Below are 72,089 nucleotides of genomic sequence, written 5' to 3'. Positions count from 1 at the left end.
TTTATACTTGAGGAATTGATCATTTTAGTACCGTCAAACATTGTTTGTAAGAAGACGAGTCGGTTAACTAGGTACTCAACAAAACATGTGGAAGGACACATGTGTCCTATATGAGATTTTCCCTTTCTATATATGTAAGAGTAATATCTATGAGTCATCTGATTAAGTATGAATGTAAAATGCATGGTCATGCTGAAATAAATCAATATGACACAAATATTGTTTGGCCTAAGTTAGAGTATATACATAGACAAAGTGTTGGAGCGCTTTAATTTGCACAATTCTAAGAAAGGATTCATATTTATGCAACATGGTTTGTGTTGGTGTAAGTCCTAGAGGCCAATAGTTTTATTAGAACTTGGTACTTGTATCGAATTATTTATTAATAATTAAAATGTATTTATTTATTGTGTTTGTTTTCCTAAAATTATAAAATCCCTAGAATAACTAGTCCATTTAATGAAATATTAAGTGTGACTTAATCATGAGATCCCATTAAACATAAGGACAATATTCTTAAAGTATCCCTAGTCGAGCTTTATTATAAAGTGGAATAATATTAAAGGATTGAGACTATCATGTGAATAGACTAATGATAACATCTCATGGTTCATGGATAAAAAGTTATCAAGTTTTCACATAGGTATGGATATTATGAGTAATATTTATACTGGATTGACTCACTATGAAAATACTATATATAATGTTATGCAAATTGTCATAAGTTATTCTCATGAAGATAGTGGTGTTTACCATCCTTTGACCGAAAACCACTATAGATCCTAGATCTGGAATTGAGTATTATATTGTCGATCAAACGTTGTATGTAACTAGACGACCATAAAGAAAGTAGATGGATATGTACTCCACAAATCATGTTGAGGGACATGAGTGGCCTAGATGGAATTTTTCTATCATGCATGATAGAATAAATGTTTATGGATCCAATATTGAACTAGATAAGGGTGACATGGTCTATGCCTTGTGTTCAATATAGACATTTGGGCAAAGAAGTAATTATACACAAAAGCATTATCACATAAAGATTTTATGAGATCACATGATATTTTCGTGACTTGGATAATAGTGATGTGTTGCTACATACCGCCCACTGTTTATTATTTTAAATGTGTGATTTAATATAATTGTCTACATCACGAGAACCTACAGGGTCACACACATAAGAACAAATTGATGAGAGATAGAATAAATAAGGAACGCCGTAAGGTACGATGCACTTAAGTGGAATACAGAATATAGTAAGATATTATTGGCTTAACTGAAATATAGTAAACCATAAAATTTGATCCACTTAAGTGGGCTTTTATACCTTGTGTGTAACACCCCGATAAAATAAGATAATTATTTAATTTAAGTTAATAATATATATTTATTAATTTAATTAAATAATTGGAATATTATTATTGGAATTATTATTATTGGGTTATTATTTTATTGGAATAAAAGTTGGAATTTAGAAAAGGTCCCCTTCAGTAAAAAGGTTTATTTTTCACGTGAAAAGGAAAAAGGGGCAGAAAAGTGGAAAAAGGGCAAAAGAGAACCAGAGAACAAGGGTTGGAGAGAGGAAGAGCTTGAAGCTGCAGGATTTGCCGGATTAACTCAGGTAAGGGGGTTTATCAGCGTTTAATGGGTATTATGGGATAATATGTACTGGGTAGTGATAAACCATTGATTTACCTCTGATTGGAATGATGTATGCTGAAATTTGTGAAATATTGGATGAACGAAAAATTGGATTATAAATGAAGGAAATTCGTAGGAATTAGATGTAATAATGTTAGATTTTGTGAAATCGAATAGGGTATGAATTATGTTAGAGGATATGAACGAATAATGTGTAAAATTGGACTGTGGAAGGTTGAATTGGATAGATCTCGTAGCAGAGAAAGCCATAGCAGATCTGGAAGTCTGGTTTCTGGTCATACGCGTATGGCACTAGGCAATACGCGTATGAGATGGTCTGGTACGCGTATGGCACTAGGCAATACGCGTATGGATGAGGAAGATGATGTTTTAAACGTAGTTTGGTCTCTATTGGTACGCGTATGGGGGAGTGATACGCGTAGCATACGCGTATGAGATGGTGTTACGCGTATGGGATTTGGCTGAGAAATGGGCCATACGCGTATGGGACTAGGTAGTACGCGTATGGGCAGGATTGTGATTTTTCTGTGCTGTTGTTGTGCAGTTTTGATTGTTCAGCTGAGTAATGTGATTTAGCTGATGTACGATATATTAGGGATCATTTCCCGTTGTTTTGAGTAGTATAGGTATTAGTAGAGTGTGCTAATACTGTGGTTATTCTTTGGCATGATCTGATATGCTTATGTGATTAAAACATTGATGATGTGTGATGGTATGCATGATCTTGTGAATGTATCAATTATGTATGCATTTGTGAATAGACTGTTTTATGGCTTAGAGTGTGAGCATATGTCTATTCCTGAATTGTGGTTAATGATTTAGCATTGCTAGGTGATTAGCATGCATATTGTGGCCTTTATGGTGGTAGCTAATTCCCATGGTGAGGAATTAGTGAGTTAGTCATTTTGGACTGTTGTTGATGTTTGCATGCTAGGTGAATTAGCGTGCATAGCATGGCCCTTGGGGTGGTAGCTAATTCCCATGGTGAGGAATTAGTGAGTGAGTCACTAGGTCTCAAATGAGTGGGACTAGTGGGCTTGGTAGCCGTGCCTGGATTTGGACGGTGAGGTGAACTATATGTTCACAAATAGTCGGTACCGCATGCATGGAGTCTCATTGCATAATATGTGTATGGCGTATAATATGAATGGATGTATTCCAATATTATACGTGTGTTTGTGTTGATATTGAGTATGAGCATGAATTGTATTGGTATCGAGTATGATATTTGAATTGATGTGCCGTTACCGAATGCGTGATGTGATTAGGGTGATTAATGTGTTAAATTACTTAACATGACATGATATTTTATAATGCTCATTATATTGATTGAGGAACTCACCCTTACAACTATTTTTCAGGTAACGAGCAGTGATTGAGTAGAAGCTAGTGCTTGGAGTCTAGTGTAGTTCCTTAGTGGGTCATGCTCTGGTAGATGTAACATCGGGATGGGATGTTTTAAATGTTTCTTGTTGGTTGTGAACCAGTTACATGTAAAATGCTACATGTTTTGAATGATCGATTTGATCTCTATCCGCTGCGTATTGTGCAATGCTTTATGTTTTGATTAAATAAATGAACATGACAGGATATTTTGGAAAATGTGTGATGTATTTGTGTGACACCCTTAATTGCACCTTTACTCTGATGATATATGTTGTTATTTTAATTAAATAATTGAGGTATTTTAGAAGGGTGTTACATTGTGCGTAAGCTTTTTCACTTGATGAGATTTAGTTTGTGAAACTCTTGTAGTTCTATCTCTCTCTCTCTCTCCCTCTCTCTCTCTCTCTCTCTCTCTCTCTCTCTCTCTCTCTCTCTCTCTCTCTCAAGGTCTTCATTCATAGAAAACTATCATTGATATTAAAGGAACTTTGTTCGTGCGGACTGAGTATAGGCATTGTTGCTTGCTTAAGGCTCATGATCGTTCAACCAATTCCGCATCAAAGGTTTTAATTTCCACAAAAGGTAATTGTTTCTATCACTGATCATGCTCATTCATAAGTGAAATTCTGGTATGCAGATCCCGGATATCGTACACGATGTCAAGACACTAGGGTCAGCATATTGTCACACCATAAACAATATCAAGATTTAAATAAGAGAGCGTAAATAAATAACACAAGAAGTTGTTAACCTAGTTTGGTGCAACGACACCTACATCTGGGGGCTACCAATCCAGGAATAAAATCCAATATCATAGAATTATTTTGAAGTTCTAAACAACCTCAGGTTTTATAAACTTCTCACCTAATCTCTACTCGTGGAAATTTCTAAGACACTCCTAGATATGAGACCCTTCTCACTTCCCTTCATATCACACAGTGATAATAACTTTAATCAAACAATAGAAGACACTCTTCTAAAACAATATAATTCACTCTTGCTTAAAAGCTTATAAGTGATTAACAATTACAACTCAAATACACAATCCAACTCTAATATCAACGAGATATAAGAGTGGATCATAATAAAGACAACTAAATCCTAACACAGACAATATTCAGTGTTGCTTCGATGCCTTCTTAGATTTAGAAACGATCTATATGTAGCATTTGAAAGACATGGGCTTTAGGCTTGATTCAAAGCAGATCCAAGGACTCTGCACAATTTTCTGCAAATTTGATTTCAATCAAATTAGATGTTTCCTAAAATGTTTTGACATCTTTACTTTGAAAAAAAGTCAAGGCAAAACAGTCTTTTGCTTTTTCGAAAACGCGTTACTTGACGCACATATCTCATGAACTAAATCTTCAACATATCTTCAAATATCTCACAAAAGGAAACAAATCTTACAAGACACTAAAATAGGTCATACTTCAGTGTTGATCCAACATGTCAGAACATCTTATTCAACGTCTGACTAGAATACTTGTTTTTCCAAAATGCATAGATCAACAAGAAATAAGGTAAGGATCATAGCGACAGACCACCATACAAGCACAAAAACACAATCATTTACCACCCAAAACAACAGAGGTGGGTGCAGTAGAAACGATCATAGCCTCACAACTGAGAGAGATAAACTCTCACATGAAGAACCTGCTTAAAAGAAAAATAAATTCTCTTTATTCAGAATGTCAAGACATTTTTCCTGACTTTATTAAAACCGACAGCCCACTCGAAACTGGTATATCACCATAGGCTCAAAAAAAACAAATGTTCCTCCTGAGTAGCAGATCCAGGGGCAAGAGCTAAGAGCTACTCCCTCTCCAAACGTGCTCCCCCTCAGAGGGTAAGAGTCATGGTAGGGTTAACAGTCAATCAAACACAGAACAAATCAATCACAACACAACTACTCCCCCTTTTTAGCCAAAGAGTTGACAAACATAAACAAACATTAGAAGAGCAGAGAATTAAAAGTTAGGTTACAGACCAAGAGCACTTGAGAGTGAAAAAACATCCAGAGCATAACCCACAAAAAAAAACACAAAACACAGAAGAACCAGAACCAGAGTGCTTCAGTCCTCATCGTTGCTGGTAGTATCTTCATCATCACTTGCATCGGTACCTTCTTCATTAGCATATTCTTCACTTGTTCCATCACCTTTCAAATTTCCTTCTTCTTCAGACAAGGCCTTTATCAAAATATCAAGTTGTCTCTTCCTCTCAGTATAAATTTTAATAGTCTCATCCAAGGTTTTGCAGGCATCTTTTAGGTCAGCAAGGATGCATATTCTAGTAGTAGGCTTGGAAGATTTATGCCCAGATGTCATGACAATGTCTGGAACATGTTTCCCAGTGAAAATCCTATAATGTAATGATAGGGGAGGGTTTCTTTTGCAAACACTATCAGAACTGATCAAAATACTTAGGTGTGGACTCAGTATACCATCACGGATTAATGAGGGAAAGGTTATTGGCATCTTTACAGCAAAGGAGGCAGCATGCTTCATAGTTTGATCAAAGACATAGGATCCAAAATCAAAACTGGATTTGGTACCTACATTATAAATGAACTTACCCAATCCTGTAGCAATGTTAGAAGTATGATTAGTTGGCACCCAATTAGCAGCTCCAATTTTGTGAAAGACTGCATACTTCACACTTAAATCACTTACTGACACCTTCCCTTTCCTCGGCCATTCCTTTACTTATTTAGCAGTAATCTCTCTGCAAATAACATTTTCAGAGACTTCCACCTCATCTTGTTCTTCTTCATTTCTGCCCAAAAACCTATTTATGATTTCATGAGATAAATCCACGCATCTTCCTATGACATACACTTTTTTAAACTTCTTGCTCCTCTTATTATCACAATCCTTCGAGACATTCACAATAAATTCTTTAACAAGTATTTTATAACACTTTCCAAAGCTAGTAACAGTTTTCATTAACCCAACTTCTTGAATCATACTCATCACCTTGTTGCATTCAAAAGCATATTTGCCAAGTTCGCTTTCTAGTGCTAGTCTTCTTTGATAAACAAAATTCCATTTTTCAACATTCTCCACATGATGAAAGGAAATGTTGTCAATTGGAACTTCAGGAATATTTGCAGGAATCTTCTTCCCATAAGCTTGCTTTCTAGTAGTAGAAACGATATCTTGAACATTGTGTTTGACATCATGGTCAGATTCACTAGACTCAGAAGGGAAATCCTTCCTCTTAAGAGATTTCTTCTTGGAGACAAGGGTAACTAATTTTCTCTATCCTTTTGTGGGGCCAACACTGGTTCTTCTCCTGAGAGATTTTGAGGGTGTGCTGGAGGATTCAACGCCTTTACCTTTTTTGTTCTTTAACCTTTTAGTTATTCCTGGAGCCAGTCTTTGACCAATGGGCACATCATCAGAGTCCATATCATCTATATTTACTATGTCAGTAGATTGATCCTTTTTCTCTACAGAATTTGCTTCTTTTTCAGCTAGATCACCAGACATCCCATCAGAATCCTCTTTGTCTTTCGATTTTTCAAGAGACTGAGTAGACACATTGACGTCAAATTTTTCCAAAGGGATTTCAGTAGTGTTATTAGGTTAGGCCAAGGATGTGGAGACATCCGACATAACACCAGTCTTAGGTTCAATACCCAAAACTTGAGATATCAGTACATGAATATTCTTATCTACGTCGTCTCTATCTGCAACAATCATGCTAGATTTACTCAAGGTAGTAACAAATCTAGGTCTATTACTAATTTCAGAGGCTTCGACATTTTTCATAACATTTCGCATGACAGGACATTCTTCAGAAGCACCAACATTAGGTTTGACATTAATGGGATCAAGGTACAGGCTTGCCATTGAATGAGGTTTCTTTACATCAGTAGAGGGTTCAGGGATTTTGACATTTCTAGCAGCCATAGTTGGAGAGGAAGAGGTACTTACTTTAAAGGGCTTGTCTTTTCTCGAAGTCGGTGTTCTAGGCTTCCTTATAGGAGTTACATGGCCAGGAACCATAGATAGGGGAATGACATCTAATAACTTCAAAGAGATCTATCTCGGTACTGATATTCTTATGGTTTGTGTAGGTGCTTAATTGGCTGCATTATATGGTAAAACACTAGCTGGTTACTAATGTCTTGACTGATGTCATGACATTGTAGTTACTGCAGGACTAGCTAACACAGGATTTATTAAATGTCAAACTGGATGCTGTGACATTCATACCTGTCAGCAGATACTAAGGAATAGAACAGCTGGTGTTCTGTTAGAACTTAGTATTTATTTCCAGTCTGGTTATCAAGGGAAGACCAGACCTGGCATAAGGCCTACTGACTGAATGTCAAACTGGATGTTATGACATTCATCATTGACAGCAGCTACTGAACATTAGACAGAGTGGTGTTCTGCTATACTTCAGCATGTTACTTAGTCTGCTCTTCAAGAGAATAACAGAACTAACTTAAGGCCAAATGTGTAAATGTTAAATTGGACACTTTGACATTTATTAATGTAAGCTATTACTGTAGTATGGTCATTTTGATCATGTACAGGTCAGCAAAATTGTACAGTCTGTTTTCTGGAAAAACAGACTCAGCATATGGACCTTGATGTCAAGCTGAATGTCGTGACATTCATTCCTGACAGCATATACTATATTGTAGGTTGTTCAGTTTTCTGTTTTAGCTTTTTCTCAGGCTATTCTTCAGGGATTCAACAGCTGAGAGAAAATCCAGGAAATCAACAACCAAGCTACATTTAATGAACCTAACAAATAGCCTATTTGTTAGTAACCTAAATGTTGAATTTATGGGAACTCGCGTGACCTTAAATTCAGGAGAATACAGGTGCAAAAGCCCAGGTACTGCAATATAAAAGGAAGGCGTTCCTTCATTCAGTTTCGGGGATTTTGAGGCGTGAAGATTTTGTGTGTCCATCATACTTCACTGCTGTATTTTTGTGAGTCTTGTATTAGACATATCTTGTAAGCCAAGCCATTATCACGTTGATGATTGTTTTGGTATAGGGTGTTCATTGAGTTGTAAGTGTTGTGTCACTCAAAGCTTTTAAGCGTGAGTGCTGTGTATCTTGATTAAAGCTGTGAAGCACAATCAAGAGTTGTTTGAAGTGTGACTTCAAATTGTCTTTAATATTGATTAAAGATAGTAATCACTGAGGTGATTGAGGGGGAGTGAGTAGGAACTCTGATCTTAGTGTAAGATTGAAATTGCATTGGGTAGGGATTAAGTGATAAGTTGTAAACGGGTGAGTTTAGCTTTGAATTGATACTACTAATAGTGGATTTCCTCCCTGGCTTGGTAGCCCCCAGATGTAGGTCATGTTGGACTGAACTGGGTAAACAATTACTTGTGTTATTTACTGCACTTACGTTTAAGTTCTGCATAATTCCTGTCTGTGCAGAATTGGATGTCATAACAACCCGTGTGACATCTAAAGTCTGATAACTAGAATTTCAATTGGCATCAGAGCAGGCACCCTGCCTGTGAATTTCTGGGTGAGATCTAGGGAAGTTACTTTCTAGTACCATGGACAAGGATATAGGACACTCAAATAGACCACCCATGTTGGATGGCTCTAATTATGATGACTGGAAGCCTCGTATGATATCCTTCTTAAGGTCTCTAGATAGCAAAGTCTGGAGAGCTGTCAACAAAGGATGGGAACATCCAACGAAGACAGGTGAGGATGGAGGCAGTGTGCAGATTCCTGAAGAAGAGTGGGACAAGGAGCAAGAGGCACTAGCTCTTGGAAATTCCAAGGCCTTGAATGCATTGTTCAATGGAATCAGTAAGAACATCTTCAGGCTGGTGCACCACTGTGAACTAGCTAAGGAAGTTTGGGATACCCTCAAGGTAACTCATGAAGGTACTTCCAAGGTGAAGATGTCGAAACTTTAGATGCTGACCACCAAGTTTGAAAACCTGAGGATGAAAGAGGATGAGACTATTCATGACTTTCACATGAATATTCTTGAAATTGCAAACACCTCTGGTGGACTAGGTGAGAAAATGGCTGAAGAGAAACTCGTAAGAAAGATTCTCAGGTCCTTGCCTAGAAGGTTTGCTATGAAGGTCACAGCCATAGAGGAGGCACAGGACATCTGCAATATGAAGGTAGATGAGCTCATTGGTTCTCTCCAAACCTTTGAAATGGGCTTGTGTGAGAATACTGAAAAGAAGAACAAAAGCGTAACTTTTGTATCTAATGCTGAAGAAGAGTCAGAAGCATGATATACTGAAGGTGATGACAGTATATCAGAAGCCTTAGCCATGCTTGGGAGGCAGTTCAACAAGTTCGTGAAGAAGATTGATCAACGAGGGAGACCTAATGTCAAGAACATCCCGTCTGACATCAGGAAAAGATCAACTTCTGATGAAAAGTTCAACCAAGGCAAGGGAATCCAGTGTCATGGTTGTGAAGGGTATGGACACGTCAGAGCTGAATGTCCTACTTATCTCAAGATGCAAAAGAAGGGGCTAACTATCACATGGTCTGAAGAAGATTCTGAAAGTGAATCTGAAGGAGAGTCTGCCAAACATGTCACTGCACTAACCAGTGTTTGTGCCTCTGATGATGACTCAAGTGCAGATGAACTGACCTTTGATGAACTTGCTGCAGCCTATAAGAAGCTGTGGACCACCAGTGCAGAAGTGCGTGCACAAGGAGAAAAGCAGAAGAAACTCATCAAGGAACTGGAAGATGAGAGGCAGAAGCAACTGTCTGTCATAGAGGGTCTAAATGATGAGATAGCCCTGCTGACCTCCAAGCTGAATCAGATGACTAAATCCATCAGAATGATGAATAAGGGAACTGACACCTTGGAAGGGATTCTAAAGGTGGGGCAGCAGTCTGGAACCAAATCTGGCCTAGGATTTGGGAAAAGATCCTCAGCTGAACACAAACGCCCAAAGGCTAAAGTTCAGAAGGTCAAGCGGAAGTCAAAGCCAATGTCTCAACATCGAGGAACTTGGATGAATGATCATCAGAAGAGGAAATACCAGGCGTGGAGGTGTCACCACTGTGGTAGACTTGGTCATATAAAAGCCTTCTGCTACTGGATTCATGGTTTCCCTAACCAAGCCTCGCATGTCAGGCCTAAGCATAAACCATATAAGCACTATGTTCCCATCAAGAAGCAACAATGGTATGCTAGGATAGCACACACTGCTCTAAGGGCTTCTACCAGAGAAGACTGGTACTTTGACAGTGGATGCTCAAGACATATGACTGGTATGGAAAATCTACTGGTAGATATTCAACCTCACACTACCAGCTATGTGACCTTTGGTGATGGTGCCAAAGGAAAAATAAAAGGTGTGGGTAAGCTGGACTGCTCTGGAGTTCCAAAACTGAATAATGTGCTGTTAGTGAGAGGACTAACTGCGAACCTCATCTGCATAAGTCAGCTGTATGATCAAGGGTTTCATGTTCAGTTTACTAAGGAGCTATGCATTGTGACTAATGGTGACAATCAGGAAGTTATGAGAGGAACCAGGTCCAAAGATAACTGTTATCTGTGGGAACCTAAAGTCTCTAACTTTTCAACAATATGCTCCTCAACCAAGGATGAACAGGAGGTGAAGCTGTGGCATAGACGTCTTGGACATCTCCACTTACGGGGAATGAAGAAGATTATATCCAAGGAAGCAGTCAGAGAAATTCCAAAGCTTCTTATTGATGAAGGAAGAGTCTGTGGAGAATGCCAGGTGGGCAAGCAAACCAAGATGTCACATCCGAAGCTGGGACATCCCACAACCTCCAGAGTTCTGGAACTGCTGCACATGGATTTAATGGGACCCATGCAGGTTGAGAGCCTTGGTGGAAAGAAATATGCTTACGTGGTGGTTGATGACCATTCCAGATACACGTGGATAAGCTTCATCAGAGAGAAGTCAGATACATTTGATGTCTTCAAAGACCTGTGCATAAGACTTAAAAGGGAAAAGGCCAGTTGTGTGGTCCGGATTAGAAGTGATCATGGTACAGAGTTCAAGAATTCCAAGTTTGATGAGTTTTGCTCATCTGAAGGAATAAGTCATGAGTTCTCCTCCCCTATAACCCCTCAGCAGAATGGAATAGTTGAAAGAAAAAATAGAACTATTCAAGAATCTGCCAGGGCAATGATTCATGCAAAGAAGCTCCCCATGCACTTTTGGGCTGAAGCAATGAATACCGCGTGCTATGTTCACAACAGAGTCACCTTGAGAAAAGGAACCTCCTCCACTCTGTATGAAATATGGAAAGGCAGAAAACCCATTGTGAAGTACTTTCATATCTTTGGAAGTAAATGCTACATTCTCACAGATCGTGAACAGAGAAGGAAGCTAGACCCCAAAAGTGATGAGGGTATATTTCTGGGATACTCCACTAACAGCAGAGCCTACAGAGTGTTCAACTACAGGACCAATGTCCTGATGGAATCCATAAATGTTATTGTGGACGATAAAGAGGAAGGAACCGATGTCATGGAGGATGTTGAAACATTCCTTGACAGTTCAACGGATATTCTAGTCAAGTCTGAAGAAGTAGAGGAACCTCCTCCTGAATGTGAAGCAGATGCAACCACCAAAGTGCCATCTATCAGAATTCAGAAAGACCACCCTAAGGATCTTATCATAGGGGATCCCAATAGTGGTGTGACCACCAGGTCACGGGGAATAAGCTCAAATTCCTGCTTTGTATCCAAGGTTGAACCAAAGAATGTGAAAGAAGCCCTGACTGACGAATACTGGATCATTGCCATGCAAGAGGAACTTGAGCAGTTCAAAAGGAATGAAATGTGGGAGCTAGTTCCAAGACCTGAAGGGACCAAAATCATTGGTACCAAGTGGATCTACAAAAACAAATCTGATGAGAAAGGAGTAATTACTAGGAATAAAGCAAGACTAGTAGCTCAAGGATACACTCAAGTTGAAGGGGTAGATTTTGATGAGACATTTGCTCCTGTGGCTAGGCTTGAGTCCATCAGATTGCTGTTAGGGGTATCATGCATCCTGAAGTTTAAGCTATTCCAAATGGATGTGAAGAGTGCATTCTTGAATGGCTACTTGAATGAAGAAGTCTTTGTGGAACAACCTAAAGGGTTATGTGATCCTAACCAACCTAAGCATGTATACAAGTTGAGGAAAGCCTTGTATGGGTTGAAACAAGCACCTAGAGCATGGTATGAAAGGTTGACCGAATTTCTGACCTCAAATGGATACAGAAAAGGAGGAATAGATAAAACCTTATTTGTGAAGGATGAAGACGGCAAAATCATGATAGCTCAAATCTATGTGGATGATATAGTCTTTGGTGGAATGTCAGAACAAATGGTTCAACAATTTGTTCACCAGATGCAATCCGAGTTTGAAATGAGTCTAGTTGGAGAACTGACCTATTTCCTTGGAATGCAAGTAAACCAAATGGAGGACTCTATGTTTCTCTCCCAAAGCAAGTATGCCAAGAACATAGTTAAGAAGTTTGGTATGGATAATGCTAGGCACAAGAGGACTCCTGCGCCTACTCATCTGAAGTTAACCAAAGACGAAGGAGGCCCTGGTGTTGATCAATGCTTGTATAGAAGCATGATAGGAAGCCTACTTTACCTAACTGCAAGTAGACCTGACATTTCTTATGCAGTTGGAGTATGTGCTAGATACCAAGCAGAGCCTAAGGTGAGCCACTTGAATCAAGTCAAAAGGATTCTCAAGTACATCAATGGGACTTGTAACTATGGGATGCTGTATTCACATGGTTCTGAGCCTGTCCTATTTGGGTACTGTGATGCTGACTGGGCTGGGAGTGCTGATGACAGAAAAAGCACATCAGGTGGATGTTTCTTCTTAGGAGACAACCTCATATCTTGGTTCAGCAAGAAGCAGAATTGTGTTTCTCTGTCCACTGCAGAGGCTGAATACATAGCTGCTGGAAGCAGTTGTTCCCAACTGGTTTGGATGAAACAGATGCTCACTGAGTACAATGTCACTCAAAATGTCATGACATTGTTCTATGATAATCTCAGTGCCATCAATATCTCCAAGAATCCCATCCAACGCAGCAGGACCAAACATATTGACATTAGGCACCACTTCATCAGAGATCTGGTGGAAGACAAGGTGATCACTTTGGAACATGTAGCCACGGACCTTCAACTGGCTGACATATTTACAAAGGCTCTGGATGCTACTCAGTTTGAAAACTTAAGGAGCAAACTGGGAATATGTCTCTCTGAGACCTTATAGCAACCACTGATGTTTGGGATGTATTGTTTAATCTCTCTGCCTATTAAACAATTGGTACTATGCTCTGATTGGTCAACAGATCATAGCTATGCTACTTGCAACAAGTGTGGCTACAAGAGGGTAAGGAGACACCCTACCGTGAGAAGGCCAATGTACCTGCAGGAGTTCAAGGATGTTGTTCATGTAGGAGTAGTTCTGGATGTCAGAAACAAAATCATGGCATCTGATATGGTGGTACCTACTGTGAAGCAAAAGTGGGTGATTACTTGATCAAAGTTGTGAAGCAAGATCAAGTGGATGCTAACTTGGTTGAAACTGTGAAGTAAAACCAAGTCTGTAACTCTGTCATTATTCTCTGGTTATGGTGTTGGCTTTGGCAACATTTTTGACAAAAAGGGGGAGTAATAACCCCTGACAAACAGAGTGGGTCTCTACAACAAACTCTCATGACAGATTCCCTCCCCTGCAGCTGTTGTGTGTTGAAGCTTAGATTTTAGATTTAACTTCTGTATGTGTGCTGCTTTGTGAAGTTGTTATTTAACTTCCATGTGTGTGAGTGTGCTGCCACTCTGAGTGTACTAGCTAGGCTTATTTTCTGCTAGGTGTGTGATTCCGCTGCTATGAACTCTGTTATGGGGATCAAAGTGTTTTAGCCAAAAATTTGCCAAAGGGGGAGTTTGTAGGTGCTTAATTGGCTGCATTATATGGTAAAACACTAGCTGGTTACTAATGTCTTGACTGATGTCATGACATTGTAGTTACTGCAGGACTAGCTAACACAGGATTTATTGAATGTCAAACTGGATGCTGTGACATTCATACCTGTCAGCAGATACTAAGGAATAGAACAGCTGGTGTTCTGTTAGAACTTAGTATTTATTTCCAGTCTGGTTATCAAGGGAAGACCAGACCTGGCATAAGGCCTACTGACTGAATGTCAAACTGGATGTTATGACATTCATCATTGACAGCAGCTACTGAACATTAGACAGAGTGGTGTTCTGCTATACTTCAGCATGTTACTTAGTCTGCTCTTCAAGAGAATAACAGAACTAACTTAAGGCCAAATGTGTAAATGTTAAATTGGACACTTTGACATTTATTAATGTAAGCTATTACTGTAGTATGGTCATTTTGATCATGTACAGGTCAGCAAAATTGTACAGTCTGTTTTCTGGAAAAACAGACTCAGCATATGGACCTTGATGTCAAGCTGAATGTCGTGACATTCATTCCTGACAGCATATGCTATATTGTAGGTTGTTCAGTTTTCTGTTTCAGCTTTTTCTCAGGCTATTCTTCAGGGATTCAACAGCTGAGAGAAAATCCAGGAAATCAACAACCAAGCTACATTTAATGAACCTAACAAATAGCCTATTTGTTAGTAACCTAAATGTTGAATTTATGGGAACTCGCGTGACCTTAAATTCAGGAGAATACAGGTGCAAAAGCCCAGGTACTGCAATATAAAAGGAAGGCGTTCCTTCATTCAGTTTCGGGGATTTTGAGGCGTGAAGATTTTGTGTGTCCATCATACTTCACTGCTGTATTTTTGTGAGTCTTGTATTAGACATATCTTGTAAGCCAAGTCATTATCACGTTGATGATTGTTTTGGTATAGGGTGTTCATTGAGTTGTAAGTGTTGTGTCACTCAAAGCTTTTAAGCGTGAGTGCTGTGTATCTTGATTAAAGCTGTGAAGCACAATCAAGAGTTGTTTGAAGTGTGACTTCAAATTGTCTTTAATATTGATTAAAGATAGTAATCACTGAGGTGATTGAGGGGGAGTGAGTAGGAACTCTGATCTTAGTGTAAGATTGAAATTGCATTGGGTAGGGATTAAGTGATAAGTTGTAAACGGGTGAGTTTAGCTTTGAATTGATACTACTAATAGTGGATTTCCTCCCTGGCTTGGTAGCCCCCAGATGTAGGTCATGTTGGACTGAACTGGGTAAACAATTACTTGTGTTATTTACTGCACTTACGTTTAAGTTCTGCATAATTCCTGTCTGTGCAGAATTGGATGTCATAACAACCCGTGTGACATCTAAAGTCTGATAACTAGAATTTCAGTTTGGTTGCGCCTTGGTGTGTTTTCTAGGAGTTAAGACAGAAGGTTGAGACATTTTAGAGTTTTGAGGTATGGACTTCAAAGAGGAGATAGAGAGATGAGGGTGACCGAGAATAAAGTTGAGAGAGAGAGAGAGAGTAAGGGAGGTAGCATGAACGATGTTGTTAGAGTAGATAGGATGGCGTGTTGGGAAAATAAGGAAGGTTTGTAATGATTTTCCTTGAGTTTTATGCACCATTAAATGGAGGGAAGAGAAACCTTGATCCTTATATCTCTATATCAGTAATTGCTATAATTCTTCAAGCATACAAATTCCTAATTCACCTCTTAACTTTTCCAATTGATTAGCATCCAAAACTTTAGTGAAAATATATGCCAGTTGCTTCTCAGAGGCTACATGCTCAAGAGTAACAATTTTGTATTCAACAAGATCCTCGATAAAATGATGACAAATATAAATATGTTGAGTTATGTTATGTTGAATATGATTCTTAGATATTTTGATAGCACTTAGGTTGTCACAATATAATGTCATGACATCTTAATGGACATTGTATTCCTCTAACATTTGTTTCATCCAAATTAATTAAGAGCAGCTGCTTCCTGCTACAATATATTCAGCCTCAGTCGTAGATAAAGAGACATAATTTTGCTTCTTGCTGAACTAAGATATTAGATTATTTCCCAAGAAGAAACATCCTCCAGAAGTGCTCTTTCTATCATCATCACTTCATGTCCAATTTTCATCATCGTATCCTATAAGCAAGGAATTTGCATTATGAGAATACAACATTCCATAGTCACTAGTCTCATTGATGTATTTCAGAATCCTTTTCACTTGAGTAATTGACTCATTTTGGGTTCAGACTGATACCTTGCACACACTCCTAAAGCAAATGTAATGTCAGGTCTGCTAGTTGTAAGATACAGTAAACTACCAATCATACTCCTATACAGGCTTTGATCCATATTTACACCTTTTTCGTCTTTAGTCAACTTCAAGTGGGTTGGTGCATGTATCCTTTTATGACTAGCACTTTCCATGCTAAACTTATTTACTATACTTTTATCATATTTGCTTTGAGAGATAAAGATAGTGTCATCCATTTGTTTGACTTGGAGACCAAGAAAGTAAGTTAATTCACCAAATGGACTCATTTCAAAATCAAATTGTATATGCCTAACAAAATGTTGGACCATCTGGTTCAACATCCCTCTAAACACAACGTCATCAACATATATTTGAGCTATCATGAGTTTACCATGCTCTTCTTTGACGAACAATGTCTTGTATATCCCTCCTTTCATGTATCCATTATTGACAAGGAACTCACTAAGCCTTTCATACTAAGCCCTAGGTGCTTTCTTTAATCCATATAGAGCTTTCCTTAATTTGTAGACATGATCTGGAAAGTTAAGATCTATGAACCCCTTGGGTTGTTCAACATAGACATCTTCATTCAAGTACCCATTTAAGAAAGCACTTTTCACATCCATTTGAGATAGCTTAAATTTAATAAAATAAGTCGCTCCTAAAAGTAGTCTTATTGACTCAAGGCGAGCAAGAGGAGCAAAAGTTTAATTAAAATCAACCCCTTCAATTTGAGTGTATCCTTGAGCAACAAGTCTAGCCTTGTTTCTGGTCACAATTCCTTTTTCGCCAGATTTGTTCTTATAGATCCATTTGTCCTAATAACATTAATTCCTTTGGGCCTAGGAACTAGGTCCCATACTTCATTTCTCATAAACTACCCTAGTTCTTCTTGCATAACATTGATCCATAACTCATTAGTTAAGGCTTCCTTCATATTTTTAGGTTTAAACTTTGAGACAAAGAAAACATTTGATATCACATCTCTATATCTAGTGGTGATCCCTTCATTAATATTTCCAATAATGAGTTATGTTGGATGATCTTTCTGAATTCTGATGGAGGGACCTTTGTTGACTTGATGGTTGTCTGGTTCAATGTCTCCTAGTTCAGTGTCAGACTCAATAACTCCCTCATTTTCAGAAGTGCCAATCTGCTAAAATGATGTGCTAACATCTTCTTCAACATCAGTCCTTTTTTCTGTGATATTATCATCCACTACAACATTGATGAATTCCATCACGACTATGATTCTGGAATTAAAAACTCTATAGGCTATGTTGTTTGTAGAGTACCCCAAAAAGATTCCTTTATCACTCTTGGGATCCATCTTTCTTCTTTGTTCACAATCAGACAAAATGTAACATTTGCTTCCAAATACATGAAAGTATTTGACAGTAGGATTCCTTCCTTTCCATAGTTCATAAAGAGTAGTTGAAGTACCAGTTCTTAGAGTGACCCTATTATGAATATAGCAAGCAATATTCGTTGCTTCAACCCAAAAATGGTAAGGTAGTTGTTTGGCACGAAGCACGACTCTATCTGATTCTTGTAGAGTCATATTCTTGCGTTCAACAACTCCATTTTGCTGAGGGGTGATGGGAGAAGAGAAATCATGACCAATACCTTCAGAGGAGCAAAGTTCAACAAATTTTCTATTTTCAAATTCCTTCCCATGGTCACTTCTAATCCTAACAATTCCACATTCCTTGTCTCTTTGAAGCCTTTGACATAAATCTTTGAAGACATCAAAGACATATGATTTTTCCTTGATGAAGTTTACCTAAGTGAATCTTGAAAAATCATCAACAACAACATAGGCATACCTTTTCCCACCAAGGCTCTCGACCTGCATAGGCCCCATTAGGTCCATATGAAGAAGTTCCAGAACCGTTGAAGTGGTCTAATGTTATAACTTAGGACGTGACATCTTGGTTTGCTTCCTAATTTGACACTCACTGCATATTTTACCTTCTTAAATCTTGAGCTTAGGAATACCTCTTATGGCTTCTTATGACTCAATCTTTTTCATGCCTTTCAGATGTAGATGTCCGAGTTTTTGGTGCCACATGTTAACTTCATGTTCTTTAGATATCAAGCATGTGGAAGAGAAATTTATTTCTTGAGATGCCCATAAGTAACATTTGTCCTTAGACCTGACTCCCCTCATCAGAAATTCATTTTTCTCATCAGTGACCAAACACTCAGATTTTGTGAAACCAACTTTAAGACCCTCATCACATAGTTGACTGATACTAATCTGATTAGAAATCATACCTTTTACCAACATGACATTATCAAGACTTGGGAGTCATGTTCAGGCTAGTCTTCCAACTTCATTAATTTTACCTTTAACCCCATCTCCAAAAGTGACATAATCGGTTGAGTATGACTTAATGTTCTCCAAGAACTTCTTGACACCTATCATATGTCTAGAACATCCATTGTCAAAATACTAGTCTTCTCTAGATGAAGCTCTAAGAGAGGTGTGAGATATGAGACTAGTGTTGACCGGCTTGGGTATCCACTCCTTTCTAGTGTTAGTTACCATTTGATTAGCCCTGAGATATGTTAGATACTTGGGATAGCCATACAGTTTGAAGCAGAAAGGCTTTATATGACCATACTTACCACAGTAGAGACATCTCCAGCGAAATAACTTGCCTCTAGTTTGAGTATTCTGATGTTTTGCACGATGTTGAGTCAGATGCTTGGACATAACAGGCTTAGCTCCCTTTTTGGAAGAACAAATTTGTTATAGGATTTTCTCCTGGTTTGTCCAGAGATTGGTAATTAAATAATATCCCCCTCAGATCTCCAACCACTTTCCCAACTTACAAAACTTCATCTAACACATCAGAACCCTTATTCAACATTCTTATAGCCTTTGTCATGCTATCAAGTTTCGAAGTCAGTAGCATCACCTCATCTTGAAGATCAAAGATGGTATATTTTTATTTTTATTTTTCAGGCTACAGTTGAGATATAATTTTCTTCTATTTTTCTCCCAACTGACACACTTCTTCACTTCTGATGCACAATTCTCTTTAGGAGGAAGCCAATGTTAGAACAAGATTTTGGTTCCATAATTTATCTATGAGTTTTGATGATAACAAAGAATGAAACAATCTGGTACCCTAATAAATTTTCTAAGTGTGCAAAACTCTAACGAAAAATGAATCTGATAAAGCAACATCTGACATCACACAAAGTCCAGAACAGCTGACTCAGAGTTAAAGAAATCTTATCTGACGCTGAAGACAAAATCTGTCATTGAAGTTCATCTAAAGACTCTGGAAACTCGGCATCTGAAGACATATGAAGATCCTACATATGAAAACTCTGAATATCCTTACATCAGAAGACATTCTATTTGAAGATCAGTCAAAGAACTATCTGAAGAAGACACAACAAACAACTATATGAAGAATACAAGATCTGAGAAAAGAATCTGAAATTTCGCACACTCTGAATCACGCCTAACATATCATCTGACCAATCATAATCAATAACTTAACAAAGAAGTATTCCAAGTATGGCATGAATCTCTATATGGATAATATTTAATACACTCCAAGACTGCTATGGAAAGGACAAGAAAATTAATTTCATTAAGTCCCATAATTGGCAAGATATCAGCATTAATGCTCTATCCAACGGTATCATCTCCAAGCACTATAAAAAGGCCCAGCTATCACCATACCAAAACATGAAGCTATCACACAAGAATTATGCATATCCAATTTGAATCAAATACTAAGTTCTTGTTATTCAATATTTCAGTTATCACACACGAGTTGTTGCTCTAAATGTGATCATTGATCATTGTTTTTAATTGTGTTCATATTGCTTATCTAAAATCACCAAACACATTCTTGTAATTCTCAATAGTTGTTGTAAAATCCTCAAGTGACTTGTGAAGTCTGTAGACTTGAGAGGGCTAAGAGATTATTGTACTCTTTGACATTTGTTGTAATATTTCTAGATTATTGGATTAAGTCCTTATTGAAGGCGAAATCACCTTGTCCGGGTGGACTGGAGTAGATTTGATTTTCAAGTGAACCAGGATAATCTTTTGTGTTGTTTGTTATTATCTTTGTGTGTGTAGTGTTGCTAAAAAAATTATTGTCAGTGAAAACAATTCAAACCCCCCTTTCTTGTTTTTCTCTACCTTCAATTGTTATCAGAGCTTCGGCTCTATTATTGATTTTTGAATCAAACACTTAACAGTTTAGAGAGATCCAGTGTGAGAAAAACATCGTGGCTAACATAAATGAAAGAGATAGCTCCAACGTTAAACCTAGTGTTCGATTGAGAGAAATTTGATTATTGGAAGGAAGGAATTGAAAGCTTCTTCCTAGGCTATAACGTTGACCTATGGGACATTGTTATAAATGGTTATGAACCACCTGTATCTGCTCTTGGTATTGTCATTGCAAGAAGCAAAATGAGTGATGATCAGAAGCGCGACTTCAAGAATCACCACAAAACCATAACTATTTTGTTGAATGCAATATCCTACAATGAGTACGAAAAGATCACCAACAGGGAAACAGCTAAAGAAATCTTTGATTCCCTAAAGATGACTCATGAAGGTAATAATCAAGTCAAAGAGACTAAGGCTCTGGCCTTAATCCAAAAATATGAAGCCATCAAAATGGATGATGATGAAGCTGTTGAGGTAATGTTTTCTAGATTCCAAACTTTAGTTGCAGGAATCAAGGTTCTGGACAAAGGATGCACAATTGCAGATCATGTCAAAAAGATAATCAGAAGTCTTCCAAAGAAATGGAGACCTATGGTTACTGCTTTAAAGTTATCCAAGGATCTGAACAACATAAGCCTTGAAGAACTCATCATCTCCCTCAGGAGTCGTAAGATAGAGCTAGAGGAAGATGAAACTCAAAAGAAAAGTAAACCAGTGGCTCTGAAGTCCATATCAGAAAGAAGAAAGCCAAAAAGGAACAAAGCCTTTCAAGCTGAAGAAGAAGACGGTGATGACTCTAAAAAGGAAGATTTTGATGATGAAGAAGAGTTATCTCTTTTATCCAGAAGAATCAAACAACTCTGGAGAAAAAGGAATAACAACTTCAAAAGACCCAGACAGAAGAGAGATCGTCCAGAGTCAACTTCTAGAGGCAGGCCAAACAAACAGGTAACCTGCTATGAATGTAAAGAACCTGAACACTAGAGAAATAAATGTCTAAAGCTCAAGAAAGATAGTTCTAGAAAAGAATGATTCAAGAAAAACTTCTTCAAAACTAAGAAGGGGCTCATGGCAACCTAGGATGACTCTGAATCTGACGCTTCAGAATCTGACTCTGAAGAGGAACAGACAAATGTTGCATTCATGGCTACCACATCTGGAAGTTCATCCAAAAAGGAATATGACTCTGAAGAGGTATTTTCTTATTTCTCTCATTTTGATCTGGAAGCCTGTTTAGCATAATCTCTAAGCTCTTATCAGAAGCTTCGACAGAAATTCAAGATCCTAAAAAGAGTTCATGAAGAAACTGTTGAAGAGTGTGATAAGCTTGAGAAAGAAGTTTCTAAACTTACAGGAAACAATTTTATCCTTGAAAAAGAAAATGATTTTTCAACCAAAAAATGTTTAAAACTTGAAGAAACTCTTTCCAAAGCTCTACCAACTTCTGACACCATCATATATAAATATGAAAAGCTTTTCAAAAGTTTCTGAACAATGGGCTTGAAAGAAGAAAAATGCCTTCTATGATTTATGGTATTAGTCACAATAAGAAAAGAGGAATTGGATATGAATCTGATGAAGATGAGTTAATACCTTCTGCAGAAGACAAACCTAAATCTCCTTTTTCTTATCATTACAACATGCACAAACACAAAAATTTAACAATGCCATAAAACCCAAAGTTTCCAGAAACTTTGGGAGAACTAATAATAAAGGACCCAAAATATTATGGGTACCAAAAGATAAAATAGTATATGTTACAGATATCTTGTGCAGCTGAGTTAAAACACCAATCATGGTACCTGGACTCTGGATGCTCGCGACACATGACGGGAAGAAAGCATATGTTCCAAAGCCTAGAACTTAAAGATGCTGACTTCATAGGCTTTGGAGGAAATTAGAAAGGAAGAATCAGAGGATCTGGAATGGTTGGTAATGGATTTCTTCCCTTTATTTATGATGTCCTTTATGTTGAAGGATTAATGCACAACTTGTTATCCATAAGTCAATTAAGCGATAACGGTTATGATATAATCTTTAATCAAAAAATGTGCAAAGCTATTAATCAGAAAAATGGAACAGTCCTTTTCACTGGTAAGAGGAAGAACAACATTTAAAAAATTAAGCTTTCAGATCTAAAAGATCAAAATGTAAAATGTTTAATGTATGTAAATGAAGAGCAATGGGTGTGGCATAGACACTTGGGTCACATTAGCATGAGGAGGATTTCTCAGCTAAATAAACTTGAGTTAGTCAGAGGCCTACCTAAGCTGAAGTTTTCTTCAGATGCTCTTTGTGAGGCATGTCAAAAGGGAAAATTTTCTAAAATAACTTTCAAAAATAAAAATGTTATTTCTACCTCTAAGCCTTTTGAACTTCTACACATTGACTTATTTGGACCTGTTAAGACAACGTCAGTCAATGGTAATAAGTATGGACTTGTCATTGTTGATGATTATAGTCGTTGGACATGGGTAAAATTCCTAAGACAAAATAATGAGTCACATTCTGTGTTCACTAGTTTCTGCTCAAAAGTGCAAAATAAATTTGACTCTAAAATCATCAGAGTCAGAAGTGATCATGATGGTGAATTTGAAAACAAAATTTTTGAAGAGCTTTTTAATTCAAATGGAATATCCCATGATTTCTCCTATCCTATAACTCCACAACAAAATGGAGTTGTAGAAAGGAAGAATATGACTCTCCAAGAAATGGCCAGAACCATGATCAATGAAACAAAGGTAGCTAAGCACTTATGGGCTGAAGTTATGAATACAGCGTGTTATATTCAGAATAAAATCTCTATTAGACCTATTCTAGAGAAGACTCCTTATGAATTGTGTAAGGGAAGAAAGCCCAACATTTCCTATTTTCATCCTTTTGGATGTTTTTGTTTTATCCTAAGTACTAAAGATAATTTGAACAAGATTGACTCTAAAGCACAAAAGTGTATTATGTTGGGATACTCCGAACGCTATAAAGGCTATAGAGTATATAATATAGAAACATAAATTGTGGAAGAATCAATACATATCAGATTTGCAGGATTGGAGATAACACTTGCAGGTTCTTATGAAAAGACTAAAGAATCTGAAGAAGCCGAAAAGGGAACGTCAAAAGTGCCTGAAGTCACAATCAATCAGAAAAAATCAAGAAATAGATAAAGTGTTTCTCAAGAATTGATTCTGGGAAACATAAAAGAACCTGTCGGAACAAGATCAACATTCAAAGGTTCTCAAGAAACACTTATGGGACTAGTATCTCTGATAGAGCCAATATCCTGTGAAGAAGCACTTCAAGACAAAGAATGGATTATGAGAATGGAAGAAGAACTTGATCAATTTGCAAAGATTGATGTCTGGGATCTTGTACCAAAACCCAAGGGAACCCACGTGATTGGAACCAAATGGGTGTATAGAAACAAACTCAATGAAAATGGTGAAGTGGTCAGAAACAAAGCATGACTGGTGGCACAAGGTTACAGTCAACAAGAAGGTATTGACTACAATGAAACCTTTACTCCAGTCGCCAGGTTAGAATCTATTTGTCTACTTGTATCTTTTGCTGTAAATCACTCTATCAAAGTATATCAGATGGATTTCAAAAGTGTGTTTCTGAATGGATATATTTATGAAGAGGTGTATGTTCATCAGCCTCCTGGTTTTGAAAACTCAAAATGTCCAGAACATGTTTTTAAACTGGAAAAATCTCTTTATGGTCTGAAACAAGCTCACATAGCTTTGTATGAAAGACTAAGTTCTTTTCTTTTGGAAAATGATTTTATCAGAGGCAAAGTCGATTCCACCCTCTTCTTTCAAAACATCAGAAACAACCTTATGATCTGTCAAATATATGTTGATGACATGATTTTTGGTTCTGCTAACCCCTCTGTCTGTCAATAATTTTTTGAGTTAACGCAGGCTGAATTCGAAATGATTCTGATGCAAGAACCAAAGTTCTTTCTGGGAATTCAAATCAATCAAACATCAGATGCTACTTATGTATACCAAAGAAAATACATAAAAGATATTCTGAAGAAATTTGAAATGTCATAAAGAAAACTAGCAAAGACTCCCATGCACCCCACTTGCATTCTGGAGAAAGAAGAAGTAAGTCAAAAGGTTTTTCAAAAACTCTATCATGGTATGATAGGTTCTCTTCTCTATCTAACTACTACACGTCCAGATATATTATTTAGAGTGTGTCTCTGTGCCAGATTCTAGTCAGATCCAAGGGAATCTCACTTAACTGATGTTAAGAGAATCCTAAGGTATCTGAAAGGAACACCTAACCTGGGCCTGATGTATGAGAAAACATTAGAGTATAAACTTTATGGGTATTGTGATGCAGATTATGCTGGAGACAAATTGGAACATAAAATCACATCTAGGAACTGTCAGTTTTTGGGAGGAAACCTCATCTCATGGGCTAGAAAAAGATAATAAATCATTGCACTATCAACCGCAGAAGTAGAATACATCTCAGCTTCACTATGCAGCACTCAGATACTCTGGATGAAAAACCAGCTTGAGGACTTTCAGATATATGAGAGTAACATCCCTATCCTTTGTGACAATACTACAACCATATGTTTAAGTAAGAACCCTATTTTACATTCCAGAGTGAAGCACATAGAAATTAAACATCATTTTATCAGGACTATGTTCAGAAAGGGCTAATAAGTTTAAAATTCATATATATATATATATATATATAGACCATCAATGGGATGATATCTTCACAAAAACCTTAGCTGAAGATAGACTTTCCTTCATTCTAAAACATTTAAACATGGCAGATTGCCCAGAATGATTATGAACTCGTGTTTCTCTTCTATTTTGCTAAAATAGGCTCTAACTTAATCATTGTTGGTCATTTGGTTCTGGTTCTGATACTTCTACCAGTTAGACGTTATCTGGATTAGAATCCTTCTAAATCAGAAACCCTTTTGGTATTCTTGATGTTAGAAACATCAACACATGGTCTCTCAAACGTGTGGCCTTGGATCTTCTAGACAATTGTCTTGCTCAGAACTCAAGAGCCAAACTATTGAGATCTCCTCGAGCAATGTGCATATTCTTGATATTAGACAACCATCATTAGCTGCAAAATCTACTGAAGTTGCTCTGACTCGAGGTGATTCATCGAAATCTGACATTGCTCTGTTGGTGCTTCAGACTCTGGAAGAACTTCAGAAGGAACAACAACTTGTAAGAGCCAAACTCGACAAGCAAGATTCAGTCAACTCAAGTATCCAGAACCTTCTCACCCAGCTACTTCAGAGGATGCCTCCTCCTCCAAACCCTTAGGCACCCTAGGCTTTTTGTTTTGATTTTTGTTCTAAGTGTTTTGGCCTCTATGGCTTTTCTTCTCTGTACTTTTCTCATATTATCTAATGAAAATTTATTTTGCTCTACATGTTTTTCTCTTTTATGTTCTTTTTGAGTCTGATAAAAAGGGGGATAAACAAATAAATAGCCTTCTGATGAAATAAATATTTAACTCTCATAATGCATTGCTTGCATTCTAATACATTAATAAATTGTGCAGTCTAAGTTTTCTTACAGGATGTACCAAATTTATATTTGAGAAACAAGCTAAGAAATATAAGAGGCTCTGGTAAGAAACTCTAAACTCTCTAAGTATCAGACTTAGGGGAAGCTTGATAATCCCAGGGGGAGTCATACTATATCCAACTCTAAATCATTTTCCTCTCCATATTATGAAGTATCATTGTTTCATCATTAGTCTGAATTTTGTCATCATAAAAAAGGGGGAGATTGTTAGAACAAGATTTTGGTTCTGCAATTTATCTCTGAGTTTTGATGATAATAAAGAATGAAATAATTATGTACCCTGATAAATTTTCTAAGTGCGCAAAACTCTAACGAAAAATGAATCTGATAAAACAACATATGACATCATATAAAGCTCATAACACCTAACTCATAGTTAAAGAAATCTTACCTGACACTGAAGACAAGCATGTCCAAAAGAATCACTCACAGAATTTGTCATTGAAGTTCATCTGAAGACTTTGGAAACTCTGCATCTGAAGACATCTGAAGATCCTACATATGAAAACTCTGAAGATCCTTACATCAGAAGATATTTTATTTGAAGATCAGTTAAAGAACTATTTGAAGAAGACATAACAGACAACTATCTGAAGAATACAAGATCTAAGAAATGAATCTGAAATTCCGCGCACTCTGAATCACGCCCAATAGATCATCTGACCAATCAGAATCAATAACTTAACAAAGAAGTATTCCAAGTATGGTATGAATCTCTATATGGATAATATTGAATACACTCCATGACTGCTATGGAAAGGACAAGAAAATAAATGTCATTAAGTCCCATAATTGGCAAGATATCAGCATCAATGATCTATCCAACGGTATCATCTCCAAGCACTATAAAAAAGGCCCAACTATCATCATACCAAAACACGAAGCTATCACACAAGAATTATGCATATCCAATTTGAATCATATACTAAATTCTTGTTATTCAATATTTCAGTTATCACATACGAGTTGTTTCTCTAAGTGTAATCATTGATCATTGTTTTTAATTGTGTTCATATTGCTTATCTAGAAGCACCAAACACATTTTTGTAATTCTCAATAGTTATTGTAAATTCCTTAAGTGACTTGTGAAGTCTGTAGACTTGAGAGGGCTAAGATATTATTATACTCTTAGACGTTTATTGTAATCTTTCTAGATTATTGAATTAAGTCCTTATTGAAGGCGAAATCACCTTGGTCGGATGGACTGGAGTAGCTTTGGTTTTCAAGTGAACCAGGATAAAATTATGTGTTGTTTGTTATTATCTTTATGTGTGTAGCGTTGCTAAAAGTTTTTATTGTCAGTGAAAATAATCCAACCCCCCCCCCCCCTTTCTTGTTTTTCTCTACCTTCAGCCAGTTCCTCATAGGATACTTCTTCATCACATGAATCTTCATCAGATTCATATCTTACAGTTAAAGCAGCTACATGTTTAGCAGCTTCATCCTCAAGATCACTTTCAGAGTTATCTTCATCAGACCAAGAGACAGAGAACCCATTTTTGTTTCTTGAGATATGTAGGACATTCTACTCTAATGTGTCCAAATCCTTCACACCCATGACACAAAATTCCTTTACCTTGATTGGATCTCTCTTATGTTCTTGTTCTTTTCTGAAGGTCATTGTTATTCCTGATGTCAGATGGAATGTTCTTGACATTTAGTCTTGACTTCCTGTCAATTTTCTTTAGTACCTTGTTGAATTGTCTTCCAAGTATAACAATAGCATTAGTCATTACTTCATCAGTATCCAAGTCATATTGGTTCTCTTTATCTTCATTGTTAGATACAAAATATATGCTCTTGTTCTTATTTTCAGATCTATCACTAATACCTAATTAAAAACTTTGGAGTGACCCAACAAGTTCATCTTCTCTCATGTTGCTGATGTCTTGAGCTTCTTCAATGGTTGTGACATTTTCTTAGGTAGGGACTTGAGAGAATTTTTCTAACCATCTTTTCTTTTGACATTTTTTCTCCCAACGCATTGGATGAATTTTCTATTTCAAGAATACTCATGTGAAACTCATGAATATTCTCATCATCTTTCATCTTTAGATTCTTAAATCTGGTAGTGAGAAGTTGAAGTCTAGACATCTTCACTTTAAATGTGCCTTCATGAGTAGTTCTGAGGATCTCCCATGCATCTATAGCCACAGTAGAAATATTTATCAACCTAAATATGTTTTTTTCGACTCCATTAAATAGATCATTCAAAGCTTTGAAGTTTCCAAGAGGCAGTTTATATTCTTCCTTAGACTAGTCCTCTGCAGGCTTCAGATTAGCAGTAGCCTTCCCATCTTTTTCATTTACGACAGGATATTCCCAACCCTTGATGACAGCTTTCCAGGTCTTGCTATCCATAGATTTTTGGAATGTCACCATCATTGCCTTCCAATATTCATAGTTTGAGCCATCTAAGATGGGGGGTATGTTAATAAATCCTCCTTCTTTGTCCATGGTACCAGAAAGTATCTTCCCCGAATCTCACCCCAAAACAGAGAAGGATGCATACTCTGATACTAATTGAAATTTTGGTATGCAGATCCTGGATGTCGTACATGATATCATGACACCAGGGTCAACACATTGTCACACCACAAACAATATCAGGATTTAAATAAGGTCACGTAAATAAATAACACAAGAAGTTGTTAACCTAGTTTGGTGTAACGTCACCTACATCTGGGGTCTACTAAGCCAGGAAGGAAATCCATTATCATAGAATTAGTTCGAAATTCTAAACAACCTCATGTTTTATAAACTTATCACCTATTCTCTACCCATGGACGTTTCTATCTAAGACACTCCTAGATATGAAACCCTTATCACTTCCCTTCAATCACACACAGTGATAATAACTTTAATCAATAGAAGACACTCTTATAAAACAATATAATTCACTCTTGCTTAAAAGCTTATGAGTGATTAACAATTACAACTCAAAGACACAGTCCAACTATAATATCAACGAGCTATAAGAATGGCTCATTAACAAAGACAACTAAACTCTAACACAGACAATATTCAGCGTTGCTTCTATGCCTTCTTAGGTTTAGAAATAATCTATATATAGCATTTGAAAGACATGGGCTTCGGGCTTGATTCACAACAGATCCAAGGACTTTGTACAATCTTATGAAGATTTGATTTCAATCAGATCGGATGTTTCCTAAAATGTTTTGACATCTTTACTTCGAAAACAAGTCAAGGAAAAATAGTCTTTTGCTTTTTAGAAAACGCGCTACTTAGCTCACATATCTCGTGAACTAAATCTTCAACGTATCTTCATATCTATCACAAAAGGAAACAAATATTACAAGACACTAAAACAGGTCACACTTCAATGTTGAGCCAACATGTCAGGACATGTTGTTCAACATCTGACTTGAATACTTGTTTTTCCAAAATGCTTTCAATCACTACATACCAGACCTAGCAATAAGGAATGACTTAAGGGAAATTTTTTGTTTTCCGCTGCATTTAATATCGCTATTTCCCTTCAGTGGTATCTGAGTCACTTACGAAACCATGTATCAGATGATTGTTTATTTTCTGTAATTTGTGTATTAATTCTATTAAAATACGTAATGAATTAAATAATATTAATAATAAGAAATTAAATATTGACATCATGTTTGTATAATTTGGATTGATTGTTGTTAACTATACTTCGTAATCTGAAGTTTATATGGTGAAACAACGATACTTCGATCATCCATAATTGATACAGATGTGATTGATCGATTCATACAAGATATGAATAATTCTGATGCAACGAAAATATATTTGATATGCTATTTTATTCCACATGTTCAATTAGTGTGATGATTGTGTTTCATATGAATGGTCAATGTTCATTCTATTTTGGAATCCGACATTTGTATGGTGAAGCAATGATATTTGGATCATTCGAATTGAATAATCAATCATTATTGTTTTCGATAGTATGAATGACAATATATTGCATAGAGTTTATGACGATACAAGGGTTGTGTTGTCAAGAGTTATAAAGGGTTTGTAACGGCACAAGAGTTGTGTTTTTAAGGTTTATAAAGTTTTATAATATAATAATAATTGTTTTATCTTTATTATATGTTTTTTTAATAATATAATAATAATTGTTATTGTTGTTATAATAAAATTGGACACGTAGTGTTGTAGATAATAAGAAATATAATAAAAGGCACGGTTTAATTGTTTTATTATATTACTATTTAATTATTATAATAATAAGTTGTTTTATTATTTATTTAAATAAGTTGGTATACGTTTATGATCGGGCAGAGGAAATTCCGACTAGCTCTATATTATGTGATCAATTGACAATTTTAATTTGATTTATATAATCAATAGAAATTTAATAACAATAATAATAATAATAATAATAACAATAATAATAATAATAATAATAATTGTTTATTATTATTTTCTTGTGGTGATCGGTTATGGCCTTGATCTTCTTTTATTTTATTTTGGAATTTTTAATACGACATATGTGTCGTGCCTTTCTCTATACTCTCTTTATGTAACTTCTTTTCTCATCTCACTCTCTCGTATGTCAAACGGGTATTCTTTGATTTAATATAATATAATGAAGAAAAAAATAAAACGATATCAAATGAGGACAACCATGAAGATCTAGTTTGAAGAAGCATAAATCGTTATTAGATATAGCTTAGGTTCTCTCATTGGCTTGAGCGAACACTTGTGCTAGGGGATAATAATTGTATCTCTTATATGTATGTTGATGCATATGAATGTATATTGATGCATGTAAGAGACGATTTATATGATAAATAAATCGGTGATATCAGTCTAATTAAAATTCCCTCAAAATGAATATTAAGTTTACGCTTTCCAAATTTTAGCACTCATCGAGACTAGTATTAAATAATGTAGGTTTCACCTAACACAGGGTGCATGTTCTATATAAGTCAGGTGTGACGGGATAAATGTAATATCTAATTGCCAAAACATTTGGTCAAAGCTAATTAAACTCGTTATAATAAGATTATATATGTTTAGAAGCAAGATTGTGAATAATCCATGTGATGAATTAGATAAGGAGTTATTCATCCAATTGATAATATTTTAGAGTTGTATTTCATACAATTGAAAGGAATTCCCACCTAAATAATCGAGTTTTGTGTAACCAACCCAATGCGGACTTAAAACAAAGTGAAATATGGATCTTGATCCACTAGAAAATCTTCCAATTGGATTTTCTGAATCAAATTGTGAGGGTCATTTGGTTTGAGTAAAATAATGGGAGTATATTTAATTAAAACCCTAATTGAATATGTTTTTAATGATATTGATATCTTCACAATCTTTTTATGTAGATTACCATATCAACAAACGTATCTAACAACATTTTACGATCAATCATTGACAAGGAAAAAGTGTGTTGAACAATTTTTTTGCATTGGCACCAAAACTTGAGAATTATCCTCAAACATGATAAAAAGTTGTATGTCTTAGAGATACGTCTTTCTGAAGAATAGCCTCCTAGTTCTGCTTCTAAGGATGAAAGAGCTTCTTATAACAAGTGTGTCGGTGATGCCAATGTAGGTTCTTGTCTCATGCTAGCCACCATGAAATATGAATTGCAAAAGCAACATAAGAACATGGCAACATTCAATACAATCAAACACTTGAAGATGCTCTATCAAGAAAAGGTTGGGCTGGTGGGTTTTAAGTTTAAAAATCCCCTTTTCACGGTAAGCTAGATGAGGTAACCCTGTAGGTCCCCGTGTACTCAAGATGATTGGGTATGTGGAGAACCTTGAGAGGTTGGGTTTTCCCCTTGGAAAATAACTTGTGACAGATTTGATCCTACAATCATTGTCGAAGAGCTTCAGACAGTTTATCCTTAATTTTAACATGAATGATATGGAAAAAAGTATCCCAAATTATTTATTAATAATTAAAAGGAATTCCTTTATTATGTTTGTTTTTGAAAAATAATAAAGTCAGTAGAATAGCTAGTCTGTTTAATGAAATATTCAGTGTGACTTAATCATGAGATCCCGTTAAACATAAGAACATTATTCTTAAAATATCTATAGTCGAAATTTATTATGAAGTGGGATAACATTACAGCATTGCGACTCTTATGTGGATATAGTGATGATCACATCTCATGGATCATGAATAAAAAGTAATCAAGTCTTCACATAGGTATGAATATTAAGAGTAATACTTATATTAGAGTGACACGCAATGAGAATAATATGTAGAATGTTATGCAAAGTATTATAAGTTATTACCATTGCAATAGTGGTGTTAAATAATATCTAAAAAACTTACTATATATATATATATATATAATATATATATATATATATATATATATATATATATATATATATATATATATATATATATATATATATATTTGTCTCTCTCTCTCTCACACACACACACAAGATTTTGATATGTTTTGATATATCTTTGTCTCTCTTGCACACACAAGATATATATATATATATATATATATATATATATATATATATATATATATATAATATATATATATATATATATATATATATATATATATTTGTCTCTCTCTCTCTCACACACACACAAGATTTTGATATGTTTTGATATATCTTTGTCTCTCTTGCACACACAAGATATATATATATATATATATATATATATATATATATATATATATATATATATATATATATATATATATATATATATATATATATATATATATATATATATATTTTATAACCATATATTATGTATATTTGGTTTATAATCACTAACCTACTAACCTTTAGATTTTGATATGTTTTTACTACTTTATGTGAGGTAATGTTCCTGCTGTAGAACTCTTATTCGATCCTAAAATCGAAAGAACCGCGTGCAAAAAACATAGTGAAAACATCAAACAAAAGGCCAAGAGGATACATCTAGAAGAGTCTTTAGTCAAACTACAAATAACAATGGATGAAGTAAACAACAAAAATGCAAATAACAATGATGGCACACCGTGTCAACATGGCTCCATACTTTTAGCTCATTTAGATAGAACATAAAGCAATTGAAATGAAAATAGGCTTGTCACAAATTTTGTATGTTAACCCTTTTACAGGTTTAAATCATGAAGACCCGTATACACGCCTTACAAAATTCTAGGAGGTTATTGGTACATTGTGAGCGTCAAAATATGAGAAAGATATGGTATTTATATGGTTGTTTCCATACTCATTAATTGGCAAAGCAAAAGAGTGGTATCTAGACCAACTGTGGTCAACGATGAAAAATTGGCATTTATTGGAGAAAAATTTCATAAATAGATTTTTCCTCGTAACAAATTCGTGGAAGCAAAGACTAAAATCATTTTGTTTTTCCAAGACGTAAGCCTTAGAGGCCAATACTTTTGATACTTGTATTGAATTATTTATTAATAATAAAATGCTTTTTCTTTATTATGTTTGTTTAATAAAGTCCCTAGAATAGCTAGTCCGTTTAATGTATCAAGTGTGACTAATCATGAGATCACATTAAACATAAAAAACTATTCTTAAAGTATCCGTAGTCAAGCTTTATTGTGAAGTGGGATAACATTAAAGCATTAAGACTATTATGTATATAGACTGATGATCACGTCTCATGGATCATGGATAATGAGTTATTAAGTCTTAAACATATGTATGAATATTAAGAGTAATATTTATACTGGATTGACCCGCTATGAGAATACTATATAGAATGTTATGCAAAGTGTCGTAAGTTATTCTCATGGTGATAATGGTGTATACCACCCTTCGACCTGAAACCTCTATGGACCCTAGATGTAGAGTCGAGTGCATTATTACTGATCAAACATTGTCCGTAACTGGATGACCATAAAGACAGTTGATGGGTACTCCACGAAGCATGCTGAGGGACATGAGTGACCTAGATGGAATTTGCCCATCCTGCGTAACAAGATAAATGTCTATGGGCCCAATATTGAACTGGACAAGGATGACACGGTTTATGCCTTGTGTTCAATATAGACATAAATGCAAAAGGGTAATTATACACATAAGTATTATCACAAAAGGATTTGTCAGATCACATGACATTTTCGTGTCTTGGATAGCAGTGATGTGTTGCTAGATACCGCTCACTGTTTATTATGTTAAATACGTGAATATAATTTCCAATGCCACGAAAACCTACAGGGTCACACACAAAAGGACAGATTGATGAGAGGTAGAGTAACTAAGGAACACTGTAAGGTACGGTGCACTTAAGTGAATTGTAGAACATCATAAGGTACAGTGTACTTAATTAGAATACGAAATATGGCAAGGTACCACGCGCTTAAGTGATTTTGGCATATTATAAGATATGGGTCACATACACTTAAGTGGGCTTTTTAGCTTGCAGCCCACACAAGTGGTTCTAAAAATAGAACCCTTGTGCAGAAGCATTTATGCAGTTGCAATTTATTTTCTCTCTCTCTCTCTCTCTCTCTCTCTCTCTCTCTCTCTCACACACACACACACACACACACACACACACACACATACACACACACACACACACTCAAAGCCTTCATTCGTAGCAGCTAGCACTGAGATTGAAGGAATCCGTTCGTGTGGACTGAGTAGAGGCGTTGTCATCGTTCAACGTTCGTGATCATTCCGTAGATCTGCATCAAAGGTTACAATCACCACAAGAGATAATGATTTTATCACTAATCATGCCCATTCGTAAGGATCACTAATGGAGATTTTTTTTTTAATTCCGCTGCATTTTGGATCGCTCTTCTCCTTCAGTGGTATCAGAGCCACTTACGAAACCATGCATCTGATAGTTGTTTATTTTCTGTATTTTTTGTATTAATACGATTAAAAGACATAATGAATCAAAGAATAAATGAGTAATTAAATTTGGCATCATGTGTGTACGATTTGGATGATTGATGTTGACTCTGCTTCGGAATCCGACGTTAGTATGGTGAAGCAGCGATACATTGATCGTCCATAGGTTACGCAATTGAGATCGATCAAGTTATATATATGATATAAGTAATCCTGATGCAAAATATGGTATATATGATATATTGTTTCTGTTTCGTTCATTCAAACACTTAATGGTTGTTTTCCTTGGAGCGATCAATGGTCATTTGCTTCTTGATCCGACATTAGTATGGTGAAGCAATGACATGTTGATCAATCATACTGAATTAACAATTGAGGTGTGTTTGACGGTCTGAAATTGGTGCATTAAGGTTAATGACGGCACAAGGGTTATGCTGTCAAAGAGTTATGCAATTAGGGTTGTGACTGTGCAAGAGTTGTGCTTTAAAGTATCAAGTGTTGATGCGAAAAACGACGTCGATTTCAAATGAATTATTCATTAAAAATTTGAGTTGGGGCGTTGCCCCTGCAACCCCGCAAAGGGTCGCTGCCCCCTTGACCCCCATCCGCTGACCGGGCAACGGACCCCCGACTAACTCTGCGTAATGTGATCGGTCGCCAAAATTTAATTTGGCTTTAATTAATTAACAAAATTTAAATTAATAATAATAATAATGTGTTTATTATTATTGTCTTGTGGTGATCGGTTATGGCCTTAGTTTTCCTTTATTTTGTTTTGGGATTTTAAAATATGACTTGCGTGTCGTGCCTCTCTTTTAATCTCTTAATGTAACTTATTTTCTCATCCCACTCCCTCGTATGTAAAACGAGTTTCTTTTATGTAATATAATGTTATGAAGAAAGAGAAGAATATAATATCAAAGGAGGAAAACCTTGAAGATCTTGCTTGGTGAAGCTTAGATCGTTATTAGGTTAGCTTAGGTTCTCTCATTGGCTTGGGAGAACAATTGCGCTAGGGGTCATAATTGTTTCATTATGTATGTTGATGCATGTGAATGTATGTTGATGCATGTGAGAGACGATTTATATGATAAATAAGCCAGTGAGATCAGAACAATTGCAAATTCCCTCAAATTAAATATTAAGTTTATGTTTTCCAAGTTTTAGCACTCATCAAGACTAGTATCGGATAATGTAGGTTTCGCCTACGCGAGGTGCATGTTCTATATTAGTAAGGTGTGATGGGATAATTGTAATATCCAATTGCTAAAACAATGGGTCAAACTTAACTAAACAAATTATAGTAAGATTATATATGTTTAGAAGCAAGAGTTGGAAATGATCCATGTGATGGATTGAAATAAGGAGTTATTCACCCAACTAAAATATTCGAAAGTTGTATTAGATACAATTGGAAGGAGTTCCTACCTAAATAACCTAGTTTTGTGTAATCCGCCTACGCGGACTTAAAACAAAGTGAAATGCGGATCTCGACCCACTAGAAAATCTTCCAACGAGATTTTCCGAATCAAATGGTGAGGATCATTTGTTTTGAGTATAATAGTGGGAGCATATTTAATTAAAGGCCTAATTAAATATGTTATTGATACTTATATTTTCATGTAGATTACCATGACAACAAACACCTCTAGCAAAATTTTGCGATCAATCCTTGACAAGTAAAAATTGTCTGGGACAAATTTTCTGGATTGTCACCGAAATCTGAGGATTTTCCTCAAACATGATAGAAAGTTGTATGTCTTGGAGAAACCTGTTCCTGAAGAGGAACCTCCTAGTTCTGCACCTAAGGCAGAAAGAGATGCTTATAAGAAGCATGTCGATGATGCCAATGAAACTGCTTGCCTCATGCTAGCTACCATGAACTCAGAGTTGCAAAAGCAACATGAGAATATGGCAGCGTTCGATATGATCGAACACCTGAAGATGCTCTATCAAGAGCAAGCAAGGCATGAAAGGTTTGAAGTTTCAAAAACCCTTTTTCAAGGCAAGTTAGTTGAGGGAGCCCCTGTAGGTCCCCATGTGCTCAAGATGATTGAGTATGTGGAGAACCTTGAGAGATTGGGTTTTCCCCTCGGAAAGGAACTTGCGACTGATTTGATCTTATAATCGTTTCCAGATAGATTCAGTCAATTTATCCTTAATTTCAATATGAATGATATGGACAAATCTCTTCCTAAACTGCTAGCCATGTTAAGAACTGCTGAGCAGAATCTGAAGTCAAAAGGGAAGTCCATTATGATGATCGGAAATGGAAAGAGACAGAACAAAAGACCCACCAAGCAGGGTGATAAAGGGAAAGGCAAGGAAGTTGCCAAACCCAAACCCATTGTTGCTGCTTTGAAGCCTAGTGGAGGTATAGCAAAGGAAGGCACCTGCTTCCATTGCGGTAAGACCGGACACTGGAAGAGAAACTGCCCAGAGTACCTGGAAGATAAGAAGAATGGAGTAGAGACTTCAACTTCAGGTATTTTTGTTATTGAAATTAATTTATCTACTTCTGCATCATGGGTATTAGATACTGGATGTGGTTCTCACATTTGTACCAATGTGCAGGGGCTAAAAAGGAGTAGAGATTTGGCAAAAGGTGAAGTTGACCTACGAGTTGGCAATGGAGCAAAGGTTGCTACTTTAGCCGTAGGAACTTATGTATTAACTTTACCTAGTGGTTTAATAAATCAGTTAGAGAACTGTTATTATGCACCTGCAATTAGCAGGAATATTATTTTTGTTTCTTGTTTGGACAAGTTTGGTTTTTCATTTATAATAAAGAACAATTGTTGCTTAATTTATTTGAATGATATATTCTATGCTACTGCACAAATGAACAGTGGACTATATGTCCTTGATCTTGAAATGCCTATTTATAACATTAATACTAAAAGGATGAAACCTAATGAGTTAAATCTAACTTATCTTTGGCATTGTCGATTAGGCCACATAAATGAGAAACACATCTCCAAACTCCATAAATATGGACTCTTGGACTCTTTTGATTATGAATCATATGAGACATACAGATCTTGTTTAATTGGAAAGATGAGGAAGTCTCCATTCACAGAAAAAGGTGAAAGAGCTAATGATCTTTTGGCCCTCATACATACTGATGTATGTGGACCACTGAACATACCAGCCAGAGAAGGTTTTCAATACTTCATCACATTTACTAATGATTTCAGTAGATATGGTTATGTGTATTTAATGAAACACAAATCAGAGTCCTTTGAAAAATTCAAGGAATTCAAGAATGAAGTACAAAACCAACTAGGTAAGAATATTAAAACTCTTCGATCAGATCGAGGTGGTGAGTATTTAAGCCTAGAGTTTGATGACCATCTGAAAGAGTGTGGGATCCTATGCCAACTTACTCCTCTTGGAACACCTCAATGGAACGGTGTATCTGAGAGAAGAAATCGAACCTTGTTAGACATGGTCCGATCCATGATGAGTCACGTCGATCTTCCAAACTCCTTTTAGGGACATGCACTATTGACAACAACTTACACACTTAACCATGTTCCATCCAAAAAGGTTGAAAAGACACCATATGAGATATGGAGTGGTAAGAAACCATATATGTCTTACATGAAGATTTGGGGTTGCGAAGTTTATGTGAAACGACAAATTTCAACTAAGCTTGAGCCCAAATCTGACAAATGATTATTTGTGGGGTATCCTAAAGAAACAAGAGGATATTACTTCTACAATCCTTCTAAGGGAAAAGTGTTTGTCGCCCGAACTGGAGTTTTCCTAGAAAAGGATTTTATTTCCAAAGGAATCAGTGGGAGGAAAGTAGAGCTTGAGGAAATTCAAGAATCACAAAGCATTGATACACCTATGGAGGAATTAGAGCAGGAAACACAAGTAGTTATGGAAGAGCAATTTGCTCAAGTAGAACAAGACCAGCGTAGGTCAAGCAGGATACGTCACCTACTTGAGAGATATGGATATCTCATAACTAATCAAGGTGATGTATTACTCATGGATCAAAATGAGCCCATGACCTACCAAGAGGCCATAAATGGTCCCGAGTCTGAGAAGTGGCTAGAAGCCATGAAATCTAAAATGGATTCCATGTACACAAACCAAGTTTGGACCTTGGTAGAGCCTCCTGTAGGAGTTAACCCTATAGGATGCAAGTGGGTCTTCAAAAATAAGACTGACATGGATGGTAAGGTACATACCTATAAGGCAAGACTGGTTGCAAAAGGATATAAACAAATTCATGGGGTTGACTATGATGAAACCTTTTCACCAGTTGCAATGCTTAAATCTGTTCGGATTTTACTTGCTATCGTTGCATATCATGATTATGAAATATGGCAGATGGATGTCAAAACTGCTTTCCTTAATGGGGATATTCTTGAGGATGTGTACATGACACAGCCTGAAGGATTTGACATACCAGAAGAAGCCCAAAAGATATGTAAGTTACAAAGATCAATCTATGGATTGAAGCAAGCTTCCAGAAACTGTAATATTCGTTTTGATGAAACAGTAAAACAATTTGGATTCATCAAGAAGGTACCAATCTGATCCCGGTGATGTTCATTGGGTAGTTGTCAAGAATATCCTTAAGTATTTGAGAAGGACTAAGGACTCATTCTTGATATATGGAGGTCAGGAAGAGCTTGTTATAAATGGATACACCGATGCTAGCTTCCAGACAGATGAGGATGACTTTAGATCGCAATCTGGTTGTGTGTTTTTCTTAAACGGTGGCGCTGTGAGCTGGAAAAGTTCAAAGCAAGATACAGTTGCTGATTCTACAACCGAGGTCGAGTATATTCCTGCCTCAAGTGTAGCAAAGGAAGTTGTTTTGATCAAAAAGTTCATTAGTGAACTTGGCATAGTTCCTAGCATTGTGGATCCCATTGGTTTCTATTGTGATAACAATGGTGCTATCGCACAAGCTAAGGAGCCTAGATCTCACCAACGATCCAAACACATACTTAGGCGTTATCACCTCATTCGAGAGATAATAGATAAAGGAGATGTGAAAATATGCAGAGTACCTACACTTGACAATATTGCTGACCCACTGACAAAGCCTCTTGCGCAGCAGAAGCATGATGGTCATACTAGATTTATGGGCATTAGGGATATGCCTGATTGGCTCTAGTGCTAGTGGGAGATTGTTGGTGTAAGCCCTAGAGGCGAATACTTTTGATACTTGTATCGAATTATTTATTATAATAAAAGGCTTTTTCTTTATTATGTTTGTTTAATAAAGTCCCTAGAATAGCTGGTCCGTTTAATGTATCAAGTGTGACTTAATCACGAGAACACATTAAACATAAGGACACTATTCTTAAAGTATCCGTAGTCGAGCTTTATTGTGAAGTGGGATAACATTAAAGCATTAAGACTATTATGTATATAGACTGATGATCACATCTCATGGATCATGGATAAGGAGTTATCAAGTCTTAAACATATGTATGAATATTAAGAGTAATATTTATACTAGATTGACCCGATATGAGAATACTATATAGAATATTATGCAAAGTGTCATAAGTTATTATCATGGTGATAATGGTGTATACCACCCTTCGACCTGAAACCACTATGGATCCTAGATGTAGAGTCGAGTGCCTTATTGTTGATCAAACATTGTCCGTAACTGTTGACCATAAAGACAGTTGATGGATACTCCACGAAGCATGCTGAGGGACATGAGTGACCTAGATGGAATTTGCCCATCCTGCGTAACAGGATAAATGTCTATGGGCCCAATATTGAACTGGACAAGGATGACACGATCTATGCCTTGTGTTCAATATAGACATAAGGGCAAAAGGGTAATTATACACATAAGTATTATCACAAAAGGATTTGTCAGATCACATGACATTTTCGTGTCTTGGGTAACAGTGATGTATTGCTAGATACCGCTCACTGTTTATTATGTTAAATACATGATTTAATATAATTGCCAATGCCGCGAAAACCTACATGGTCACACACAAAATGAAGGATTGATGAGAGATAGAGTAACTAAGGAACATCGCAAGGTACGGTGCATTTAAGTGAATTATAGAACGTCGTAAGGTACAGTGTACTTAAGTAGAATACGAAATATGGCAAGGTACCACGCGCTTAAGTGACTTTGGCATATTATAAGATATGGGCCACATACACTTAAGTGAGATTTTTATCTTGCATACCACACAAGTGGTTCTATAAATAGAACCCTTGTGCAGAAGCATTTGTGCAGTTTCAATTTCGTCTCTCTCTCTCTCACTCTCTCTCTCTCTCTCTCTCTCTCTCTCTCTCTCTCTCTCTCTCTCTCTCTCTCTCTCTCACTCACTCAAAGCCTTCATTCGTAGCAGCTAGCACTGAGATTGAAGGAATATGTTCGTGTGGACTGAGTAGAGGCGTTGTCATCGTTCAACGTCCGTGATCGCTCTATAGATCTACATCAAAGGTTACAATCGCCACAAGAGGTAGCGATTGTATCACTCATCATACCCATTCATAAGGATCACTAAAGGAGTTTTTTTTTAATTCCGCTGCATTTTGGATCGCTCTTCTCCTTCAGTTTCCACACTCATTGATTAGCAAAGCAAAAGAGTGGTATCTAGACTAACTGTGGTCGACGATGAAAAATTGGAATTTATTGGAGGAAAATTTCGTAAATAGATTTTTCCTCGTAACAAATTCGTGGAAGCAAAGACTAAAATCATTTTTTCCCAAGACGTAGCAGAAAATATCTATGAAGAATAAGGAAGGTATACATTCATGCGGAGAAGATGTACAAACCATGATTTTGATAAACTCACGTAAATACACATTTTTAGAAATGGACTTCAATAACAACCTAATTTGTTACTAGATGCTACTGTCGGAGGTTCTCTGATGTTCAAGAGTGTTGAAGATACGATTGAAATAATTGAGAGTATGACGCTCAATGATCATCAAGGAAAACATAAAATGAACCCCACTAAAAAGAAGAACGATATCATAGAACTGAATACCATTCTTTCTCAAAACAAGTTTTTAACTCAAATAGTGGGTGAACTAACTAAACAACTGTCAAAACAACTGCAACAATTGAAGAAGATGCATGAAGTACCTCAATAGAGGAAATTTTCATTTTGTGAACTCTACAGCGGAGATCATCCAGATTTCCCCCGTAATTATGGGGAAATAAATTATTTAGGCAATCAAAAGCCTGGGCAATACCAAAATAACAACTTTCCATGAAACAATAATTTTAATCAAGGATGGTGATTCAAAGTTAGTTCATCCAATAGACAACCTTTTCAACATTACTCACAAGCACCTCCAATATATGATAAAGTAACAAAGTTGTAGGATACACTGAATCAGTTTATGCAAGTGTTTATGGCTAGCCACTAAAATATTAAAGCCTCCATTAAAAACCTTGAAGTATAGGTGAGAAAATTAGCCAAACAGTTCTCAAATCTCCCAAGCAACACATTCAGTGCAAATACCAATAATATTCTAAAGGGAAACTATAATGTTGCTGTTATGGATAGTATGTTGTTGTTAGAGCCAAATAGGAAGGAGTAGAAGAGTCAGAAGTGCATGATGAAGCCTATCTAGAAGAATTGAAGGACCTGCCTAGGAAGGAATTTGGCCATGGAGTAGTAGTATTACATTTATCTATATGTAATATGGAAATTGGAAATGAACTCATTGATTTAGGTGATAGTGTCAATATTATACCATTGTCTGTGGTAGATAGAATTAGTTATCTGCATGTAATGCCATATGCAGGATACTTGAAAATGGAAGACAAAACATGTAGGAAACAAGTGGGAGTAGTCAAGAATGTATTGATACAGGTTGACAACCACACATTTCCTATAGAATTTATGGTATTAGATGTCAAGGATGACCTAGAAATACCTCTCATCTTGGGAAGACCTTCCATGAAAATTGAACCTCCTCTACAAACTCTAGAAATACCATACAATCTAAATCTTGATGTGCAACTCAAAAACTTCACAAACAACAACAAAGAATGAACCTCCTATACAATAAATCTCACATCCTCTAAGAATTGAGAAGTATCTGAAAGTGGGTTTCCACGTTTTTAGAAAATCTTTCAAAGATATTATTATTATTATCACAATAACATTCCTGTGTTAATGATGAGGGGGAGAGAAAATGATTTATATAGTTGCTTGAGATTGTGAACAAAATGAGTGAAAAAGTGATGTTTGATTAGATTCATAAGCTCATGTATGATTTGAGTCAAGTAGTAAAGTAATTTGGAATAAGATATACACTTATGAGAAACCCATTTCAACCATGCTTCGAGACATGAATAATGTGATTCAAATCAAGCAAGTCAGAGGCAAATCCTAGAGTTTTCATCACTTTATGGTTAGATTCAACAACAATGTAATTCAAGTCATAGAACTATGTGATTTGAATCATGAATAGTGTGAGTCAGATCATGTTAGCATCAAATTTTCCTGAAATTCTATGTTTCATTTGATTCGAATCATATGATATATGATTCGAATCGCACAATTGCAATATCAATTTTTGGCAGTTTTAAAGGTGCTTTGAGATTCTAATAATGTCATAACTTGAATCAATCTAAAATATAGTTTTTGATCCCAAAACTCGACTAATTTCCTTAAAGATTATTACTTACACTAAAAAATAACACATTTTGATTTTTGCACGTAAAACACGATTTAATGTAAAATACCATTTAAATACAAAATACCTCTTAAAAATCATTGCACTCTATTATAAGATATTTGCAAGGATCTAACTTAGAGGAGACTCAATTACGAAAGCGATAAATAATAAACGATAATAAACTAGACAAACAACAAAACTAAGGCCCTATAGGGCAAAGCAATTTCAATTTCCACATCACAATACAAAACTATTCTCTTACTTAGGATAATAAATGACTATTACTTTGTCTTTACAACTGTCGGTCTCTATGGATATGATAATTGTAAGACTTACTTTTGTTGCACACATAAAACTAACATGGTAGAACTTTAAGAAGGAAAATTAAGGCTGAGTTGGAGAAGCTAAAGGGATAAGGATGAAACGCTAGAAGGTAAATCCTGAAAAGCTGAAATTGAGGTGTTAAATAAGTCACCCTACAAAGCAGACATGTTGTGAGACGTGTTGTCTCATACATGCGTTGTGTACCAACCCAATACATGTACTATTGAATAAGAAAGGGAATATGCCATATTCTTTAAGTCACATCAACGAATAACCAAGAGGCCCGCGATCCAAGGTCTGAGGTTAACCCTAATATTGAATTATGGTTTAAAGTTTAGGATTTAAGTTCGAATGAGGGTTCCCACTTTGAGAAATTACTTAGAGAAAATATTTCACCAAGAAGAAGGTAGTCGAACCAGTCTCTTATGTGCCTCTCACCTTATCATTTATGCTATTGTGAGACTAAGGAATTTGTTACCACTACTACAAATAATATATTTCATGACAAATATTTCACCTCACCCAATAAAAAGACGAGGTATAATACCAAGGCGCATCATGTTTTATTTTTTTAAAATAAATACAACATATTCCCTCGATTTCTAAATATAACCCAGAGAAAAAAATAATTCAGGATATGCTTCGAATCCCAGCAACAACACTTTATGTTTTTATTTCTTTAAAAGTGGTGTCTTTCTTTTTATTTTTAAATTAATGATATATTCCTTCGATTATCTCTAATAACTGAGGGATTATATAATCAGACTTTACTATAAAAATACTCGTCAATTAGATTTTAACATAAATCTAACTTATATGTAATCACTCCAAACTTGTATGCATCATACTTTGGGATGTATTGCAAGACAGGAAAATCTTCAATGTTCTTCTATCTTGAACAAAACATTTTTGTGCTCTTGCAATCCACCTCAACATAACGGTGTTGATGTTGTTGTTGTATTTTTTGAATAACCTTCCTATGTTGTCAATCAAAGAAAATACTCCATAATTTATTGCTTTCTTCGGTTGAAAATATTGATAAATTTATTCCTAAACATGTTGTAAATTGGAAGCACATGTATCTTGTTATCTTTCTTGTGAAAGCATTTGTCATGAAAACATTTGCTCAAGATAATGAAATATTTGAACAGATCTCTGGGATGTATTGTTGTTCTCCAAGAATCCATTGTCAAAATATGGATTTGTTTAAACAATTTATTTTAATACTATGTGTAAACAATGTAATTTTAAAAAAAAACGTACTCCCCTTAATTTTTTACCGAAACTGAGAGTTATGTAACGCTTAGGATGAAACATATTTTATTGTATTTTTTATTTAAAATGAAACATATTTTATCTCGACTTTGAGTAATAACTAAGGAAAAATATAAGCGTGTTTATTGAGTTTCTTCATTGTCCTTAAACAAATATTTGTTGTCAATCTAATGAGTATCAACGCTCAAGACACTGTCATTAATGATCCGCGTGAAACCTACAAGACATTATAAAAGTATTATGAATATTAAAAATTGATAATGAAAAATTTGACATGAAAACTTCGAAACTTAAAGAAGCGTTTATTTTATTTGAGAAAAGTTATCTAAGATGAATTGTAATAGCAGAAAATCATTTGAGTTCAAGGTTTGTGTTCTTAAATAATCATATAACAAAATATTTATTTTATTTATCTAATTTTTTTTGTTTTATATCTTAAACAAATAAATACAAAAGCTATAGAGAATATATTGTATTCAACATTTGATCTTTCTCAAGATCCATAACATTTGTTCTTCCCCAAAAATATTTTTATAATATTATGTGTAAACAATATAGTTTGTAAATAAATTAATTTATTAATACTATGTATAAGCAATTGTAATGAGTCTTTAAAAAAACAAAAATTATCTTTCTCCTCGATTTTGGCCATAAACCGAGAGATATGCGACACTAGTTTTGAAAATATAAAAAAATTATTGTTGGGGATTGAACTAATGACAATTTTAACTATCTCATCGGTTATTCTAAAATTGGCGGGTATAATGGAGAGTTTTCATGACGCCCTTCGTTACCTCTCATATGTAACCAAAGTTAAATCAATTTCGCGTCCGATGTGAAATGTGTTTTTCGTAGTAGTGTATATAATTATTTGTTGCATTTACTTTTACGTTATAGGCACACATTACTAGGTCACGTACTGAGCCCCGTATGTCACGACAGATTTCATCACACTAACACTTTAGGTGAAACTCATTAACCGGATATTTACTCAACATGTTTTCGTACTTGATAAAACTTCCATATCTTTAATTCATTTTTACTCAATCGAAAGATGTGCCAACTACATTCATTATTATACTCAGTTCATAACTATTCACAACTTTTGAATTAAAAATCAATTTAAGATAATACAATCTCTGAAGGACGATACTCTTGATTTTATCACTTGTCAGTCTAAGTGTGTATACTTGCACATAAAGGAAATCTAACAACAATTGATTTTTCATCGAGCTACAAAGAAATGAGTTAAGTTTTTAATCGGTCAAACTCTCCTTACTTTTAACACGCTTAAAATTTTTTTTAAAAAAAATAGGTAAATTTCTCTCCCTTTAACAAAGTATATATTATGGACATATGCATTACAAGTATGTAATGTTATTAAGGTAAACTTTCTTTTTATTGATTACTTAAAATATTCTAACCAGTTATTAGAAAGAAATTCTAAAGCATTTTCAAAAAGTCCAACAATAAAATTAAAATTAAAAAAGAAATCCCTTTGTGACAGCTGTACAGAACAAAATATTTAAATTAAAAGTAAATAAATAAAAATAATAATAAAGGTAAGTAAGCATATGAGATTGGACGGAGGAAAGAGAATGATCTGAAACCGCTGGATTCAACAAAAATAAAAGGCTACGATGCAAACGGTCAAACCAGGCCAGCGCCGCCCGTTAATAAATAAAGAACTCCGCGTTCCAAATTATGGCCACTTCCACATTATACTACTTGGTTCCTTCTCACTTTCCCTCTCTCACATCACAACCCTTCTTCCTACATAGAATTTTTTATTTATTATTATTATTATTATTATTAATGAATGAATCTATATGTGATGTCGATTTGATCTAAGCCCCTCCCTATACTCTTCTCATAATACCCTATTATATTTTCGGCTATTCCATTTTTAAAGTCACGGAATCCGATAAATCTCTCTTTAATCACCACCCACATTTCTGTTCTGTCTTCTCTCTGCTGGTTTTGGCTTTTCAGGTACATTCTTTTTTCCCCTAACTCTGTTATTCCCATGTTTATAATTGTATCAATTTTTTATTTCGGTTTTTGTGTATAGAAAGAAACGATAAATTTAATAGATGGGATTTACATATTTACATATTGCATATTTACATAGTGGTGATTGTAAATCTGGTCTCAAAAGAAAGAATCTATGTAACTAGATTTGTTGAAATATTGTGGAGCAGGGAAGATGACAGAATCAAAAGCAGAAACACCTTTGCTGGTGCCATCGTCGCGGATCCTTCCTGACTTCAAAAAATCTGTGAAATTGAAGTATGTGAAGCTTGGGTATCATTACCTAATCACTCATGGAATGTACCTCTTTCTTTCGCCACTTGTGGTGTTAATTGCTGCTCAGCTCTCAACTTTCTCGCTCAAAGATATCTATGATATTTGGGAAAATCTGCAATACAATCTCGTGTCTGTCATTATTTGTTCAACACTGCTTGTATTTTTATCGACGCTATATGTTATGACTCGTCCTAGGCCGGTTTACCTTGTGGACTTCTCGTGTTACAAGCCGGAAGAGTCGCGTAAATGCACAAAAAGAATATTTATGGATCACTCGAGGGCGAGTGGTTTCTTCACAGACGAAAACCTTGACTTCCAGCGGAAGATTCTCGAGAGATCTGGACTTGGAGAGAGCACTTACCTTCCCGAAGCTGTTCTCAGCATTCCTCCTAACCCTTCGATGAAAGAAGCTAGGAAAGAAGCTGAGGCTGTTATGTTTGGTGCCATCGATGAGCTCATTTCCAAGACATCGGTTAAGCCGAAGGATATTGGAATTTTGATTGTCAATTGTAGTCTCTTTTGTCCAACTCCGTCGCTTTCTGCAATGATCATAAATCACTATAAGCTTAGAGGAAACATAAAGAGTTACAATCTTGGTGGGATGGGATGCAGTGCAGGGATTGTTTCAATTGATCTTGCGGAAGAACTTCTCCAAGTTCATCCCAACTCCTATGCATTGGTTGTTAGTATGGAGAACATCACGCTGAATTGGTATCCTGGGAATGATCGATCCAAGCTTGTTTCAAATTGTTTGTTCCGTATGGGAGGGGCTGCGATTTTACTTTCCAACAAGAGCTCTGATAGGAGAAGATCTAAATACCGATTGGTCCACACTGTTCGCACTAACAAGGGCGCTGATGACAAGTGCTTCAGCTGTGTTACGCAAGAAGAAGACGACAATGGCAAAGTTGGTGTAACTTTATCAAAAGATCTTATGGCAGTTGCAGGCGATGCTTTGAAAACAAACATCACTACCCTCGGACCTCTTGTCCTTCCAACATCCGAACAGTTGCTGTTCTTCGGCACCTTAGTTGGAAAGAAACTCTTCAAGATGAAGATCAAGCCTTATATTCCAGATTTCAAGCTAGCTTTCGAACATTTCTGCATTCATGCAGGTGGAAGAGCTGTTTTGGATGAGCTGGAGAAAAACTTGAAACTGTCTACATGGCATATGGAGCCGTCAAGAATGACACTCTATCGTTTTGGAAACACGTCGAGCAGTTCCCTTTGGTACGAATTGGCTTACACAGAAGCTAAGGGAAGGATAAAGAAAGGAGATAGGACATGGCAAATAGCATTTGGTTCTGGATTCAAGTGCAACAGTGCAGTATGGAAGGCTCTCAGGACAATCAATCCTGCAAAAGAGAAGAACCCTTGGATCGACGAAATCCACCAGTTTCCAGTTGATGTTCCAAGAATTTCTGCCATCTAAATGACGCGGTTTCAAATTATTATTTTTTGTATGTATCAACATTAGGTGGTTGGTTAGCTGTTGAACTGGCGGAAGTGGCTGAGTATTGGCGATTGTTTGAAGGTTAGGTTTTGTTAATTCGATTTAGTCGAGGTCTGGTCACGAGCTTTGGTGTGCTGAGTTTTGCATAAATTTATTGCCCCGTGGTGGTAGTTATTTGTATTATTGCATCTGAATTGTAATCCATGATTTGCTTGGTACCATTGCAGCTATGCATTAACGTTACAAATTCTTTCTATTGGAATGGAAATTTCATGAAAATGATTAGCCTAGAAAAGTGTTTTCCTATTTGATTAACAGTAGATGCCTTGAAATGTTTGTCATTACATTATGAATATACATTATTTTCACCGTCTCACTTTCTTTTCAACTTCTAATTTAAATCAAGTCAAATTTGTCCATTGCAATATTTTCATTGTATTATAGTCCTTGAGAACCAACTCAAATTTGTAGGAGTGTTTTTAATATAAGGAGCGTCATTTCAAACAATTTCAGTCTTTTTACTTCACATATTAACCTCTCTTTTTCTATTAATGTTATGTTGCAATTTTGACATGAGAGAACCTATTTTTGTAATTGATAAACACCAAAATGGACAGAACAGAAAAGACTTTGATTTTGAGATAGAAATACTCTAGCTAAACTCTTATGTACATGTTGCATTGTTGTGATAATGCTAATACACTACCGGTAGTAATCGTTTGGAGGTTCCTTTACTCCTAAAAATGGCCTATTGTTCGTGAATGTAATCGTTTATTTAGGAACTTTCGTATTAAGTTTGCTACAAGACAAGCTAGTTTTGGTAGAGATGACTCCACCTCTTACTAGTTTTCAAAATTTTATTAATGTATCAATATATATTCAGGATTTTTGGGTTATTTTCTTCTAGATTAAATAAGGTTTAGTTTTTTTTGGAGGCAAAAAGAACGTGTAAAATTGATTTTGAAATGATTTTGAAGTGTTTGATTCTTCTAAAATAGAATCAGTTTTACCTCTAGAATTGTCTCTAAATTTTTTTCTATTTGGTGCTAGAATTTGTATCTTTTGAGTTTAAATATGATTTGTATCTTGAGTTGTTAAAAATTATGTATAAGCAAACCAAACACAACCAAAATCTATGAATGGAAGTCTCAAAAATCATGATAGGAAGTACTTAAACATGATGTGGCGGTGGAAAAATCATTGTGATATAAATCATTGTATAAAATCACACCACTAACACGCATTAAATGTATGTTTGATTCAACTTTTGAAGAGGCAAAAGCAATTTTATAAATGTAGAATGATTTTGATTTTGAGGTGTTTGGCCGTTCTACTTTTGTTTCAACAAAAACATGTAGGACACAATGTAGGTTCTCCCCTCAACATCAACTTAACCACAAAGCATAACACAGATTCACATTACAAATAAAGATAATTCCCCCATCAAGCAGTTATGGGAATCTACTACCCTTTGGAAGACTCGTTGATGAGAGACTTGGGAATGTGAGGAATAACTCCTCCACCAGCAATTGTTCTATCAAGCTCTTCATTTGCAGCTGTAAATGGCTGGGACATGTTAGAATAAAATGACATTGACGAGGGCATCAAAAATTATGAGGTGATTTCAATGATCATTAACTTAATATCAATGATGAATGGCTATTCAAGTCGTCTCAACTTTTTAAGAGGCAGGACTTCAATGAAGACAGCAGCAACTAGTGGTTTCAAAATTAGGTGCATTTATTTTTTGAGTTGTTAAAAATTATGGATTTAATAGTTATGAACAACAAATGCACATAAATTGTCTAAATAATATCATAATTTAAACCCCACTAAAACCAAAACCATTGCACTAACACAAGAATAACCCTTAAACAAAAAAACAAAACAAAAAAACATTATGAGTATAAGGATTTTGTAAAGGCGCAGGGAAAGGAAAATAGGTAAAAGATAATGGAGATCTGAGAGAAAGGTCCTGAAGACCGGCACGAGAAGAACGAGAAGTGGGTTTTTTCTTGTCCTTGTCTTTGTTCGCCGTTGAGGTTTTGGCAGACGTGATTAACCCCTTCGCCCCTTTCCCTGACATCCTTCACTCACGATAAATTTAGATTTTTGTTGGAGAGAGAGTGAACGTCGTTGAGTTGTAGTGAGAGAGGGAGAGAGAGAGAGGGAGACTGAAACCGAAGGAAAGAAGAAGGGTATTGTTGAATGGGCAACCAGAAAGAGATTTATTTGAGGTTGTTTCTTACCTCTCCTTGTCTTGCTTCGCTATTTGTTTCTTGTTACTTATTGCTCAACCCTCCTACTTTTTGTAAATTACATTTTCTGCTCTTTTTATGTTCCCAAAAATTACAAAGTTTAGCCAAAACATAACCTTTTTGTTTTTTTTAGTACTTTGCTATTCTTTATATTAATTGTTTTAAATTAAAGATAGGATGAATATATAAAATGAGCAAAAGGCTACTCAAACCCGAACAATTACACAAACACAAAGACTTTAGGCATATATAAGGATATAAGCGGATTAGAAAAAATCAATTAATGCGATAATTCAAACTAAAATAAATTGAAATAAAATCAATTGTTTCTGGTTTCGTTTAAAAACTGAATTGAACCAATAAAAATCGATGTGGTTCGGTTCGGTTCTCGATTTTAGTTTTTAGGAACCACCAAATTTATGAATCAGACCAATGATATAATTACGCTTTAAATAATTTATTACACTCATCATTAGGCCCAAATTTTATATCTCTCTAACCATTCTCCATCTTTATTTATATTTTCTTCCTTAATGCAAAACACACCTCTAGAACTAAACTCCAAAACATAGAAAGTAGAAATCATAAGTCACAAAAATATGGTTTCATTGAACTGTTGCTCTCGTTGCCCGTCACAAGTGTCTTTCTCTACCTTCGTTCTAATATGTTATGGTCGATTTCTTCGTGTTCAAGTTCTCTTCGTTAATTTTCATTTTTTTTTACCTTTTTTGTTTCTTCTTCTTCAACCAAATTCCTTCTAGTTGTTATAAAATAGTTTTGATGCATGTTTGAGGTATAGACAGGGTTAATTGATGTGTATTTTGTTGTATTCTATTTGTTAAGCTTTCAAATCTCTTCTCAAGTGTCAAGTGTCAACTTTTATATTTGATAGTGAACTTATTTTATAATGCAATAGAAAATATGTCATTGTTTCGTATGGACTGAGAGCAATTTGTAATTTGTTTTAAAAAATAGACCATTAAATGTATTGTATTGTTTTAAAACGTAATAGCATAAAATACGCCGAAAAATACAATAATGGAAAATACACCGATGAATATAATGTTTGAAAAATATATTTTAAACCGATCAATCAAATCAAACTGAACTAACCGGTTAGTTTGATTCGATTCTATTTTTGAAAAATATTAAAAACCAAACCAAATAAAACCGATGAAGATATCATCGATTTAGACCTTTTTTTGATCAAAAATTGGTACAAATCGAATCGATTACATCCCTATGCAGATATGCGTGTCTATGAATGAATTCATTCAAAAATCTAATTAAATTGAAAGAGTTTTATTACTATATCATTCAAATGCTCTTTGATTTGCTAACATATATTTAATTATATTACATTTTTTTCTATAACATATAATAATTTTTTTTATATAAACATTAACTAATTTTCACTCTAAAAGATAAATTTGTACAATTATACTTTATTGAAATTCACGCATTCAATAGTCTTATGGACGATAAGGATACTTTATTGAAGTTTCATAATTCAATAGTCTCGTGGATAACAATGATACTTCTATAAAATTCCAACATTCAATAGTCTCGTGGGAGATAAGGATGCTTCATTGAAGTTCCAACATTTAATAGTCTTGTGGGAGGTAAGAATACTTAATTGAATTTCTAGCGATCAATAGCCTCGCGGGCAGAAAGGATACTTCATTTAAGTTCCAGCATTTTTAACACATTCAACCTTATAATTTAGACAAATCTTAAGATAGGAACCCCATTAACAACCATCGACGACGTGGGAGAAAGAGTGATACCTTATCTCTGATATCAAAAGCAAAATGTTAAGAGAGTCCATACATTGGCGGCCGAAAAATCTCCCACCTTATACCTTATTCATCAAGAAACATGAAATGACTAACTATAATAATATCTTAGATTAACTATGTTCCAAGTCCTTGAGATGATTCTTCCATCTAGCTCTTCGAGTGGGTAGGCACCATGAGGTAGTTCCGGCATACATGATATGACATTTCCTAGTTAAGTTGCACTCTCAAGCAAACTAGCACGACCTCCTGCATGAGCACGAGGTCGCCTTGTTGCGTTTCTCTTGGGACCACTTTGTAGTTGTATCTTTTGGCATCCCTCTGTTTGGAGGAAGATTCTCTTATGTGGGTGATGCCATGGGTCTCAAAAATTATGTTTGATGCACATTTAAGTTATGTCTTTTTTTCCTCTTCGTTAAATTAAGCGTGCCTCCATGTGGGTGTGTCAATTTCAACTAGTAGCACGGCATTGGCAGTGTATACCATTGTGAATGGAGTTCCTTTATGTTTGAATAGGGAGTGGTGTCGTACGACCATAATACCTTGTGGAGTTGTTCGATCAATAGACCATTGATATCATCTAGTTTTTCCCTTATCACTCATAATATCACCTTGTTTATTAACTCGGTCTGCCTCGTTCTCTTGTAAATGAATAATCGAGATGAAATGTGTTTGTATTCCTAGGTGTTGGGAGAAATCCACCGCATATGAGCTGGAGAAATGTGTGGCATTGTCTGTGATGATGACTCTTGGTAAGAAAAACATGCATATAATATTGGGGGATAAAGTTTCTTGTATGATAGTGTGGTTGTGTCTTGATCTCTATGTATTGGTGAGATTTAAGAGGAGGTATGCTCGAGATTTTTGTTCCTTAGGCACATATGTTATCTCAAAGGCTTTGAAACGTTCGAATAATTAGATATACCTTTGTGAGATGCTTGATCAGCTAAGCTTTCTTCGCTTGATATTCCCTTATAACCTAATTCACAATCACTTATGAGTCGCTTCTAGCTATGAGGCTCAAAGCGCCCATTTCTATACTGAGATTCATGCCAACAATGAGGGCTTCATACTCAGCTTGGTTGTTATTGGCTTTATACTCAAACCTCAAGGAATGCTCAATAAGGAGGTTGTCTGGACTCTCTAGAACTATTATTGTGTCACTCCATTTCAGGTTTGACGAGCCATCCATTGATAATATCCACGTGTGGGAGGGCTCCTTGCCCACTAGTGAATTGAATTTTACCAAGAAGTTGGCTAACACATGTGGTTTGATACTTCCTTTAGATATGTATTCGATATCGTACTTAGATACCCAACTGACGAGGACGTCATTCTTCCTGTGAGGCTCCGCTTCTTTCAAACATGGTGAATAGGATAGTCGGTTTTGACCATTGTGTGATGCTCTTCAAAATTCGGCCTGAGTTTTCTAGCCATTATTAAGACCACCAGCCACCAAGGACAGTGTCTCTATTTTGTGGTACCTTGTCTCACTACCTTTGAATACATTGCTCACGAAATATATTGGTTGTTCTATTTTTTCCTTCTCTTGAACGAGTACAAAGTTCGTCGTTTGATCGGTGATTGATAAGTATAAATATATGGGTGTTCCTTCTTCTGGGAACGTTAGTACGGGCAGTGTCACGAGAAAGATATCTAGCTCAGTGAACGCCTTTCGCACTCGCTTGCCCATTCGAAATTCTCCTTCTTTCTCAAAGTGGCGAAGAAATGGAACACTTTGTCACCTGTACAAGAAAGAAAATGAGCTAGGGTGGCCATGTGTCATGTTAGTTGTTGAACCTCCTTGACACTAGAAGGGTTTCTAATGTTGAATATGGCCTTGAAATTTTCAAGTTCCGCCTCGATTCCCCTTCTGGTTAGCATGAATTCTGGGAACTTAGCGGCCTAAATGCCAAAATAGTATTTGGCAGGGTTTCGGTGCATGTTAAACCTTCTGAATGACTTCAAGATTTCCTTCAGTGTGTTTATTAGCTTTTTCTTCTCTTAAGATTTCACATCTTGGATCAATGGCGAGACAATGCAGATTACTTTGGATTTTATACCTGACATGTCGGCGAGAGTGTCCAGGAAAACAAATTGTCGTTCCTCAGCAGCAGGACGACCAACTCCTCCTTTTTTGCTTCAAATAAGAAGGTGCCCACTTTGGTTACTTGAAAGTCTTGTGGCCCAATCTTGACCTCCTTTAGATCCTTTATGGGAGTTATCCTTTCCTTCTCTGTCTTTATATTGGGATCTAAATTCAGAACATGCATCCCTTGCACGCTTAGTGGTAGAATGACAATTGCGGCCACCTTTACTTTTCTTATTTTAAGACTGTTCTGATAACATTCTTAAGTGGTTGATTAATCCCATTAAAATGTCCCAACCCCTCGTTGGATAGTATAATTTGCATGCTCAAATGCAAGGTTGAGAAAGAGGCCCCTAGGAGGTTAAGAGTGGGTCGCCCTGTAATGATGTTATATGGAAAATGAGTGTCTACTACGAGATACTTGACCCTGATTGTCTTCGCGCTCTCGTCGAGTCCAAACACTATTTTGAACGTTATATGGCCCTTTACTTGCATGTGCTCGCTAGAGAGCCCGGCCAGGGAGCCTTGAAACATCTGGATGTCATCTAGGTCTAGCCGAAGTTTCTCGAATGCGCCCTAAGACAGGACATCTGTTGAGCTTCTAGGGTCAACCATCACCACTTTATACCTTAATTGTCACATTGTGCTGTTATGATAATGGGATTTCAAATTCTAATCCCTCTTCAAAGTTTAGTTTAGGGTTGGAGAGTCTGACATCTGCCACCAGAGTCCGTCGAGCATACTTTTGACGAAAAGAATTGGATATTTCACCTCTAGTGAATCCTCCCGCTATGGTGTAAACGGGTACGCTTATGTTGGTGGATGTTATGATGCTTCGCTCCGCCACCATGTTAAAGAGCATAACTGACGCGAGTGATCAATGGAAGATGAGTACAATCCAATTATTTTATTTATAATATAGTCAATTGAAAACCTTGACTATTTCTCGGGATTTCTTTTGTTTAAAAGAAGTTAGAGTTCTCTTTATCAGGACATCTCTTTGTAACTTTTTTTATTTTTTTGTTAATTAACTTTTTCTATCAATAATAAAAATTCTCTTTTATCAAGCATCTTTGAGATAAACTCCAATGTGATTTATTCATGGACAAGCATCAAACATGAATATTCATATCATCATAAGGTGTTCATCGTCAAACTACAGTACAGTATCCATATGCTAAACACGACACAAATGGAAGGGTTTTCCAAAATATCGAGGTAGAGACGAATAAAATACTCATATTTCCACTGCCTTTATTTCAAGGTCAGGGGAGTAGAAGAAATGGAAATGTAAGTACTACTTGAATGCTCAACAAATGTAGCAGCTTGAAAGAAAGTATCATGAGTTGTTGTACTTCAAAATATGAAGGAGAAAATAGGTGGTGTGAATAGAAAGGTAAAGGCTACGACCCCAAGCCCCAAGGTAAAGGTTAAACCAAACTTGCAGTAGTTATCAATTACATCTCTAACCACACAATATATGGAAAAGTCACGATAGAGCTCCATTAGACACTGAATTTATCAAATCTCATTTAAATCATCGAATCCTAAAGTGTACATTAACATTTCTTCACCGAGACACTTTTCCCTGACTACTATTTCTGTTTTACTCATTGTTCCATTATGTTTCATTGGTCATTACTTACTTATCTAAGAACATTATAAAGTTATTTGCAGCTCATCAAACTCCCTGAAATTAAAACAAACAAAACTTAACTATCCTTTATCCAGCTCATCAATTCATTAAATGTTCGATACAGCTAAAACTTACAAAATTTAGTGTATACTAATCATGTATATTAGAAGGCCCACGGTTCAGATAACATGCTGAAATTGTAAAACAATGCTGACAAAAGCGTGCAATCATTACGAGTATCATAACTCATCCCCTGCCTCTTCCTTTCCCTTGGACTTGGCCTCATCTGCAATATGAAAACCCTCAATTCTGCGTGAAACATCCTCTTCTGCATTTGCCTTCTCCTTTTCTAGGGATCCATTTGGTGATAAACCCTCTGGTTCACCAGGAGTCAATGGGCCTGTTTGCCATATTCTGATGGTTCCATCCTCCGATCCTGATGCATATGATTCTCCTCCAGGAGAGAAACGGACACAGTGTACAGGACCATGATGGCCTTTGTTGCATGCTGCCATCACCAGATAGAACAGCACAAGATTTATCAAAATACCACACATCAAATTCAAGCAAACTAAAAGTATCAGTTAGGTTATCAAAACATGTCACGCAGAAGTCAAAAATATATACTTCAATTAACTTTTAGTCCCATTAAGTATATACTCTTGTTTGTTTAAATCCCTAACAGAGGAAGTATAATTTGGTCCATATTGTTTTGGTTTTAGGTCCTAAAACATTTGTATGTCTGGAATACATCTCTACATATACTCCCTGGTCTAGGGACAAATCAATATTATCCACCTGAAACTAAAACAACACAGACCAAAACAAAATTTTCTATTTTTCAGGGACTCAAACTCTCTGGAATGATTTGTAGGGACAAAAGAAAAAAACAATGTATACTACAGGACTTAACTTAAGTGTTATTTCAGCCTAATTTGAACATATAAATGCAACTTAATGTTTAATGACTTACCAATCTCATTGCCAGTATGGAAATCAAAAACATGAACCCACAAGTCTTCTCCCCCAGCAACAAACTTGTTCCCAAACTTGGGCTCCAATGAAGCTGATTCCACAGTGCACGGCATATCATAGCTCTTCACCAATCCATAGCTGAAAATCACAGGTGATAGATACTGTGAACCAAAAAGGCAGAATATCAAAAAAGAAACTGACCAACTAAGCTTTTTGCTACTTACTGATTTGCATCCCAAAACTTGACAGTAGAACCATCAGCTGTTGTAATATAACGACCATCCTGACTCACTTCAGCACTAGTCATAGGTGACTTGGTGTCAAGTGTTTGAACTATATTACCAGTTCTTACATCCCACAGCCTGTGAATATGAATTAGATTCAGTACAATATAGAATCAAAGCTTCTTGTTAATACCAAAGTTTAAAAATAAAAATAAGCACGATTATATATAAAAAACCATATCCACAGACAACTGTCATCAAATGGCTAAATAAGCTTATACCTGACACCTCCCATATCAGTGCATGAACTCAAAATTGTCTGGTCACTATGAAGCCATGCAACACTCCTGACTGAACCAGGGGATTTATCCACTTCTTTGGGTGGTGCATCAGGTCGATTTAAATCATAAATTCGGAGAATTTTCTCGGCTCCTCCAGTGAGCAAAAGGTGAGTATCCTGCCATTAATTCATATGAACAAAGAAGTGTTTGTCAACCAGTTGTGGATAAAGAACAAGCATCATTGTGGTATCCAAATTTGAACAGAATATATATTATGCATTATCGATTATCTAAATCTATACTGGGATTGGCTTATTTTGAATTTAGAATAGCTCATAATAAAAAACTTGCTGAGAAAATTTGATAGAGAAAGCATAGTAGAGGAAGAAATTGAAAATTGCAAAGAGAACTTCTAAAGATATCACATACACTCAAAGAATCTAGAGAAAAGTATTAAAAAAACAGCAAGGCCAGAGTGATGTTACCATAAAAAAAGTACATTGTATTTTTGTAATCAGTAACTTTATCCCATCAACCAAAATGAATACAAGCAAAAGTCAATAAAGTGAACGGTGACAGGGTAACACAAGCGTCAATTCTACCTCAGAAAAAGCACATGCTCTAACAATGTGCTTATGCTCAAAAGAATGTAACTCATCTCCAGTTAATGCGTCCCAAACTTTGCTGCATAAAATCAAACGAATATGATGTGTCAATATTTATCAAACTGCAATTACTTGCTTGATATGATGTGTAATATCAAGCAAGTGGCAATGTCGAAATCAAAGCATTTAAGAGACTGACGCCAAAAGAATAATGCAAGAGCATATATGATGGCAGAATGTCACAAGGATTACTAGAGTAAAAATGAAAGCTATAACAGAAACACAAATGATTTGAAACCATTAGAGTGGAACACATTTTCTGAATGCATGATTAAAAAAATTAGATTGATTCAGATATCAATTCCTGATTTGGGATAGGAATTCACAATAAAAAACAGGATTGATTTATTAAGTCAATTTTCATGTTTGAATCAACTGAATGAGTGGAATGCATTTTGGTTTAATAATTTAAATTAAAAATTATTACATTCACATACTAATTGACAAGTTTGCACTCTTAACTCACAAATTCAACCACTTTTACATGTTCTAGGTGTCCGAACAATCTCAATCCTATATGAGAATTCATTTGGCAGGAATCAATGCAATCTCAGTGTATTAAATGTAGAAACGTAAACCTTTGATGTAAGGTCAAACTTTAAATTGCAGTTTCCATCACATCACAGTTGTTGTTAACCTTGATATTGTGGAAAATTGCATCAAATACAACCCATGTGGTTGCAATGCATGGGGGCAAAAACTAGATGCCCAGGCCACAATCACAGCTGCAGACCTTTTATAAACCTCACAACAAAAACTTCTCCAAGTCCCCATTGAGTACTATGAGATGCCACAGTCCAACATGAATAGTATGGAATGTTATTGCACGTAGAGTATTTAAGTTGCTAGGTTCTTTCCCCTTGATAGCTAACTTTTTAGGGAGGGAGTGTTCCACGAGTGCTTGAACTTTAACTTATCCATTAGTATTATTTGACAGGGACCAAAAAGATATTGAAATATAAACTGAGTTTAGGAAAGTATTCCATACAACTAGAGAATAATTTTTCTATTCAGTTCAGATCAATAAAAGAAGCCGTGAAAAAAAATTACAAGCAATAGAAAATAGTAACAGTGAAAAGAGCAAGCTCCTAACAAGATTGCAAAAGATGAAACTAATTACAAGAGATAACCAACTTCTCCCCTTAACCTAAAACTACTAACCAAATGGATTTTCGGCTATCCATCCCTTCCTTAATCGAATCCTCCCTTTATCCCCCATTGGTTCTAGAATCTTCTCTCCCACTCACTTTTAAGAAACCAGTTTTGGAAGGCACGAAGAACGCCCAATGCACCACAAAGCAAGTGCATGATACAGCGCAGCAGCATAAGAAAGGAGGGAGAATGAGGAAGTGGGATACAGTATGGAGCGACTTTAATAAGATGTGAAAAAAATATAGTTCACCATGGACCACCAATGACGGTAGAATCGTCATATGGTATTAGGCAAAGTTACTAATTTAAGAATTGAATTTGTGCATGTTCAGTAAATTTTTCAGGTGTGTGATGAGGCACGGACACCCCGAACACGACACTGACACTACAACACATGTAATAATTTGAAAATGAATAAATTAAAGATAATCACAAGTGTCGGTATAGGTGTCAGTGCCCGACACGCCATTTATCAGAGGCGTCAGGTGCTCCATAGATAGGTCCACAAACATGTTGATGGGTCAAAAGCACTAAAGCAGCACTCATTAAGTCAACTAAATGAGATGTATCCTATCTAAGCTGAATTTGGATTAAGCAATACATCATTTGACCAACAAATTTATAGAAATCAAGACACGCTGAACTAAATATAAAAAGAACATAACCAAAAAGATTACATGGCAGCTAGTATGGTTACTTACGTTGAGAAATCAGCAGAAGCAGTTGCAGCCCGCAAAGCATTAGCATCCAAACAGCAACTCCAAACTGCACCTTTGTGCCCTTCAAATGTTCCAATCCAATCTCCAGTCTCTCCGTTCCTCAGCATAGGGCTAGCATCTATTCACACAAACAGCATTACGACAAAAAAACATCACGCCCTAAAAACTAATCTATGGTATTCTTCCACACCAAAATCAGATCCATAAAATATGAAACCAAAAAACAAATTGCACAAACAAAATCACAAAAAATTGAAAGAAAAAAAAAAGCATACCTTTGCTTGCACTAATAAGAAAGAAACCATCGGGAGTAACAGGACTGTAAAAGAGATCAACAACTGGACGAGAGTGACCGTGACAAACAAGAGGCACCGTCGCTTTCTTCTTTTCCATTTCTTAAATCTGACAAAATCGTTACGCTATATTGGTGGTTCTTAAAACGTAAATCACAGTATTGATAAAGAAAGAAAGTATGAAATATAGGAGAAACCCTAAATCTATCGGAAGAAAATTTGATCGAAACGGTAACGGCGGTGTTATGAAAGTAACACAGGTGGGAAACGGTGAATCCACACCTCCTAACCCTCGAAGCTCTGGGAAATTTTGGATAAAAAGAAGCAAATTGGTAGAAAGGATTTGAAACCTATGAAAGAAAGGTGTATATGTTATAGTAATAAAAATGGTTAAAAAGGAAAAAAAGAAAGAAAAAAAGGGTAGAACACAGAGCTGGGAGAGGAAGGGCCAGGACGCGGGGATGGATTTGCTTTAAGGCATCAAGTATTATACTGTGAGTTTATGAGAACTCGGACAACTCAAAGCTCTTCTTACGCAGTCGTTTCGATATGGAAACTTTCACCCAACTCACTATTGGACTCAATCAAATTTTATTCATTAGAATTTGATTAAAACTTTTATCAAAAAAATTTAGACTCCAAGTTTAAGTTTTAATAATTTATTATTGATGTATTTTAATTATTATTAACTAGCGTTTAGACGGGTACTCCCGTGTGCGTCTGCCCGCTTATTTTAATGTGGACAGCAGAGAAAAATAAATATTTTTGTTTTTCTTTTTATGACGTTTCTATTGTATGTCGCATTAAAAATAATATTATTACATTTTGAAAATGATAAGTAAAGATACTCAAAATTATATCGAAGCATGCAAAATAATATTGATACTGTGTAATCAATGACGTTTTTTAAGAGGAATGTCAAACATAAAATCTATATTCGAAGTATTTTCTTTTTCCCTGCAATTGTTTTCCGTAGTAAAGAAAAAATGTAAGACTCTTAAATTATTTTTTTTTAGAAAAAAAGATAGTAAAATTAATAGTAAGTATTTTTTTTACCTTATAAAGATTCGAATCAATTCTTCGTACATCCCTTTATCAATGCGCTCTTGAGATTTAAAAAACTACAAATACATGACGAAATGTCATATCATCAAAGAAATACATTCAGAACATTTGACTCGTTTGAATATAATATGGTTTTATTGTGACACAAATAATACTTGGAGAATGGAGATACTTTGTTTTAGTATAGATTTGGTAGAACAACAACTATGACTTGTTTCTGAATTATCTGAAATTCTGGTAAATAAGGAAAACAATGGACTTAGTAAATATATATGGTTTTATTTACATAAACCACAAATAGTAGTTAAATTTATGCATTTAAAAATAGTCTAGATAAAAATATTCTTAAATGAATTAAATAAAAACCTCTCCATCCTTTGAGATATTATTTCTCTTTTCACCATTTTCCAAAGTTCTGTTTTATCTGTTATTACTGTGTAGCTCCAACCGATAAAGTAAATTTTCAGACGTTTGACCTGTTTCAATAAGGATGATAAAAGTGTTAGTGAAAGAGTGATGAAAATGCAAGAATTTTTTTTATACGTATCGTGAAAAAGGTAAATACACCTTATTGTCGAGTTTGCCGATGGATGAAATACTTTGTTCATCCTTCCATGTGTTCCATTTATCTTCAAAGTCTGCTATCTAAAATTTATTGCATAAGAATAGTGAGAATAAGTATAAACTAATTGATATCTAACATAAAAGCATAAAATAAATGATTAAGTATAACTTACTTTTATGTCAAAGCAAGTTTCAACATTGTTTCGTCTCAACTCCTTATATAATTGAAAGATTTCACTGTGTTCTAGTTTGGCTGTATATTGAAGCAAAAGAAAATTATATTTAGTTATGATATAAAGAATACAATATAAGCATGGTATGTCGTGTAACCGGAATGGGAATCAATGTGTGAGCAAATTTTTTAATGTACTTAATAAATACCTGCGAGTGCGATAAAATAATTTGTTTGTAGACTATATTTTTTATGCAGTCATCATCTTCTCCTTTCAATTTTCCTTCCCTAGTTAAAACTCTTGTTATAGTCTGTGAAACACCCCTGGATAAAGCCACATATAATTGTCCATGACTAAAATCATGCCGTAGAAGATATATTCCAACATTTGGAATGGTTTGTCCTTGTGATTTATTTATTGTAATTGCAAAACTTAGTCGCACAGGAAACTGCTTTCTACTAAGGACAAAAGGCAGTCTATCAATTGCAGATGTTTTTATTTTAATTTTGGGCAAAAAAGCATGTTTTCCTGCGTTAGCTTCCTGTCAAGATTTCCACATCCAACATATTCATAAATAAACCACGACATAATAATTGCGTTCCATTACACAATCCATATCTAGGATCTAGATTTCGTAACAACGTCAATGGTGCACTCTTTTTTATGTTTAAAATATATAGTGGCAAACTACCTTGTGCAATTGAGTTTAAGAATTCTTGCTGGTATAAATTATGATTATCTCCTTCAACCTCGTCAAACAAAAACAAATTATGTTCTTCTCCTGGAAACTGGTCGATAATCATATCATTCAATTTCTGGACATCATCATTTGTTGGTGTCAAAATAGCTCTTTGTACCATATATGGGGCATCCCAACCATGCAATTCTAAATTAGGAAAAATATGTTGGATAAGTACTTGTATGAAATGTTCACCTTCCCATGGGATTGTAATATGTAAAGGTAACCTCGCCGTGTCATCTGGTTTGGTAGGTTCAACACCATCACCAATGCGAATAAGAAATTTTACAAACTCTTAATCATGCAATGATCGCATATTTTGACGCAAACGCAAAATCTTGGTATGATTCCATAAATGAGACTGAACAATACACGCTGAGATCATTTGTGCCTTAGTAATTTTTCTTACAACAGGAAGAACTTGACAAAAATCTCCCCCAATGATCAGAACTTTTCCACCAAATTGAGTATTGTTGCTACAAATGTCTTGTAATGATCGATCTAAGGCTTCCAAACAATTTTTGCTTGTCATTGGTTCTTCATTTCAAATTATTGCGGCAACAACTCTAATGAGATTTGCAAGATCTTTTTCCTTTTGAATAACACAAATGAAACTCGGTTGTATATCAATAGGTATCTTAAATCGAGAATGTGCAGTCCTACCACCGAGTAACAATGTTGCAGCTATACCAGATGATATAGTTGCTAAGACAATTTCTCTTCTACTTCTTAAACTTGCCATTATTGTTCGATAAATGAATGTTTTACCTATTCCTCTTGGACCATCAACAAAAAATACCCCACTGTGTTTTTGAACAATTACATTCATAATGGTTTTGAATACAATCATTTGATCATTATTTACCTTAGCAACATATTCAATATCTTCATTGGGGATATCGACCGCTAACTCCTCTTGTATGATACTTGGAATTGCATCTTTGTCTATTGTATTAGGGGGTAAAGATGGGAGATCATAATATTTAATTTTTTTACCGTTCAGGTTTAAGAGTTCATTCAAGTCCTTCAACAACATATTAGTCAAGTTTGATTCCATAACATTGTTAGTTGTTTGAAAACCCTCTGCCATATGTGTAAAAAAACTCATTCCAAAGGCCTCTAGCATCAGTAGGTTCATAAAATAATAAAATCGTCACGAATAACCTTCGTAAAGCATATGGGATTCAGAGACTCGTAGCCTCAACCAAACAATCACGAGTACTGTGATCAGTCTCTAGAAATCCCCTATCCTCAGCTGATTTTTTGAATGTATTGAAAGTTGTGCCATTATTTGTAAGAATATATTCCTAACTGGTTGGACCTGTGACATGAGATAACAACATTCGAAAGTAAAACTTATCTCCCTCTGAAGGTGATACCGTATAGATGTTGGTGTAAGCCCTAGAGGCCAATACTTTTGGTACTTGTATCGAATTATTTATTAATTAATAAAAGGTTTTTTCTTTATTATGTTTGATTAATAAAGTCCCTAGAATAACTAGTCCATTTAATGTATCAAATATGACTTAATCATGAGATCACATTAAACATAAGGACATTATTCTTAAAGTATCCGTAGTCAAGCTTTATTGTGAAGTGGGATAACATTAAAGCATTAAGACTATTATGTTTGTAGACTGATGATCACATCTCATGGATCATGGATAAAGAGTTATTAAGTCTTAAACATAGGCATGAATATTAAGAGTAATATTTATACCGGATTGACCCGCTATGAGAATACTATATAGAAAGTTATGCAAAGTGTCATAAGTTATTCTCATGGTGATAATGGTGTATACCACTCTTCGACCTGAAACCACTATGGATCCTAGATGTAGAGTCGAGTGCTTTATTGCTGATCCAACATTGTCCGTAACTGGATAACCATAAAGACAGTTGATGGGTACTCCACGAAGCATGTTAAGGGACATGAGTGACCTAGATGGAATTTGTCCATCCTGCGTAATAGGATAAATGTCTATGAGCCCAATATTGAACTGGACAAGGATGACACGGTCTATACCTTGTGTTCAATATAGACATAAGGGCAAAGGGGTAATTATACACATAATTATTATCACAGGAGGTTTTGTCAGATCACATGACATTTTCGTGTTTTGGGTAGCAGTGATGTGTTGCTAGATACCGCTCACTGTTTATTATATTAAATGCGTGATTTAATATAATTGTCAACGTCGCGAAAACCTACAGGGTCACACACAAAGGACGAATTGATGAGAAATAGAGTAACTAAGGAACACCGTAAGGTACGGTACACTTAAGTGGAATACGAAATATGGTAAGATACCACACGCTTAAGTGATTTTGGGCATATTATAAGATATGTGCCAAAATACATTTAAGTGGGCTTTTTAGCTTGAAGCCCACACAAGCGGTTCTATAAATAGAACCATTGGTTAGAAGCATTATCACTGAGACTCAACTCAAGTGAAGACTTGGAATTTCGTTTCCCTCTCTCTCTCTCTCACTCAAAGCCTTCATTCGTACCAGCTAGCACTGAGATTGAAGGAACCCATTCGTGTGGGCTGAGTAGAGACGTTGTCATCGTTCAACGTTCGTGATCGCTCCGTGGATTTGTATCCAAGGTTTTGATCGTTACAAGAGATTTGCACCAAAGGTTTGAATCGCCACAAGAGGTAACGATTCTATCACTGATCATGCCCATTCGTAAGGATCACTAAATGGAGAAATTTTTAAATTCCCGCTGCGCCTTGGATGACAATTCTCCTTCAATAGATTCTCCCGATAACTTTTCTGGTTGACCGCCTGTGATGCCACTCCATGTCCCGCTTGTTCCAATAATAATGCTCCGGAATCTCTCTATACAGATAATTTTTTGTTTGTGGATCTCGTAGATTCAATGCAAAGAATTATGTGAGCATTGTTTTGGAGTTGCATTCATTATTTAACATATCTACAATTCGCTGATGATCATAAAAGCGCACTTGATGACGGTTCGGCAAGTGGATCTGCAATCTTTCAACCGAATGATATAATTGGTAAATAGTGAATCGAAATATTTTTCATAATGCCTCGGGAGCACAAATCCATCTTGCATCAACATATTGTTGAACTTCATCCATATATGATCCTTTATGAACCTCCGTAGCCACACGATCAGGGCCCTTGTACACATATTTGTATAGATACTTGATACTTTTAATGTTACTGGAAATCTCTACATTGATGTGACAATCATGCTTTAACAATAACCAAGGGTTATAAGGAACCACCCATCTGATACCACTTTAGCCGATAATACATGAAGGGAATTGTTGTTGGTGTAATGTGATCATCGGAAAAGATATATATAACTTGCAGCCTTCGCTTTTTTCATAATAAAAAATAGTAATTAGTATCATCATTTTTCAATAAATAAAAATATGTCTACATTGTAGAAATATTCAATGAAGTGCTGAAATAAAATTGTGAAATATGTCTCCTTTACACTTTTTAAATATACTCAACAATTTATCTTTATTCATTTATTTACCATCATAAATTTATCTGTCTTTTATTGATCTATCATGCACCATTTGTTTTCACATATGGATAACATCATTGCTCTTCATTCCTCTTCTTTTTCTTCTTAAGATAGAAGTGATAAAAACAAAATAAAAAAAAGAATGGTTAATAAAAACATACATAAATAAGTCACTATTTTCTTTCGAGATATAGAACCAAATTTAAGACACATGATGAAAGCAAGGAGTGAAAAAAACATACAAACAATTTTTTTAATTTATAAATTTAAAATTATCTTGAAGAAACAGAATCATTTAAATATATCAAATATATCAAATATAAATTATAAATTTAGAAATATAAAAGATAAGTTTGAACGATAAAAGAAAAAAAAAATGAATTCAATGTTAGAACTCTATAGTTATAAAGTGCAGTAATTGTGTCAAAAAAGCACAGTAATTAACCAACAAAATTAATCAATAAATTTTAAAGTTCAATCATAACATATCAAATCAAGAGTTGTATCATTACTAAAGTTGTGGCTAAAAGATACGTCTTGATTGAAATGGTGTTTTCCCTTGTTCTCCCTTTTCCTTCTCCATATCTATCTCCTTCAAAAATATTATGAAAATTAGCATAAAATTATTAATTTACTTTTTCTTATGTTGATTGAAAACTGGAATAATAATGCACCCGAAGTGAACGTCTATCCATCTTTTATGATTATGTGTTAAAAAAATAAAAAATATTGAAAACAATAAAAGCATTAGACACCTTGAAACTATTTTATTGTTTGTGTTAATTGTAACATGATATCTATAATTATAAATATTAAATATTCCTTTATCTATTATAAATTATTGTAGGAGGCAGATTATAATATTAAAAATTAACTTCACGTATATATAAAATATAAAAAATTATATGCATGTTAGTGTGATAAAAGAAGTTAAAAAAAAAATTATGTGGAGGACAATCAACGTGTAATTTATCAGTGACCGTTTTAGTTTTCCGCCATTAGTAATTTTATGATGACCAAATTTTTTTAAAAATGCAATTGCATAAATTTGCAAGTGAAATAATATAGGTAAAAAACCCCGATCTTTTTGAATTAATAATTATTGAATAAAATAATATTATTGATTCAAAAATATTACAAATAATTTAAGTTTTGAATTAAAAAACAATAAGAATAATGACAATAACTATCTTGATCAATAAGTGAAATGACTGTAACTATTTACATACTTATTACATCCTCTTTGTTCAACAAATTTACTCCGGTCAATTCTTTGCATCTAAACAAAGGAAATGTGAAGTTAAGAAACTTATATATTGACTTTGTCAAAAAGAAGTACATTGTATTTTTCTTTTAGTTATTGCAATATCACATCAACAGGATTGCAAGTCTGCTGTAAAAAAATCAACCATTCATTTCTATGCCATTTTTACACTACTTAGTTTTTCATAATGTAAAACAAAAAGAATTTTATAGAAATTGTTTCAAAAATAACTATAAAAAATTTATGAATAGAAAGACAATAAAGGTGACAACATTGACGGTTTCATCTCTGAAAAACACGATTATAAGGACAAAAAAGTCTATCCCATTTGAATCTTCATTTTGTATGATGAAAATAGAAAGCGGTTAAGATTTAAAAACATATTAAAAAACTGTTAAGAGGATGAAGAGCAATTGAACAATTTCTGAGAGGATGAACAACAATTGAACAATTGTAAAAAAATTCTCCTGAAAAAAATTGGATGCAGAGTAATGGTTGATGAATTGAGAAATAAGAAAACAGTTTCTTTTTATGATAAATTTGTAACATTGCAAAATTAAGATAACAATTTCTTTTTTATAATAAATTTCAAATGTGAGAGGAGGAAGTTAAAGGATATTATTGGAAACAATAAAAGTCACTCCAAAAATTTGTATTCCCTTTATATATAGGTATGGATGCAGTTAGGCATGACAATATAACCCGTACCCGCCCCGAAGTTGACGGGGAAAACCCGCTTTAACTGGGTTTGGGTTTGGGTTTGGATTTTCCCCGATTTTAAAATATGGGGACGGGTCGGGTAATGGGGACACTGGTACCCACCCCGAACCCGGCCCGTTTATTTTACTATGTACATTATTATTTATTTTTGATAATTTAAAATATTAAATATGTGGTCAATGTTTTGATATTTTAATTTTAATTTTAATTTATTATTTAAAATATTTGAAATGTATGTATGGATTTTTTTTAGATTGTTTTATTTTATTATTTGTAATGTAATTTTATTTTGGAAAAATAAATATTTCTAGTAAAAAATTGATTTTACTAAATGAATGGTGGCGGGGCGGGGATACCCGAACCCAATCCGAGGTTTGGGTTTTGATTCCCCATCCTCGTTTGGGTTTGGGGCGGGAAACGAGGATTGTTTGGGGATTCGGGTTTGGGTTTGGGAGAGGTAAAAACCGTCCCCGACCCGCCCCGTTGACATGCCTAGATGCAGTTATCATATATAGTGGTGTTGGAGGAAGTTATTTAGTATATTTGATGTGTTGGAGGAAGTTATTTGATGTGTTCATGGAGGTTACATATTTAATAAATGATTTTCTTTTTGTATTTTTTTTAAAATTTAATAATTGATAGTAATTGTAACAATTGATAAAGGATAAAATTGGATGAAAAAAAGGCCATACCATTTTCACCTATCCCCTTTATCTATGGGTATAGATGTAATACGAGAGAAGTAGTAGTGAATTAGAAGTATTGATTACGAATATAATTAGAAGATCAAATTTAAAAATGTATTGAAAATTAAAAGTAATTTTTATTTTGAGTTAAATAATTTTTATAAATACGATATTTATTTTGAGACAAATGTAGATTTACGAGTTTAAAATCGAAGAATTATAAATATTTTATTCAAACTAAATTACTTCATTTAAATCAATTCATTTTATAATAGGAGTGTCAATGGGACGGGTTCAAATGTGGGCATTTCTTCATCTCCACCACTAAATTTAGGGATATGTGTTTCTTTTCAGAATATATGTATATCTTCACAAGACATTCTCAAAGAAACCGAAAAAGGAACTGATCAATCTAAAGCGGTGGAACATGAGAAATGAGAATATAACAATTGTGAAAATGGGGAAGGTTGAAAGTCCAACTGCAGTGGATGATCTTCTTTTGACTTGGAGAAATCCAATGATCATCAAATCAATAATATTCTTGGATACATTATTAATCATACTTTCAAGTACTTTGGAACAAAGAAAAATGGTAAGATCATTGTTATCTAAAGAGTTTATGTCACGTTTTACATTTATTCAAACTTTCGTTTGAAATTTCCTTGTGGAATGCATGTGCATCCTCTGTTATTCGTACGGTGAGGTAATATATTTTCAACTTTCGCTTTGTATGGAAGTTCTTTCTCTTACCTGGTTATTTTTTCATAGCTTATGCTTGCTTCAAAGAGTTCAAGTTTATGTCAGTGATATTATTTTTGGATCCACTGACATGCAACTTGTAGACGAGTTTTTCTAAGCTTATGTAGGACGAGTTTGAGATGAGTCTCATAAGGGAGTTGGATTACTTCCTAGGTCTTCAAATCTAGAAACTCAATGAAGAAATATTTGTTTGTCAAACCAAATATTGCAATGACTTGCTAAAGAGATTTGACATGGAAGATGAAAAATCGATTGACACTCTGATGCCTACAAAAAGTAACTTGGAAAGGAATGAAAATGGTAAGGATGTTGATATGAAGAAGTATAGAGGTATGATTGGTTCTCTTCTATATCTCACTGCATCTAGGTTGGATATTATGTTTAGCGCTTTCATGTGTGTCTGTTACCAATCAGATCCTAAGGAATCACATTTAAAAGTCGCTAAACGCATTCTTAGGTATCTTCATGGTACTTTTAACTATGGGCTTTTGTATTCCAAAGGATTTGATTATAATTTGGTTGGTTATACTAATTTCAATTTTTCCGGTTGCAAATCGGATATGAAGAGTAATAGTGAAACTTGTCACATGTTTTCAAATTCCTTAGTTAGTTGACATAGCAAGAAATAGGTTTTTGTTGCTTTGTCAACTAGCAAGGCGAAATATGTAGTAGCAGGTAGTTATTATGCTCAAATTTTGTGGCTTAAACAACAATTACTTGATTTTGATATTAAACTACAACGTATTCCTGTTATGTGCGATAACACTAGTGCTATTAATCTAACAAAAAATTCGGTGCTACATTCTCGCACTAAGCATATTGAGATTCGTCACCACTTCCTACACGATCATCTTTAGAAAGGCGATGTTGTATTTGAGCATGTTGATAGTAAAAATCAACTTGCAAATATCTTTACAAAACCACTTGTGACCGAACCATTTTTCAACATTCGAAGGGAATTGAGGATTCTTGACGTCTCAAATCTTGTCTAAATATGAATTATTGCATACACTTTACATATATTTTATTTCTCTAACCTTCTTTGGAAGTTATATTACATAAGAGTGCATTCTTCATCAATTCATAAGCAAGGTACTATCGTTCTATTTTTCCCTTTTTATGTGTAAACTTTTCCTTTTGTATGTTGTTTATGTTCCAAATGATTGATATTCTTAATGGATAAGATAGTTCATGAATATTCACTTCCAAAAATGTCAAATTGATGTATGTCAATTTATATGCTTATAGTGACTTTATGCTAATCTTCTTCATGCTTGAAATATATTGTTGGTGCATTGCCTTATTATATATTTCATCATGAATTGTGATTGAACTGTTATAATGTTAGCAAAAAATTTGTCGTGTGTCATTATTATGTTTTCATCTTTGTTTTTGGTTTGAGTGGTGGTAGATCGTTTTATCACCTTGCTTGAGCACATGCGTGTGCAACATCTCGGGAGCACCATAGGCATATGTCACGTGATCATGTCGCTTTTGTAGCAAATCAAGAGTTTTTGATTACATCGTATCCTTCATTTTTCATGTTTGTGTTATGTTATTTGGCATAAGATGTGGCAATTATGTTCTATTGTTGCTTTATATGCTTGCATTTATGTTTAAGCATTCTTGTTCAATATGATAATCATTTAATGTGAGTGCTAGGGTATTGATG

At 35.2% G+C, this 72,089-nt stretch overlaps 4 protein-coding genes across 5 annotated transcripts; 1 reads left to right on the top strand and 3 right to left on the bottom strand.

Annotated features, from left to right (window-relative positions):
- Positions 1–5,759: 5,759 nt before the first annotated feature.
- LOC127090138 (uncharacterized) lies at positions 5,760–6,968 on the bottom strand. The gene is made up of 3 exons (XM_051029388.1): positions 6,717–6,968; positions 6,392–6,584; positions 5,760–6,211 (listed from the first exon to the last, which is right to left on the bottom strand). The coding sequence occupies exons 1-3, from the start codon at positions 6,966–6,968 to the stop codon at positions 5,760–5,762; spliced, it is 897 nt and encodes a 298-aa protein (XP_050885345.1).
- A 39,780-nt stretch (positions 6,969–46,748) lies between these two features.
- LOC127094862 (3-ketoacyl-CoA synthase 11) lies at positions 46,749–49,130 on the top strand. 2 transcript variants are annotated; one of them, XM_051033656.1, is made up of 2 exons: positions 46,749–47,083; positions 47,293–49,130. In XM_051033656.1, exon 2 carries the CDS (start codon positions 47,298–47,300, stop codon positions 48,828–48,830), a length of 1,533 nt encoding a protein of 510 aa, XP_050889613.1. In that variant the 5' UTR covers positions 46,749–47,083; positions 47,293–47,297; the 3' UTR covers positions 48,831–49,130. The 2 variants fall into 2 exon arrangements, with proteins under 2 accessions (XP_050889613.1, XP_050889656.1); XM_051033699.1 differs by having other exon boundaries at positions 47,223–49,130.
- A 7,560-nt stretch (positions 49,131–56,690) lies between these two features.
- Positions 56,691–61,463, bottom strand: LOC127094780 (uncharacterized). The gene is made up of 7 exons (XM_051033584.1): positions 60,922–61,463; positions 60,629–60,764; positions 58,713–58,794; positions 58,111–58,286; positions 57,830–57,967; positions 57,604–57,743; positions 56,691–57,138 (listed from the first exon to the last, which is right to left on the bottom strand). Exons 1-7 carry the CDS (start codon positions 61,037–61,039, stop codon positions 56,870–56,872), a joined length of 1,059 nt encoding a protein of 352 aa, XP_050889541.1. The 5' UTR covers positions 61,040–61,463; the 3' UTR covers positions 56,691–56,869.
- A 2,561-nt stretch (positions 61,464–64,024) lies between these two features.
- On the bottom strand, positions 64,025–64,570 carry LOC127090122 (uncharacterized). Its single transcript, XM_051029387.1, has one exon. It carries the CDS (start codon positions 64,568–64,570, stop codon positions 64,025–64,027), a length of 546 nt encoding a protein of 181 aa, XP_050885344.1.
- Between the last annotated feature and the right edge of the window lie 7,519 nt (positions 64,571–72,089).

This window comes from Lathyrus oleraceus, chromosome 1 (genome assembly GCF_024323335.1).
Source record: "Lathyrus oleraceus cultivar Zhongwan6 chromosome 1, CAAS_Psat_ZW6_1.0, whole genome shotgun sequence".
Taxonomy (NCBI): domain Eukaryota; kingdom Viridiplantae; phylum Streptophyta; class Magnoliopsida; order Fabales; family Fabaceae; genus Lathyrus; species Lathyrus oleraceus.
The sequence above is the reverse complement of the archived record's forward strand: the minus strand, read 5'-3'. Positions and strand labels throughout refer to the sequence as shown.

Coding starts and splice junctions, on each gene's coding strand:
- LOC127090138 (XM_051029388.1), bottom strand. CDS start 6,968: ATGGCTGCTAGAAATGTCAAAATCCCTGAACCCTCTACTGATGTAAAG. Junction 6,585..6,716: donor ACGTAGATAAGAATATTCAT/GTACTGATATCT, acceptor GTGTCTACTCAG/TCTCTTGAAAAATCGAAAGA. Junction 6,212..6,391: donor AAGGTTAAAGAACAAAAAAG/GTAAAGGCGTTG, acceptor ACAATGTTCAAG/ATATCGTTTCTACTACTAGA.
- LOC127094862 (XM_051033656.1), top strand. CDS start 47,298: ATGACAGAATCAAAAGCAGAAACACCTTTGCTGGTGCCATCGTCGCGG.
- LOC127094780 (XM_051033584.1), bottom strand. CDS start 61,039: ATGGAAAAGAAGAAAGCGACGGTGCCTCTTGTTTGTCACGGTCACTCT. Junction 57,968..58,110: donor ACTGATATGGGAGGTGTCAG/GTATAAGCTTAT, acceptor TCATATTCACAG/GCTGTGGGATGTAAGAACTG. Junction 57,139..57,603: donor CCATACTGGCAATGAGATTG/GTAAGTCATTAA, acceptor TGGTGATGGCAG/CATGCAACAAAGGCCATCAT.
- LOC127090122 (XM_051029387.1), bottom strand. CDS start 64,570: ATGGCAGAGGGTTTTCAAACAACTAACAATGTTATGGAATCAAACTTG.